At 44.1% G+C, this 72,089-nt stretch overlaps 1 protein-coding gene across 1 annotated transcript; it reads right to left on the reverse strand.

The window, feature by feature from the left end:
* Positions 1 to 17,102: 17,102 nt before the first annotated feature.
* On the reverse strand, positions 17,103 to 52,731 carry RPIA (ribose 5-phosphate isomerase A). The gene is made up of 9 exons (XM_006074736.4): positions 52,409 to 52,731; positions 44,097 to 44,157; positions 41,807 to 41,862; positions 27,312 to 27,371; positions 25,128 to 25,192; positions 23,817 to 23,885; positions 23,015 to 23,156; positions 21,180 to 21,279; positions 17,103 to 18,041 (listed from the first exon to the last, which is right to left on the reverse strand). The coding sequence occupies exons 1-9, from the start codon at positions 52,679 to 52,681 to the stop codon at positions 17,947 to 17,949; spliced, it is 921 nt and encodes a 306-aa protein (XP_006074798.1). The 5' UTR covers positions 52,682 to 52,731; the 3' UTR covers positions 17,103 to 17,946.
* Between the last annotated feature and the right edge of the window lie 19,358 nt (positions 52,732 to 72,089).

Genomic DNA, 72,089 nt, shown 5'->3' on the forward strand with positions numbered 1-72,089 from the left:
CTTTCTCTAGTAATTTTATTTCTTTGATAAAGCAAATGTCACTTCAGAATCTCGCAAAAGATTACTGTAGTACTATAAAGGGGCAAAATGTTGGCCAATTAAGAAACTATTTCATAAAATAGCAAATAAATTTGATTTTATGTATTCATACTTCTGAGTGTACAAGAGTTTTGTAATCTATAAAGGGCTTCACCATTGTAAGGGGTTCCTGTGATTTCTGAACTAGGGCATTTTTCTTTTTGTCTGCTCTCCTTCTGTGATTCTGATGATTAGCTAAGATTAATATCAACCTAGTATAGTGGGTTAGTTACTCAATAGTGTCTGACTTTTTGTGACCCCATGGACTCTGCACTCTAGGTTCCTCTATCCATGGGATTCTCCAGACAAGAATACTGGAGTGGGTAGCCATTCCTTTTTCCAGGGGATTTTCCCTACTCAGGGATCAAATTCTGATCTCCTGCATTGGCAGGCAGATTCTTTACCATCTGAGCCACCAGAGAAGCCCAATCAAATGTACAATTTGTTCTTTTACATGTTTTTACACATGTAAAAATGCATGTGCCTACAAGCAAGGCTGGAAAAGAAAACATGGACAAAACGTTAAGCTGTTCTATTAAAGTGAAAATTTATGAACTTTCTTCCTTCTAAGTCTTTGTTATCAGAGTATAATTTTCCAATAAGTAATATTTAGGACAGGAAGAACATTGCTAAGATTGCACAGTGGAAATCAGAAATAAACCATTGTTTTATTTTCCAATTTGGATAGATCAAAGGGCTTCCCAGGTGGCTCAGTGGTAAAGAATCCACCTGCCACTGTCGGAGACACAGAAGATATGGGTTCAATCCCTGGGTCTGGAAGATCCCCTGAAGAAGGAAATGGTAACCCACTTCAGTATTCTGGCCTGGAGAATTCCTAGGACAGAGAAGCCTGGCAGGCTATCATCCATCAGGTCACAAAGAGTCGGACACAACTGACCAACTGAGAGCACACACACACACACACGCACACACACACACAATCCCTCTTGGGCACAGCTCTGTGCGAGGCCCTGGGCAGATCATTCTCCAGCCATGGAGACCCTGCCTAGAGTAACTAAAGCACCATTATTTAACCTGACAAACATGGGAGCTTATTGCTTCCTAACAGTTTGAACTAAGTGGTTTGAAAGGTTAAATTCTACCAGTTACAGAAATACTTTTCAGAATCCAAAATTATCCTTTATTATCAAGTGACACATGAACAATAAAAATAAGCTCAGCCATTCTGGATTGAAAACTGAAAATACTTTACATTTAGACAATTGTCTAAAATAAATTACATTGCATGTCGAGGGACAGATACATGCTTTAGTCAATGAAGTCACTTCTCCCTAACTTCTCACATTCATTTGCCTAGTTCCACTCTGGAAAGTATTTAAAAAGGCAAAAATAGGTTAACGAAAAACACTGAAAGGCATTGAATATTTTACTGAAAATGTTTCCATTTAATTGTTGGAAAAGTAATCCATGAACTTGGTAAAACATTCATACAATACAGAAGAAAAATCATGGAAAGTAAATCTCTCTTTACCACTCCATGTCCCCCAGATTAAAAAATTTTTAACAAAGTGTTTTAGCTCTAAAGTACATTTTTAATAAAAGTGGACTGAAACCAAAACCTGAAGTGTTAGAAAAGTCATAACAAGAAGCGAGACTTAGAGTTACACATTGTATAAGCTCTTCATATAGAGCAAAGTAATACTTTTACTTCCAAAACCAAAACTTTTGAAATTCTTTTAGAATTGTCCTTAATATAAAAATTCAAGTTATCAAAGTGTTAATTATTTAATTACAGAAAAGTATTCCAAAAATAAGTTCTAGAATTCAGTCTCTTATTTGGATAAACATTTGGGGTCATTTATTCATTGCTGTCCAGATGGCTGGACATCATCACTGATGCAGTGAACATGAACTTGGGCAAACTTCAGGAGATGGTGAGGGACAGGGTGGCCTGGCGTTCTGTAGTCCATGAGGTTGCAAAGGGTCAGACACGACTGGGTGACTAAACAACAATAGCAATTCATTGTCGTTATTTATATCTGATATACATGAATGAGATGATCCACTGAGGTTCCTATAGAAAGGGGCATGCAGAAAATATATTTTATCCCATTAAATGAAGTTATAATTAATAAGAGGGGAGGAATAAATTAGGAATTTGGGATTAACAAATACTATACATTACTATATATAAAACAAGCAAGGACCAATGGTATAACACAGGGAACTAGATTCAATATTTTGTAACACTTTCTAAAGGAAAAAAATCTGAAAAAGAATATATATATGTATATGTGTATAACTGAACTAGTGTGCTGTTCACCTGAAACATTGTAAATCAACTACACTTCAAATTTTAAAAAGAAAAAAATATAGAAACAAAGAAAAAATTATAATTAACAAGTACTTGCCATAATTGAAAACAAAAGAAAATGAGATTACTTAGAGAAAGAAGGAGTCCTCCTTTCTCCTCAAAACTTTTAAACTTAAATGTAAAGCTACTTATAGCCACATCTCACATAATAACCATCAATTTTAGGAAGATGAATTCATTGTGGTGAATTTTACTCTATGTGAATTATATCTCAATAAAAAATAAGAATGCATTAAATAAAACCCAAGAAATAGTACTTGAGGGAACGAAGCTGATTTAAGCTATCAGCCCAAAGGACCCAGCTCTCAGCTCTGCAAAGTACCTCCAGAATTTCCCATGTTGAAGGGTATTTGGGGGAGAATGGATACATGTATATGTATGCTGAGTCCCTTCACTGTTCACATGAAACTATCACAACATTGTTAATTGACTATACCCCAATACAAAATAAAAAGTTAAAAAAAAATTTCCAGATCCACATTTACAAGTGTTAGCAGCCTTGGTTCATGCTTATTCAAAGACTTAACTTTTCATGCTTAAAATAGTCTACTTTGATGAAACTATGCTTATTTTCTCCAATTAAAATTACATCTACCTATAAGGGAAAAGAATTTGAAAAATAATATATATACATATATATATACGCTTGCTGTACATCTGAAACTAACATACTGTAAATCAACCTAAAACTTAATTTTAGTTGAAAATTTATTTTCAATTAAAATAAAACTAAAAAAAAAAACAAAATTGCACCTACCACCTCAACCCCTCCCAACTGTATTTTGCTTACACAATCTCTTTATTTCCTCTTCACCAAAGCAATCTTTTCCTTACTCGTTTCCCAAATCAGAAAAGCATAAAGTTGTAAAGCATTCTATACTCAATGAGGGAAAGAAAACCACACAAATGAAAGCACACTCTCTCAGCTGAGGAGTAAGTTGGAAAAGTAAGTAAATTGGAAAAGACCAACTACCTGGAATGATATGAAATTATGTTTCCACCTCCCTGGGCTTCCTCTGGATTCTCCAAACCCACCCAGCCACCCCTCCACACATACACACATACACACACTCAGCCTGGGTGAGAGCCAGGCCCAGCTCTTACCCCAGAGTTTCTGCACAGGCAGCAGATTGGCAGCACTCACTGTGGGAGCCCTAGTGGCAGCCCAGGCTGGCTCCTGCATGGGGCTGCAGGTGCCTTCTGTATCAGAGATCTGCTACATTTTACAATGTCCACTATTCAAAGTTTGACTCTTTCTCCCCCAGTCAAGATTCCCCACTCCCTAGAGCAATCTCCTGTGACCCCTGGGGACTTGTATGCAGCTGTCCAGGGAAGATAGTCTGCCTGAAGAGGTCATGGAGGAGTTTTTGCGAGGCGGGAATTCCAGCACAGCACAGCACAGCCTGAACTTCCAGCCATGGGAAAGCTCTGTGCATCCAGGGGAACAGAGGGAGGCAAGGGTTAGATGAACAGAGGTACCTTTCTTGTCTTGACTGCAAAAAAGAAAAAAGAAAAATCCCCTGCCACTCACTAATGCAGCTCAAACTACTTCTGACCCTTGGCTGATTAGTTTGCCCAAGCTGGTCTACTAGCATCAGTCACTTTGGGTGAGATGGTTTGAAGAACCAGCAGAAACTGCACAATACAAAGATTTGCACACAGCAATTTGAGATAAGGATTCAAGGAAAGGCTGAGATAGATTCCAACAGCATTTACTATTACGTTACATCTAGGACCGAGAACTCTGACCACTGGCACATCCAGGAAAGTCTCTTTAGACCAGGCATTATCAGTACAGAGGGGGTCAAGCTTCATTGGACACACGTGTCAAACACCCCAAAGGAAAAATCAAAGACCCTCGAGTTCCAGTGGTACATGCCTTGTCTTTCTCATGAATCCTGGCAATAACTTGTCTAAAATAGAAGGGAGGGGCAGCTCTGAGATGGGGAACGCCAGAGACAAACCTGTTGGGGCCAGGGATAGTCAACAGGGCAAGCTGTCCCCTTGGGTCCCACTCAGCAAGGGCCACCGTGAATCCCAGTCGGCCAACCAGCAGGCAGAGCAAGCCTGGTGTGCTGGGCTGGAGAGCCCCCTGCTGGCTATCATGAAGAGACAACACCCAGCTCTTGGCGACCCTGTGGACTGTAGCCTCCTCTGTCCTGGGGATTTTCCAGGCAAGAATACTGGGGTGGGTTGCCATTTCCTCCTCGAGAGGCTCTACCCCATCCAGGGATGGCAGGCAGATTCTTTACCACTGAGCCACCTGGGAAGCCCCAGGGCTTGGAGGATCACTCCCTAAAGCCTGGAGATGAATGAGACTCGGTATCTAAAACTCCATTGTCTGACTGCATCACATCCATCCTTATATATGTATTACCTTTGTAAAAATATTTGACATCTCCCCTGCACATACTCACCATTTTTTTAGTTTAGTAATATTGTTGGATTCTTTGGAAAATACAGAAAAACACTGGAATTCCCTGGCAGTCCAGTGATTAGGACCACTGCCAAGGGCTTGGGGTTCAATCTCGAGTTGGGGAATTAACCCTGCAAGCCACACAGCATGGCCAAAAAAAATAAATACAGAAAAACACGTGAAAATAAAAGTCACATATGATCCCATCAGCAAAATAACTATTACTTTCAACACTATTTAATATGCATAATTTTCAATTGGTCGAGATCATGCTCCACCTACTTGCAGATGCATTTCTGCCCTTGGTGCCATTGGTTAGTCAGCTGATGGGAGGCTCTGGCAAAAGGTTAGGGTGGGAAGAAGGCTTAAACCAAAGCGTTAGTTCCCCTCTGCTTTGGGGAGGAATTTTCCAGCAGTGGCTACATCTCCTTTGTGGTCCTAGCTTCCACCAAGTGCCCAGTTTCTGGGTTCTGATGACATCACCTTTTCCTGCCCTGGGAGTGCAGTGGCTTGTGGCTGTCATCTCTGGGTCGATTCAACACAAGGATTGCTTCTCTGCCCTTCCACTTCCTGTGAATCATTTCCCATGATAAATTCCCTTTGCTTGAAATGCCTAGAGTGGCAGGAAAATGCCCTTTACTTTCCTGACTAGGACTGACATATGTCACTCACACCTATACTTTTTGGTTCTATAAAGGTTTTTCAGTATCTTTTGTTCTTTAAAAATCTTTCTTAATGGCTGCATAATGTCTCATGTGGAGAAGGAAATGGCACCCCACTCCAGTACTCTTGCCTGGAAAATCCCATGGATGGAGAAGCCTGGTAGGCTGCAGTCCATGGGGTTGCTGAGGGTCGGACAGGAATGAGCCACTTTACTTTCACTTTTCACTTTCATGCATCGGAGAAGGAAATGGCAACCCACTCCAGTGTTCTTGCCTGGAGAATCCCAGGGACAGGGGAGCCTGGTGGGCTGCTGTCTATGGGATCGCATAGAGTCGGACACGACTTAAGTGTCTTAGCAGCAATGTCTCATAACATCACACCTTACTGGATTTGTGTTTTTCAAATCTGTAATGTTTGCTAGATTGTCACATTGGTATGAACATTGTTGTAAATAAATTTTTATCTACATTTCTTTTTTTCTCTAAACATTCAGAACTTGGTTTTTTTTTTCGGGGGGTGGGGCGTTGGTTTTTGGTTTTTTTGGTTGCATCAGGTGACCTCTTAGTTGTGGAATGCAGGATCTTTGTTACATCACGTGGAGACCTTTTGTTGTGGTATGAGAATTCCCTAGTTATGGCAAGCGGGCTCAGAAGTTGTGGCATGCAAGTCTAGTTGCCCCTCAGCATGGGGGGTCTTAGTTACCTGACCAAGGATCAAACTAGAGTCCCCTACATCCCAAGGTGGACTCTTAACCACTGGACCACCAGAGAGGTGCCCTCTATCTAAATTTCTAAGTACTGATCAGATTGGATTTCTGGATGTAACTGAAAAAGATTCAATTGAAGATTCTTGGTGAGTATTGCCTCCAAATCCCCAGAAAGATTAGACCAATTTACAATCCTACCAGAGGTCTAAATAGAGCTTGTCTCACCTTGCCCTCTACAACATTGATTACATTATTTGCTAATTTTATAGACCAAAAAAAGGCATCAGCTAGCTATTGTTTTAATTTAGATGTGTTTTGTTTTCATTGTTAGTGAAGTAGAACTTTTTCTGGTGTTCATTAGCCACGTGCATTTCCTCTTTTGTAAATTATCTACTTTACCATTTTACTGCACAGTCCATAATGATTCTCTTATTGACTGAGGTATCAGTCAAGGTTCTTAGATGCAAACAACAGAAATTGGTTCTGGCTAAATTAGGCAGAAATGGGATCTATTTAAAGGATATAATACATCTCCAAGATAGATAGCAAGGCTGGAAAATTAGGTTTAGAAAATAGTACTTCCCCGGTGGTCCAGTGGTTGCAGGTTTGATCCCTGGTCAGGGAGCGAAGATCCCACATTTCTCATGGCCAAAATACCAAAACATGTAACAGAAGAAATATTGTAACAAAATTTAACAAAGACTAAAAAATGTCCATACTGAAAATAGAACCAAGGATACCTGCTAACAGTGGAAATACGGCCAAGATCTAATCCTAAACTGATCTAAATAAGGTGCTGTATTGTGGTTGCTACCCTTAATGCTGTTCCTGGCCTTGCCGCCACCCACCACTAAATGCTGAATGCTACCACCAGCATGAACATGGTGTGTATTTCTCCACCTCTGTGAATTTGGTCTGGCATTTTCATTTGCTTTGAGTAATATGAGTGAAAGAGATATTGTACAATGTCTGAGAAGACCTTCTAGCTTTCACAGAAATGCCCCTTCTTAGAATCCAGCCGCCATGCTGTTAGGAAGCCCAAGATGGCCCACAGAGAGTGAGAGGCCCAGGCAAGCCCCAGACATGCCAACCTCTGCCACGTTTGCCCGGTTGAAGTCACACACTGTCATACGTGATGGTGACGAGTCCAGCAAGCTCTGCTCAACTTGCAGGACTGTGAGCCAGTGAATGCTGGTAGTGGTCTTAAACTGCTCCGTTATGAGGTGGTTTACTACACAGCAATAGATAACTTGAGATATTCCCTTAAGGTTCACATCCTGGGCAAGAACAGCCCATTGATCAAGCCTAGGTCCACGCGCTGGGAGCCAGGGAGCAGGAAGAAAGGATGCTTCAGGTGTAGTAGAAAGACATGCCTTACAGCAAGTTCCCACAGTAAGGAATTCCCCAGATAGAAATAGGGGGCTCAGATGCTGGAGAAGAAAAACAAAATCTGTTAAACTCAATACCTGCCTTTTATCTGCCTCTCCATATCTGCCTTTTGTATATTGATCTCACTGGACAGACACTGATCATTGTGTCTCCTCCCAGAAAACTCACTTTATATCTCATTGTGTGTGTGAGATTCCTAAACAATGGATTATTCTAATGGAAACACTTTGAAGGTTAACTGGATTTAGGAAGTGCCAAAGTTCCTGCCCCCAGAGTAACTAGTGACACTCAGAAAAAGTACCCACATGAGAGTGTTTCCTAGCAGTAGAAGCAAGCACCTTTCACAACCCAGACTTGCTGTGTCCTGAAACTGAAAAGAAAACATTCTACTAACTTAAAAAAAAAAAAAAAAAAAAAGGCTTCAAATAAACTGGGAAGCCTTTCTGAATCTTCTATTTTTGGCAACACTGGAAGTGTTGCCAACACCCTCCCCTCTTTATTTCTGAACATTTTCTATAGACTTATAACTGATTTCTCTGGCCCACTCTGCCTGATTCATCCCACCCTCCTCCCTGCAGCTAGCAGTGACAGATCATCTCTCTACTGCCGAAAACACCCACTGTCAAGATTCAGAACAAAGCCCTTTGCTCTGATGAACATGGCCCTTCAGTAAGTGGTTCCTGCCTCTCCTTTTCTCAGCTCCTCCTGAATCACCATAACTTGTCACCCACTCGCAGCTCCTCAGGGTCACCCACCAGTTCCTCACTAACCCTTGCCTTTGCACACTGTTTCCCCTTCATGAAATGCTTCTCTCCTCATCTCCTTCCCCACCCATCCCTGCCTGCTGGTGGTCTTTTACTCCTCCTTCAAGATTCAGCAGCTGGAGCAACCACCTTAGAAAGTCACTAAAATATAAACAGTAAAAAAGGAAACAAACAAACAAAAACCAGAAGAATTAGAACAGTATATTTTAAAATTTATTTAAATTAAAAAAAGGAAGTACAAGCACACAAGCAGATAATGAAACAACATATCCACACAGAGACTTGTACATCAGTACCAGCATTACTCATAAAAAATGGAAAAAACCCAAATGTCCATCAACTGATGAATAAATAAAATGTGCCATATTCATATAATAGTATGAATAAAAAATAATAAATATTCAGAAAATTTTCCCAAAGAGAAACCCCTTGTCTGTTAGCAGTCACTCCCTATTTCCCCCCCAATGCCTCCCACCCCCAACCCAAGTTCTAGGCAACCATGAATTTACTTTTTGTCTATAAATTCGCCTCTTCTAGAATTTCACATAAATGCAGTCATACAATATATGATAACTTGTGTCTTTTATTTAGCATTATGTTTTCAATCTTCATTCATTCTTATACAATGCATCAATATTGATTCTTTTTTATTAAAACAGAACAAATAAATTTTTTTGAATTAAAAAAAATCTTTTTTAAGTTACAGCTAAATGATCACCTACACTACAAGGCTTTCCCTGACTTTCCCAGGCAGAAAACACACATATACTCACACATCTCAATAATCCTACATGGCACTTCATAGGGGTATCTAAAATTATTGTAACAATTTTTTCTTTCAGCAAATTCCAGAACAAAAGTTGGCAAGTTTAAAAAAAAATTTTTTTTATTATTACAGAAATATCACACAAAAGCAGACAGCAGGGAACTCCCATTTACCTATGACTCAGTTCATGGTTTCCCCATCCAATGCCCTCCCCAAATTATTTTCAGCAAGCTATTTTTGCACATCCCAACCGTTCCTCATTTTTAAGACATTTTATATTTTCTAGAGGTCCACAGCAGTCTAATAAAAATGTAAGATTGATTAGCATTTTATGTGCCAATAACTGCTCTAAGCACTTGGCATGAATTAGTTCATTTAACCTCAAAACTACCTGAAAAGGTAACAATTTTGCAGCCATTTTACACAGAGGAAATCAAGGCTTATGGGTGAAATCAGTTCAGTTCAGTTCAGTCGCTCAGTCATGTCCAGCACGCCAGGCCTCCCTGTCCATCACCAACTCCCAGAGTTCACTCAGACTCACGTCCATCGAGTCAGTGATGCCATCCAGCCATCTCATCCTCTGTCGTCCCCTTCTCCTCCCGCCCCCAATCCCTCCCAGCATCAGAGTCTTTTCCAATGAGTCAACTCTTTGCATGAGGTGGCCAAAGTGTGGGAGTTTCAGCTTTAGCATTATTCCTTCCAAAGAAATCCCAGGGCTGATCTCCTTTAGAATGGACTGGTTGGATCTCCTTGCAGTTGGAGGGACTCTCAAGAGTCTTCTCCAACACCACAGTTCAAAAGCATCAATTCTTCGGTGCTCAGCTTTCTTCCAGAGAAGGCAATGGCACCCCCACTCCAGTACTTTTGCCTGGAAAATCCCATGGACGGAGGAGCCTGGTAGGCTGCATGGGGTCGCTAGAGTCGGACACGACTAAGCGACTTCACTTTCACTTTCATGCATTGGAGAAGGAAATGGCAACCCACTCCAGTGTTCTTGCCTGGAGAATCCCAGGGATGGGGAAGCCTGGTGGGCTGCCGTCTCTGGGGTCGCACAGAGTCGGACACACCTGAAGTGACTTAGCAGCAGCAGCAGCAGCTTTCTTCACAGTACAACTCTCACATCCATACATGACCACTGGAAAAACCATAGCTTTGACTAGATGGACCTTTGTAGGCAAAGTAATGTCTCTGCTTTTCAATATGCTATCTAGGTTGGTCATAACTTTTCTTCCAAGAAGTAAGGGTCTTTTAATTTCTAAACTTGTCCAAAAGTTAGCAACCAGAAGAATGGAATTCCAAACCAAGGTTACTAATCATACTTAACCTCTCTCAGAAAAAAGTATACCTCAACTAAAATAGGGCTTCCCTGGTAGCTCAGAAAAGAATCTGCCTGCAATGCAGGAGACCCAGGTTCAATCCCTGAATTGGGAAGATCCCCTGGAGAAGGGAATGACAACCCGCTCCAGTATTCTTGCCTGGAGAATCCCATGGACAGAGAAGCCTGGCAGGTTACAGTCCATGGGATCGCAGAGAGTCACAGACGACTGAGTAACCAACACTTTCAGCTAAAATAATCATTTAACTTAGAAGCTGAAAGAATGGTTCTCTTTCCTGCAGTTAAGGCCACTTATAAGGTCAGAGAGACCATCTGCTTGAGACACAGGTCTCAGTTCAAATTAGGGCAACTAAAGGGAACCCCCTCGGAGGCCGTCCACTTGACTGCATACTCTGTGGGTGTTAAGAAACATCTAGGGCCACAGCAGAACCCAGCCTGGCTCCAGGAAATCAAAGGGGCCTTTAAAAAGCAGAACAGGGACTTCCCTGGTGGTCCAATGGTTAGGAAGCCACCTTCCAACACCAGGGACACATATTCCATCCCTGGTCTGGGAACTAAGATCCCACATGCTGCAGGGCAGCTAAGCCTCCACACGGCAACTAAGATCAGACACAGCCATAAATAAATATTATTGTAAAAGCCAGAACAAGGACAATACCAGAGTTCCCCACAATTCTAGAACTGTGTTCCCCAATCCTGGGTCACTGACGAATGAGTACTTGGAAGGTGCCTAGTCCAAAACAAGACGTACTGAAATACAATACACACTGTATTATAAAGACTTAGGGCTTCCCAGTTGGTGGTAGTGGTAAAGAACCCACCTGCCAACGCAGGAGACGCAGGTTCGATCCCTGGGTTGGAAAGATCCCTTGGACGAGGGCATGGCAATCCATTCCAGTACTTGCCTGGAGAATCCTAAGGACCAGAGGAGCCTGGTGGGTTACAGTCCATGGGTCACAAAGAGTCAGACATGAATAAAGCAACTTAGCACACACATGAAGCCTTCAGTTCAGTTCAGTCGCTCAGTCGTGTCTGACTCTTTGCGACCCCATGAATCGCAGCACGCAGACATGAAGCCTTAGTACCCCAAAAATGTAAAATATTGATTGAATATAGTCCAAATAGTAATATTTTAGATCTGTTGGGTTAACTATTAAAATTCATTTGTTCTTTGTTTTTTAACCTTTTCAGTGCAGCCACTAGAATGTTTGAATTACGTACGTGGCTCACAGTTCCACCGGGCGGTGCTATGCAGCCCTGGGTGCCAGCTCCCTGTGGGCTCTCACCTTGTGGCTGCCTCTCACAAGTTCAACAAGAAACCCGAGGCACACCACTGACATGGGAACAGAGGCCAAGTAGAGCTAAACTCAGATCAGAGTTCTGATCTGAACTGAAATCATCAGGGACTGGAGATTGGCCCAACACTCCACCAAGAACAGCTTCTGAAATAAAATGAGGATGAGTGCAACTCTACGTGCAACTCAGGTTGGAATACCCTTGAACCTGGGAACTCCCTCCAGTGTAGTTACATAATCAGGGAGACATCTGGGGGGGTCTCATGGCTGGTACGCTGAGATGCAGGCAGCCAGGGCTTCGTTTCCCAGGAGAAACTGCTTCTTCCACCTTGCTGCTAAAGCAGAAATGTTCTCAGTGAGTGGAGTTCCAACACAATTTATTTTATTCATCAGTAGTCTGCCTAATGTGCGTGCATGCTTAGTCACTTCAGTTGTGTCTGACTCTGTGCAACCCCAGAGACTGTAGCCCACCAGGCTTCTCTATCCATGGGATTTTCCAGGCAAGAACACTGGAGTGGGTTGCCATGCTCTCCTCCAGGGGATCCTCCCGACCCAGGGATCGAACCTGTGTCTCTTAGGTCTCCTGTGTTGGCAGGTGGGTTCTTTACTACTAGCATCACCTGCATAGTGCACAGAACACTGGGGTGGACTTTCCCCTCCCCTTTGGATTCCACCCCACCCCAAGACCCATATTAGTCATCACATTTCCTTCCCTCTCAGAGCTTCATTACAGATGTTTATCTGCAGAGGTCCACTAGGGCACAACTGAATGCAAGGCTATATTGGGGTGTTTTGGTGTCCTGCACTAAAAACCTGGTTACTAAAAAAGCAAAGGCACTGAACCCCTCTCTAAAACATCATCTGATTACTGGGTCAGTGGAGAGTGAAGACTGATGCAACTCTAAGTCTGGCTGCATCAGCTGCTAGGTGAGGCAGGAAGTGAGCAAACGACCTGGCACCAATGAAGCCTTTCAAGGCCAGAGTCACAGCATCGGCCATCTGTGGCCTGACCCTGTCACCCCAGTGCCCAGCATACAGAAAGCGCTCAGTGCCTGTTAACCAAAGGGAAGGAGAGAGGAGATCATAGAACACTCAGGCCTCCAGTTCCTGGGGTCAGCAGATTCCGAGAAAGAGAGATGACAGCCAGGAACTGGCCTGGCTCCATAGCCCAACTTTGGTGTTGCTACGAACTAGCCTGGTACCCACAGCGAGACTACCGTGCTCTCCTGTGGATCATAAACAATCTCACAGACCATCACCAGATAGGGGCACTCTGTTATTTTTGTTCAGTTGCTAAGCTGTATCCAACTCTTTGTGGCCCCATGGAACTGCAACATGCCAGGCTTCCCTGTCCTTCATTATTTTCCAGAATTTGCTCATACTCAGGTCGAGTCAATAATGCCATCCAACCATTTCATCCTCTGTTGCCCTCTTCTCCTCTTGCCCTCAGTCTTTCCCAGCACCAGGGTCTTTTCCAATGAGTCGACTCTTCACATCAGGTGGCCAAAGAATTGGAGCTTCAGCTTCAGCATCAGTCTTTCTAATGAATATTCAGGGTTCATTTGCTTCAGGAGTGACTTGATCTCCTTGAAGTCCAAGGGACTCTCAAGAGTCTTCTCTGGAACAATTTGAAAGCATCAATTCTTCTGTACTCAGCCTTCTTTATGGTCCAGTTCTCACATCTGGTCCAGTACATGACTACTAGAAAAACCAATGGCTCAAGACGTAAAGAACCAACCTGCAGTGCAGGAAATGCAGAAGACTCAGGTTTGATCTCTGGGTCAGGAAGATTCCCTGGAGAAGAAAATGGCAACCCAGTCCAGTATTCTTGCCTGGGAAATCCCATGGACAGAGGAGCCTGGTGGGCTAGTCCATAGGGTCACAAAGAGTCGGACACAACTGAGCATGCACATGCAACCCTAACCTTGACTATATGAATCTTTGTGGACAAAGTGATGTCTCTGCTTTTCAATATGCTGTCAAGGTTTGTCACAGCCTTCCTTCCAAGGAGTGTCTTTTAATTTCATGGCTGCCGTGTGACAGTGATACAAACACCAGATGACTCTATGATCCTTTTGTCTCCATAAAACGGACAAAACATGAACATCATCCAAACCACAAATAGGACCAGACACCTCCCTTCCCTGGCTGTTGAGTGACTGCTGCTTCTTTACAATCCCAGCGTTATAGCCTTACTTTCTCAGTGAAAATTAGGATGCTGGGTCACAGAATTCTCCTGCTTCTTGATGACATCCAACCCAGAACAAGGCCCTCCCCAAAGCCCAAGACAGACACCTAAGTTCTCTAAGTCCTAACAGCCTTGGGCTGAGACTCCTTGTGGCATGTGACTTCCTTCATTCAATGAATCAATAAAACGAATTTTGGGGCTTCCCTGGCAGCTCAGTGATAAAGAATCAGCTGGCCAATGCAGGAGACACGGGTTTGATCACTGGTCCAGGAAGATTCCACATGCTGCAAAGCAACTAAGCCCAAGCACCACAACTACTGAGCCTATGCTTTAGAGCCCGGAAGCCGCAACTATCGAAGCCCTCTTGCCCCAGAGCTGGTGCTCCACATCAGATGAGAAGTCACCGCAATGAGAAGCCTGAGGACCGCAACTGGAGAGCAGTTCCACTTCATCACAACTTGAGAAAAGCCTAAACAGCGACAGAGACTCAGTACCATCAAAAAGAAAAAGAAAAATCAACTTTGTTCAGTTATGTGTTCTGAAATCTTTGACTACAGGGAACTAATAATCCTTAGCCATAAACATCCTTCCCAGGCTAGCAGTGCCAATGGTTGCCACTGTGTCTATATCCTGGAAAATGGAGAAAGGAAATAAGCACAGGAGGGGAGAAAATTGGTGGCAGCCTAAGGACTGACTCCTGCAGAGGGCCTTCCCAGGCCCAACCCTAGATTGTGCAATCTTCTGTGCCTTTCTCCCACTAAAAGAAAGCTCATTAGAAAAGAGAAATATATTAATATTATAGGATTACCCATGAACCTACACACATATACAATAAACCCATTCACGAACTTCAGAACTTTAAAAATTACAAATTACTTGTGATTCAAGTTACAAACAGTGGACACAGCATTAAGGAATGCAAACTCTTCAGAGTCCTACAACCAACTGGAATGATGAGCCAGAAAAGTCTGTCCTGTTTTCCAGTGTCTGACCTGAAAAAGTTACTTAAACTGATCCTGTTTCCCACAGGCTCCACAACAGACACCACCAAACTCCTGTGAGATAACAGACTAAAGGCCTGGGACACAACCTGTACAAAGTTAACGGTTAGGGCTTGGTCACCAGTCACTTGGTAATGTTTCCCACCTCACAGCCCCCCTTCCCTACTGAACTGACAATTCCTCTGTCACCCTGTCTCACCCAAAAGGCTGGAAGCGTCTGGAGCCCAGGAGGTGTCTCTGCTCTCTACCCTCTACTGCTGCTGCTGCTGCTAAGTCACTTCAGTCGTGTCCAACTCTGTGCGACCCCATAGACGGCAGCCCACCAGGCTCCCCCGTCCCTGGGATTCTCCAGGCAAGAACACTGGAGTGGGTTGCCATTTCCTTCTCCAACGCATGAAAGTGAAAAGTGAAAGTGAGGTCGCTCAGTCGTGTCTAACTCTTAGCAGCCCCATGGACTGCAGCCTACCAAACTCCTCCGTCCATGGGATTTTCCAGGCAAGAGTATTGGAGTGGGGTGCCATTGCCTTCTCCGACCCTCTACTAGTCCCCACTAAGAATCGGCACATGATGGGAACTCAGCAAAGGCTTGATGACTGAAGAATATCAAAACTTGAGTGCTGGGGCCTCCCTGGTGGCTTAGTGGTAAAAGAGTTGGCCTGCCAATGCAGAGACAGAGGTTCGATCCCTGGTCAGGGAAGATCCCACACGCTGAAGAGCAACTAAGCTCATGAGTCACAACTACTGAGCCTGTGCTCTACAGTCCAAGTTTTGCAACAAAGAGAAGCCAAAGCAATGAGAAGCCCACACAGAAATGAAGACTCAAGACAACCAAAAATTAATAAAACTTAAAAAAAAAAAAAAACTTGTCAGCTGAAATAAAAATTGAATAGATTCAAATTCAAGTGATTTTTTCCCCCTTTAATGCCTCCCAGATATGTGGCAGCTTAATGTGGATATAAACCTTTCCCAAACACCAGGTTTGCAGCTTGTCCTGTACCCCTGGGACTGACCACAAGCCTGCAAATGGGGTCCGTCCAACAAGACCACATTTACTAATGATTTCACTGAAGAAACTTTAATCAAAATTTACTTCTCGAACAAACTGCTATATGTGTACCTGAAACACAGCAGGTGTTTAAAGAAGGAAAACCTCACATTCACAGGTAAGGGAGCTGCACTTGGCTCACAGGTGTGAAGGCCTATGAAACCCACCGTGCATTTACTTGTGCCGTGGAACATGCAGGTGTTTTTCAGAAACATAGTTTAACTTTGTTGTTTATCCCTGAATTTAACCTAAGAGCTTTTAACGATCATATCAAGAAGCAGTTTTATCAAGTTTTCTCAACTAAGACCTAGTGCCCAGTCTGTGTAAAAACTATGTACCATCCAGAACAAAATAGTCTTGGAGAAAAATAAAGCACTCCTAACAGCAGGTTTCCTAACAATGTGTGAGCCAACTATTTTTAAAGAGCACCTTCAGAGAGAAAAAGAAGGAATTCAGAAGGAAAAGAAAACCTCTTCAAAGCTCAGTCCTAATGATTGACTTTGAGCTTAAAACTTGATTTAGCAGGAATTCTGACGCCTCTAGGTTTGGTAGCTATAATCCAAGCTTCAAAACAGAGGGCAAGGCGAGTGACATGACCGTCTAAGGATTGTGCAAAGTCAGCACTGGGGGATTAGGGCTCTCAACACAAACACCTTTACAGCAGGATGGATTCACCCCATCTAGAATCATCACTGAGTTGATCACGGCCTTTCTGTTGCCATCTGTGAAGCTTTGTGGATGGTTCACTGCTCGTTGGGCACACTGAAGATTACACACTGGCAGAACACAGGAAAGTCAGGTGACCCATTTTACTGCTTGTCAGCTTCCATGACTGAGGGTCTGACTAGCATAAAACTTGGGGATAATCTGTGACTTTTGTTCAGCTGTGTTAGTCTCCATTAATAAAGAAAATCAATGTCTTGTTTGACAAAAGTTCTATGAAATAAAGCTGCTATCAAGCTCTCTCAGAAATAAAGGAAATATTTATCTACTCTTTGGCTCAAGATTTGAGTGAATCCCACCCCTTATCAAAGATCCAATGTAAATTAAGTGAGCAAAACCGATTCCTATTTTACTGTAAAACGGACACAAATTCTATAACAAAGACAAAGAGCCAAAATGGCACCATACTGTTTTATTTTAACCTTCAAACAATATAAAGAGGTAACAACTTCTGATGCCAAACCATGCAAAGTAACAACAAAGGAACGAAAAAAATATTAACAACAAAAAGACAGTCATTGAAAGGTGCTTCACAGCAGTGCTTTGGCAGTTCTGGCAAGTATTTCTGTCCAATGGCTTTAACACAAAGGGTGTGAATGAACCCATGACCTCAGCTGAGGAACTCCCACACCCTCCCCGGGTAGTTTACACATTCTGAGTCATCACACACCACACCCTATACTCGCCAGACTTATATTTTTATAGTTCACCTCTTAGAACACAGAACTACGGATTGTGCGTAACTGCAACAAAAACTAAAAAACAAAACAGTGTGGTAGAAAAGTAAACGAACTCCTATGTTTCCAGTAAGGCATCAGGGAATCGCTGCTGGCTGTGCCCTTCATTTCACCAGTTTGAAGAAACGTTTGACTTATATTTCTCAGCAAACCCAATATTCAGAAGCTTAACCAGCAGGCTCAAGTTAAAAGTTTAAAAGACAGTCCTTTTTTTTTTTTTTTTGGTAAATGTTTCTTATAAAACATGAAATCAAGTTCCACTTTATTAAAAAAAAAACAACTGAGCATTTTTAATAGTAAAAATATATATATGTTTATATCTCTCTTTTTAAAAAGACATTTAATAACAATACTTCAGAAGACTAGATTTAACCCTCAACCCCTCACCCTGCCAAGCTGTCCACCTGGCACAGATACATTAAGGCAAAGGCTCAGAGAGGCGTGGCCACCTTGGCGGTGGGCTGGGCACGTGAGAGGAACACACTCCGCTCCTACAGGGCCCGTTCAGAATGGCTTCTCCCTCATGTTCACCGAGCCATCCTGCATCCCGAAGTAGACTCTCTCCGCCATGTTGATGAACAGCCCCGTGTCCACCACACCTGTGGGACGAAGGGCAGAAGGAAGTGTTAAGTTTGAGCCTCCCAAGGTAGGAAGAAAACCAGGATCAGGGGGTCCATAGGAGTGACCACCTTCAAAAGCACCAAATGATACATCTAAAGATGCACCTCACACATGGTGATGAAAACACATCCTGGTTATTTGTATTTCTTCTTGCAATCTCTCCCCCTCTGGGATCCTGGATGTCTCTCTGTACTCAAATGTGCAAGCTTTTTCCTGCCTCAGGGCCTTTGCTCACACTGTTGCCCTTATCTGGACCAGTCATCTTCTCAGAGAGGCCCTCCATCATGACTCTAAGTGCTCCCATTCCCAGTGATCCTCAATCACACTATCAGCCTTAGAAGCTTTTCCCACAAAGGGCTGAAAGATACTTGCAATGCATATACTATGTCAAGATGAAAACTCTCCAGATCAGTAAGACAACAGACAATCTAGTGGAAAAATGGGCAGAAGACTTAAGAGATACTTCACAAAAGAGGTTCTCCAAAACAGCCAATAAACATAGAAAACAGTGCTCAAACTGGTCAATAGGGAATGTAGGGACTTCCCCAGCAGCCCAATGGTTAAGACTCTGCTCCGCCAATGCAGGGGACGTGGGTCCTGTCCCTAGTCAGGGAACTAAAGGTCCCACATGCTGCAAGGTGCAGCAAAAAATTGAAAAAAATAAAATAAAATAAAGAATAAAATAAACGATACATTTTTTTTTTAAAAAGAATGCAAATCAAGACACCACTACACTCTCAACAGGATGAGTATAATGAAATTTGACTGGAATGTAAAGACACTCCCACACATTGACTATAGGAGTAAATTGGCAAAAAACCATGCTGGAAAATCTTTCTCGGTATATCTTCTAAAGCTGAACATATTCATACCTGATGATCCAGCAACTCTACTCCTCAGTATACATCAGGTATATATATATATGATCCTCACAAGGTATGTAAGACAATGTTCCCAACAGCTAAAAACTAGAAACACCCAAATGCCCATAAGAGTAGAATGGATATACAGACGTTTTTTCACACACAAAAATGATGGTATACTGTTCAGTAGCGCAAATTAACTACAACTGTTAGCAACCTTTACTGAAAATATTTCATATACACACATACTACAGTGAGATAACACTGTTCACCTACTGATGGACCCAGTGTGTAGGGAAGCACACTGGCATGCACTTCAGGCAGAAGGTAAACTAATGCCATCGTGGAAGGCAATTCTGCACTATCTGGCAAAATCAGATACACTTATTCTTTCAGCTGGTAATCCCCTTCTAAAAAAGGACTGGAAACGAGTATCTGCTCACACGGATCTGCCTAAATAAATTTTGTGAGAGTCACAGGATGGAATGCCATATTATTATTAAGAAAAAAAAAAAGAATGAGGAAGTTCTTTTGTGATCCATTATATAATAACCTTCAAAGTGGTGAAAAAACAGGAAAATAGGAAGACAGAAAAAACAGGAAGCAAAACATGTGCCAAGTATGCTGTCAATTGTGTAAACAAAGAGATGGGGGTGGGGGAGCTGCCTTGTGTTTACGTAAGATCAACTCAAGAAGGACACACACACACACAAGGACACACAACTCTGGAAGCACTGGCTGTCTTCAGACGGGGAAAGTGGAGGGATGGAAGACAGAGAATTTTCACTGTTGATCCTTAAAATTTTGAAGTATGTAAATTCAAAAGGATAAAAAAATTTTCAAAGACAGCCCCCCCATACATAAATAAGATCATCTACCAGCACTGCACCAACACGACAGGGGCCTCCCAAAGACATGCCCAGTGGTCACTCAAGACCCAGGCTTCTCAAAAATTCTACTGAGTCAAAAAGTTCCTTAGAGTTTTTACATAATATTTCAAGGAAAAATCTGAACAAACTTTTAGGCCAACCCAATGTAACATAAGGTGACAGCTTCCACCTGATTCAAGAGAAAGCCAAACTGAGTTCAGAAAAGACTTCAACGATTTAAGAGTAGAGGTGCAGGGCAGCTGTCAAAGGTCTGATCTCAAGAACCACCTCTCTTCAGATTATTAGGACGCTGGGAGTAACTAACCCATTCCTACACCCATCCCCAGATTAGTGGAAAGGGGAGAGGTGGCCTGGTCTGAACAAGGGGGAAAGAACCCCGCTGGCTTTGGCACTTCTCTGCTCCGGGTGCAGCAGTGGAACACCCAAGGGTGTGGCAGCCAGGGGCCAGTTCTGCTGCCCTCTAGGTGTCCCCACACAAATGGACGTGCATGGGACACAGGCAGGGTGACATAGACAGACAGGGAAGCTTTCCCTTCCCTCCTCCCTTGACCCAGGTCCAGCATCATGTATTACAACAGACCAAAGAGGAGGAGAAAAAGAGAATGAGAAAACAAACCACACGGATGACCCTGGAGGCACTGTGCTAAATAATTCAGCATCTAGCTTCTCTGTTTACACCGTCTTCACTTAAGTTCCTAATGAAGCTCTGAACTTCTCTAGGATGTAGCTTCTGCTGACTGAGGTGGAGACCAAAGAATGGGAGAAATCTGCTCACAAAGGACATCTCAGTGTCTCAATTAGCGTCGAAAGGTCTGAGCAGGTGCACCAGAGCCCCCTAGTGGGCACTGCAAGTAATCCTCCCACAGAGGAACAGCGCCCTCACTGGTGGGGGCTCCCTGCATTTGCATTATCACTAGGGCTAATTCTTCCAGATTATCAACAGCGACCAGGCAGAAGAACTCCCTATAACACAAGGCACAGCACCTCGCCCATGGCAGGAATCTAACAAGCTTGGGCTAACTGAGTCATTCTTCTCCAGAGAACAGGCCAGAACCAAAGAGGTGGCAGCCAAGCTCTTTGCAGAGAAGGTGGGTTTATTTCAAGGCAAGCCCCCTGATGCTCCATCGGCCCCGTGCCTGCCCCAATTGAAACGGGTTGTGAAATGCCAACTAACAAAGCTGCTAGGTGAGCAATAACTGTTTTCAGGAGGAAAAGGCAAAGGCGTGAAGTTAGAAATTCCAAACATGTTATAAAACAAATTCTTCCCACAAGTCTCAAAGCCACAGCCACTGTGCCTCCCATGGCCAGAGGCAGGGGACAGCTATGAAGAGCCTGGGTGTCTACACTCAAGAATATATGTTACCTGGGATCATTTTGATGGCTATGTTCACTTCACTCCATTTGTGGACCCGGTCAAACTTCCAGTCCAGGATAAAGTTTCCATTATCCGTTACCACAGGACCCTAGAAGATAATTGTCCACAATGACGAGGTGATATAGGTTCAGGCAGGCAGAGGGGGCAGGAGAGTGGATGTGATAACCTAAGCAACCCACTCCAACCAGTACTCCCACCTCATGCTTTCTATTACTAGAAGGCAGTGCTACGAAGCAGTAATGAGCAGGAGTCCTGAAGCCACTGAGGCAGATATCTCACAGGGGCCATTTTCCTCTGTGAGCCTCAGATTCGGCTATGGCAAGAAAGGGATAATGAAACCTGCCTCCTTAGGCAGCTTATGAGTAAACCACATGGATAAGCATTTACCACAGTGAGGGCACAGTGATGCTTAGCCATCATTAGAGCAAAAAACTACAGCAAGAGAACAGACAACATGGCTCAATGCTCCCAGAGCTTCACACTGAGAACCATCAGTGATGCAACGTGCAACACTCCCCCCGGATCAGGCAGACCCAACAAACAGATGCAGCAGTGAGGGGCCCTGGGGTCACAGGGGCTTGGGGTAGTTTTAGTTAATTAACCCAGAATTACACAGCAGCTGTGGGCACTAGAAAGCATATAGGACCACAAATGTTGTCAGAACACAAAGACTGCTCTGCAAAATGGAGGAGTGGGAGCCCAGTAAGAACACCCAAAGGCAAGATGCTGGGCTCTTGTGTGGTGGAACCCCAGCTCTGAGAGAGAACCCTGACAATCTCCTCTTGAATCCTCAGCTACTCAGGGAGCCAGAGTCAGAGCTCAGTATAACAACTATGATTAAGACTGTGGTTTTTTAAAAAGTCACAAAACACCAGGAAGAAAATACATTAAAATAAAATAAGTTCATCAGGGAAGAGTTACAGGTAAGTTGCTTTCTCTCCTGTATGTTTCAAACTTTTTATATATAGTTCTGTCTGCAGCTATAGTTAGTTTTTGAATTATTACTACTGCTTGTTTAATTAAGTGTAAGAAAAAAACTTCTGTTCAACCCACTTTAGAAGCTGAAGTGAAGCATTTGGACTAAGTATCTGGAGTGTATTCCTGGGGAGGAGCTTACATCCCCCAAGGAACTCTACTTCATTTAAACACAGGATGAGAAAAGAGGAAAAAGAAAATTATACCACAAAACCTGAATAACTCTCTGCCCCAGGAGGGACTCCCCAAACCCATTTTTAGCAGCTGTTAGAGAGATCCAGGTACAAAGATCAGATCACCTGAGGAGATTCAGATTCCAAGGGACAGAAAATGTGCCCATTTGTACATGGAATATACAGTGTGTTAAGTATAGGCTTGTCTACATGAGTTTGAATATGGAAACTGATAAAGCCAGTGCTCAGAAAATAAGCCAATAGGCTAATTAAAAATAAACAGAGAGAACTTCCATGGTGGCACAGTGGATTAAGAATCTTCCTGCCAATGCAGGGGACAAGGGTTCTATCCCTGGTTTGAAAAGATTCCACATGCCACAGGGCAACTAAGCCCATGTGGCACAACTACTGAGCCTACACGCTGCAACTACTGAAGCCCACACACTTAGAGCCTGTGCTCTGCAACAAGAGAAGTCACCACAATGAGAAGCCCACACTTCTAGAGTAGCCCTGACGCCAAAACTAGAGAAAGCCCTTGAGCAGCAATGAAGACACAGTGCAGCCAATAAATAATCAACAGAAGCCACCTGCCCAGTCTGGGTAAAGACCTAACGGAAGGAGGAGGACAGGCCCTGAGAGCCTGGAACACCTTCCAGAAACCTTCCAGCCACTCACTGCCTTGTTGACGGCCATGCGAAGTTCAATCATGCCCCCAAACTTCTGGGTCACAGTTCGGCTCACTGGGACATAGGCCATAGGGATGACCTCAATGGGGATGCCCTTGTGCCACTGATCCCCGAGGTTCTTTGAATCTTTCCTAGAAAGAAAGAGTCAGAAATACAACAGATGTCAATAAGCTCAGCAGTACAGACATGCCAAATTCAGGCACGGAGTTACTAATGAGGTGACAGGGCAGGGCCAAGTGTCCAGGGCTTCAAACGGACTGGCTATGCTTTACTGTAAGTAAATATGACAAAAATGTTAAAACCTGGATATGACTGGCTTGTGGTTAAACAGGTGTGAGGAACATAATCATTTATGCTCTTCCTACAGCTGTAATATTTTTTTTTAATTAACATGCTCAGCACAAGTGCCTTCTAGTAGACTCTCAGAGCCTGGTCAAAGGCTGTCCACAACACAAATCACATGTGACAGAAGGGAAGCAGGGGTGCTGGGTCACTGCCCAGGGGCAGGCCTGACCTGCTTCCTCCGCAGGGAGCGAATAGGGTGAATGAGTGATCAATAAGGACATGCTCTATTAATGAGTGTGACATCCGTTTCCTCCTTCCAGCAGACACAAGAAATAGCAGTATCTTCCTTCAGCACCAAAGCAGAACATAATTGTCCAAGGCACTCTTCCTGAGTCACAGGAAGGAGAAGTGCTCCTCCCTCCAGCTCTGTTTTCTCCTCCCTAAAATGCGGGCTGGCGTCTGAGGCACCTCCTCAGTGGACAGTTCAGAAACACTGAACATCGTACCTGAAATCGGCAATCACGATGAAGCGACTGGCGTTGCCGGCCACAATCTTCTCCTGGGTCAGGCAGCCTCTGGGGAACGGGGAAGAAGCAAAGGAAAAAACACGGGGCTAAGTAAGACAAAATCTGAATTTGGGAACTAAAGTCAGATAAAGGAAACCAAAATCCATTCAGTTCTGACACTCAGAAATTTAATTTTTAATTCTTAAAGGAACAGCCCCCCTAACTCTATCACATTGCAACAGACTAAATTGTGTCTCCCCGCCCTCTGCCCCCTAAAATTCATCTGGTGAAGGCCTAACCCCTAATGTGACTGTATGTGAAAGATGAGGTCTCTAAGGAAGTAACTGTGGTTCAATGAGGTTACTGAAGTGGGGCTCTGCTCTGATTAGGATGGGTATCCTTCTAAGATGATACCAAAAAGCTCTTACTCTCTCTCCCGCCACCACAGGAGGCTACACTGAGAAGGCAGCCATCTGCAAGCCCAGGGCTTCAGAACAGTGACAAACAAATTTCTCCCTTGAAGTCACCACATCTACGATTTTTGTTATGGCACCTGGGCTAAGACCTGCTACTTCCAGTAAATGGACTGTGGAAACAGGAGTCTGTGTCTGGGAGAAAGGGTTCCCAGTAGGGCCACAGGCATAACCCAACTAAGATGCACCTGCCAGGGAGCACGGTGGCTGGGGGAGGTCATGTGACTGTGGCATGCAGTGGAGGAGTAAGGACAAGCTTTGAACAACCTGCCCTCTCTGCCATTTGACAGCCAGAGTTATGAAGTAGAGATAGCACAGTGAGACTTTAAGCACATTTTGTGTCACTCCAGAGTCTGGCTGATTATAAAAACAAGGAGACAGGGACTTCACCTTCTTCCACTCACCACTTCTTAACTCCCCAAAATTAACACAAGAAACACCCAATAAATGTTTTCCAAAGGAATGAATACACACATCACTCCCTGCTCGAGCCCACAGACCTAGTAATCTAGTCCCAGTAATGTGTTTGTTTTAGGCTGTGCAATTTTTTTTTTTTTTTTTTTGGCTGTACAATTTTTAAAGTTGGAATCAGCAGAAGGCAGCAGACAGAGAACCCATTAAGATGAATCACTTCATTGACCAGGCTCGGGTCCTTGTCACCAGACTGCTACTAACAACCAGAAATGCCCAGCTGGCTCTACAGTCTTATGCCATCAACATCCAAGAAGAAAGACAAACTCGTGTGTATCACAGAGGCACTGTGCTTATCCTGCATTCCACTTGGCTTTGCTAAGGATTAACTGGCAGATACTTGGCAAAAAAAGGCCCCACAACTCACCCACCACCCTTGATGAGGTTGAGGTCAGCGTCGACTTCATCAGCACCATCGATGGCAAGATCGATCTGCATTGAAGAAAGATACAAAAACCACTGAGACCCTCGTGAGGGAAGGCTCTGTGCTAAGCATGAACCTTCAACAGCTCATCAGATCCCAGCTGCCCTAGTAGCCAAGCACAGTTATTATTCCTACTTAACCAGTTAGGAAACTAAGACTCTCAGTGGTTAAGTTATTCCACTAGGGTCATGAGGAAACATATATAGACCACACCTGGGTGCAGCTCTCATCCACCACTTTATTCTTCCTCTACTCTTTGATGGGCTTCTCTTTGGACAAGCTGGAATTACTGAGCATGCAATCTCAGTATGAGTAACTTCACCTCCAAGTATAGAAAGAGATATATAGTATATCTGTGGGATTAAAATTTCCTTGGAAGCAGGCAATAATGGAAAAAAGTCTGAGAAGCACTGATTTAGAAATGTCTGAACTGATATGGCAAAAACATGGGTATGCTGACACACATCTGATGTGATTTAAAATTGGAAAATTTCTGAGATCCCGCCCCCATGATCCCACTCAAGTACCTGTCTGGGCTTGCCCACTGCCTTTAACAGGAAGTTCCATTGCCAGCCCAAAAGCAGTGAAGGAGGAGAATAGGTTCATTCATGTTTCAAAATTTGAAATCAAGGAAGAGATATATTGATACTTCTCATCACTCCTGGGACTCTGCATGGACCATATGGGAGCCTCAGGAATGGTTTTTCTAAAAACATCAGTATAAAGAAGGAAATGGCAACCCACTCCAGTATTCTTGTCTGGAAAATCCCATAGGCAGAGGAGCCTGGTGGGTTACAGTCCATGGGGCCACAAAGAGTTGGACAGGACTGAGCACACGTAAAACCTCAGGGTACAAATTCAGTTCAAGCTGCAAGTCAGAAGTTGCCTGATATGGAGGCACCAAAACTTTAGTGGGGCAGCCTCACTTCTGCCTTTTTACAAGGATGAAGTGACAGCCCACGATGCTCCTCCCCACCTTGCACTGACCCCAGCTGTACCACAGCCAGCTCTCTGGGGACTGGAGGAAGGCAATCTTTTCTGCATAGGTCCCATGTCCACCTTCAGCCCAAAGTATTCTATCACTTGGTCCTAGACACCCCAGCCAGTCTGAGCACTGTCTGCATATACCCACATGCTAGCCTGGAGCTGCTCCCAGGGTTCCCATCCTCACTGGAATGCTCTCCCCTGCCCTTGCCACCTAGCCATCACAGCTCTGCTCAAATTTTCACCTCTTCCCACAAAACCCCTCTAAGCAGCAAGCACTCTAGAGCTGGAAGCACCTGAATTCATCCTCAGGCTCTGCCACTTAAAAGAAGCAAGGCCTCAGGCAAACACCTTGCCTTCTCCATGCCTTTCCCACATTTGTAAAATGGGATGGTAATGGGATGGTAATAGTTCCCACCTTCCAGACTACAGGAGCTTAAATACAGGTGACCCTGAACAACAGGGTCAGGTTCGAACCATGCAGGTCCACCTAGAGGCAGATTGTGTCCACCACATACGCACTGCAGTACTATGTGATCCATGGTTGGCTAAACACACAGATGCAGAACCACGAATACAGAAGGCCAACTATGGCACTTAAGCATCTGTGGATTCTGGTTTTCACAGTGGGTCCTGGAACCAAGCCCCTTGGACACTGAGGGATGACTGCGGTTTAATACAGACCAGCACTTAGTAGAATAACTGTACACAGTGAGGGCTCGGGAAATGCCAGCTGTGAGGATGCTCCACACTCTCCTCAACGTCAGTCTCTGGATTGCTCGTGTGTTCAATTGTCTTAATCATAAACCTTCTGTTTTCAAAAGCCCATGCTTGCCTCAGACAATTGCTTCTTATCTCCATTTAGCAGTAAACTCCAAGGGCCAGCTTGCTCATATTACATGTCTGTGTGAGGGCTGCAGGAAGTCCTGGGTCCCTGAGCCCCCTCAGTTAAACCACAGGGAATGTCCTGGAAATTAAGAACCTCCCCACTTGTGACCTCAGCCAGGATTAATATCTAAAGTCCCAGGAGAAGAGGTAGTATGGCTGACTGACTTTCCTCTTAGACTTGATCAGATATCCTGAGCCCACGAACAAGTGACAGTCATAAAAAAGGAGGCAGAAAAACCCAGCAGCCTCTCTTACCTCTGGGTGTCGGTCCAGGTCACTGAGAGTTAAGCCATACTGCAGGATGAGCTGGCGGGCCTGTGGAGAACAGGAAAAAGCACCCATAATCATCATCTCTGAATGAGGGTGAGGATTCTCAGAAGCCACTTGGATCTAAGGGTCAGACACTCAGTACCACCAAAGTGAAGTGAAGTTGCTCAGTCATGTCCAACTCTTTGCGACCCCATGGACTGTAGCCTACCAGGCTCCTCCATCCATGGGATTCTCCAGGTAAGAATACTGGAGTGGGTTGTCATTTCCTTCTCCAAGGGATCTTCCCGACCCAGGGATTGAACCCAGGTCTCCCGCATTGCAAGCAGATGCTTTAACCTCTGAGCCACCCTCCCAAATCCAACCTGTACCACCAAGAGATAGGGATCCAGCCCCAAGAATGGCAAAAGTTGGCCCATTCCAGGAACTGGAAGAAGGTAAACAGCACCTACTGAACACTTTGCTCCAGCACTAGACAGAGTCCCTCCTCTGTGACTTGTTCCTTAAGATGATGGCATGGCCTCCGAAAGCCTCTGGTAATACACTACAGATGTTGCTGTTTTACTCTCTGAGTTGTGTCTGACTCTGTGTGACTTCCCTGGTGGCTCAGACAGTAAAGTGTCTGTCTACAATGCGGGAGACCCAGGTTCAATCCCTGGGTGGGGAAGATCTCCTGGAGAAGGAAATGGCAACCCACTCCAGTATTCTTGCCCAGAAAATCCCATGGACAGAGCAGCCTGTTGGGTTACAGACCATGGGGTTGGACAGAGCAGCCTGGTAGGTTACAGACCATGGGGTCAAAAAGAGTCAGACAGACACGACTGAGCTTTCACTTTCTTTCTTTCTGTGTGACTCCATGGACTATAGCCCACCAGATTCCTCTGACCATGAGATGGATTCTCCAGGCAAGAATACTGGAGTGGGTTACCATCTCCTTCTCTAGGGGATCTTCCTGACCCAGGGATCAAACCTGAGTCTCCTGAATTAGCAGGCAGCCTCTACTGCTGAGCCACCAGGGAAGCCCAATACAGTACAGTAGGTAGCCCTCATCTGTGGTTTCAGTTACCTATGGGCAACCTCAACCCAAAAATTTTACATGTAACATTCCAGAAATCACAAGTTTTAAACTGCACACCACTTTGAGTATAGCACGATGAGATCTCTGCTGCATACTCCATCCGGTCCAGGATGTGAATCATCCTTTTCTTCAGCACACCCCACCTGTTAGTCACTTAACAGCCATCTCAGCTATCAGCCTGATGTCACAGTATCACAGTGCTTGTGTTCAACCGACCCTTACTGTACTTCACACAGGCATTCCTCGGTTTACTGTGCTTCGCTTTATTGTGCTTTATTACCAGCTGAAGGCTGTGGCCACCCTGCCTCCAGGGAGCCTAAGGGTGCAAATTCTCCAACAGCATTTGCTCACTTTGTGTGTCACACTTCGGTAGTTCTCACGGTATTTCAAACTTTTTCATTATCATTATTACGTTTGTTACGGTAGCCTGTGACCAGTGAGCTTTCACGTTACTACTGTAACTGCTTTGGCGTTTTTTCAGCAATATTTTTAAACTAAGGTATGTCCATTGCTTTTTTAGACATAATGCTATTGCACACTTACTAGAATATAATGCAGTGTAGACATAACTTCTATATGCACTGGGAAATTCAAGTAGCTCACTCTGTATCATACTATATGATGGTGGAATGGAACCAAACCTGGACTATCTCCAAGGGAAAGCTCCAAAGCACAATAGTGATGCTGACAATTCAGATACACCAAAGACACGCCATAAAATGCTTTCTTAAGCGCAACAGTAAAAGTTGTTAACTCAGTAAGGAAAGGAAAAAAATTACACGCTAAGGCTGCTAAGATCTAAAACTGTAAGAACAAATCTTCCATCCATGAAACTGTAAAGAAGGAAAAAGAAATTTGTGCCAGTTTCACTGTTGCAACCCAAACTGCAGAAGTTATGACAACAGTGAGTAAATGCCTAGTTAAGATGGAAAAGGAATTAAATTTTACAATAGTGTATTTTGAGAGCGAAACCATGATCACCTAACTTTTATCAGTGTCTTGTTACAACTGTCCTATTACTAGCTGTTGTTCTCTTACCATGCCTAATTTACCAACTGAATGTCATCACAGGTTATCTATGTATATGAAAAAATATAGTATACATCACATTCAGTTGTATCTGCTGTTTCAGGCAGCCACTGGGGGTCTAAGAATGTATTCTCCATGGATGAGGGGGCAGGGGAAGGGGGGAGACTACCATTACTTTTTAAAACTTCCTAAGCTAAGACTTTGGGCTCCTAAATCACTGCAGATGGTGACTGCAGCCATGAATATAAAAAGACGCTTGCACCTTGGAAGAAAAGCTATGACAAACCTAGATAGCATATTAAAAAGCACAGACATCACTTTGCTGACAAAGATCCGTCTAGTCAAAGCTATGGTTTTTCCAGTAGTCATGTATGGATTTGAGAGTTGAACCATAAAAACGGAACTCCAAAGAATTGATGCTTTTGAACTGTGGTGTTGGAGAAGACTCCTGAGAGTCCCTTGGACTGCAAGGAAATCAAATCAGTCAATCCTAAAGGAAACCAGGCCTGAGTATTCATTGGAAGGACTGATGCTGATGCTCCAATACTTTGGCCACCTGATGTGAAGAACTGACTCACTAGAAAAGACCCTGATGCTGGGAAAGATTGAATTTGAATCCTGGATTTTTATTTGATCCTATGAATGATTACTGCTTAATTTTTTTAAGTATTGTGGAGGTGTTTAAAAGTCTCCCTACTTTTCACAGAGACATAATGAAATACATACAATGAAATCATACTATGTCTGGGATTCCCTTCAAAATAACACAGGCAGAGGAGAAGGGGACAACAGAGAATAAGATGGTTGGATGGCATCACCGACTTGATGGACATGAGTTTGAGCAAGCTCCAGGAGTTTGTGCTGCATTCCATGGGGTCACAAACAGTAGGACATGACTGAGCAACTGAACTGAACTGAAACTAAGAGCCAAATCTACAAAACATAAGAAATTTTTTTTAATAATGTAAAAAAAAAATGACAGAAGAAGATCACTATAAATTGATACACAGGGACAATTTCCAGGCCACACTGTTGAATAAAAATAAGCAAGAGAATACCCACACTCAGAAGACGATGTAAAGGCAGGACACCAGAATGGCTGCTAGTGAGGAGCATGGCAAACTGAGAGAACAGACTGGGAAAAATCAGGATGTTTGTGGCCAAGTCAGCACCACTGACTATATGCTTACAATATATGGAGCAACCCAAGCATGGAAACCTTTTTACCAAAAGCCATGTCTAGAAAATATCTTCTACCTAAAGTCAAAACCACCTGAGATTAAGAATGAGGTCTTGGTTCTAATCTTAAATAAACCAGTCACATGACCCCTATCAAGTTTTCTCACCTATAAAAAGATGAGGATAGATAATGACCAATGTCAATCTTTAAATCCTAAGACTCTAACAATAAAACACAAACACCCTGGACTTTGAAATGTATGGGTCCTATCTGGATCCTGATTCAAACAAACTGTAGAAAAATATTTTTAAAGGATAAGACAATAGGGGAAATTAGAATCCTGGATTTTTACTTCATCCTATGAAAGATTACTGCTTAATTTTTTAAGTATTGTGGAGATGTTTTAAAGACTCCCTATTTTTCAGAGACACATAATGAAATACATACAATGAAATCATACTATGTCTGGGATTCATTTCAAAATAACACAGGCAGAGAACAGGATACAGATGAAACAAAACTGGCCATCAATTGATCACTGTGGAAACTGGGCAATGGGTACACAGAAGTTCATTGCATTATTCAGTATCCTTTTTTTTTTTTCTTTAATTTTATTTTATTTTTAAACTTTACAAAATTGTATTAGTTTTGCCAAATATCAAAATGAATCCGCCACAGGTATACATGTGTTCCCCATCCTGAACCCTCCTCCCTCCTCCCTCAGTATCCTTTTTGAAGTTTGAAATTTTCCATAATAAAAAGGTAAAATAAAATGCTGAGTGAATCAAGTTCAAAAGAAAAAAAACTCATGATTTTGAAAGAGAAATACATAATGAAGGGAGAAAACAAGAAAAAAGGTATTGCTGGTTCATTTCTCAGTTCCTAGGTTTCTCCCAACATGATATTGGAGAAACAATACTGATCACAGACCCTTAGGCTATAAAAACATTTGGAAGATGAACCCCTAAAGCCCCCCACACACTGTGGTATTCATGCCTTTGGGGAATCCCTGCCCATGACGTCCCGAGGTTGTCTTGTGTTACCAACCGCACACAGCAGAGGTGATGGCAAGCCCCAGCTGAGATTAGTTTATAAAGAAGAAAGGGCATGCTCCCTCAAGATTCCCCCACCTTCCTCCACTCACCCTCTCTCACACACACGCTAGGAAAACCTGCTGCCAAGCCCTGGAGACACTGAGAGCCTTGGGGACAAGGCCCACTTCACAGCCTGTGAAGAAGTAAGGCCACAACATCCACTTGACAGAGCATGGAAGCAGATCCTTCAAGCAGAGCTGAGATGCCTGCAGCCCTGTCCAACACTCAGCTGCAACCTCATCAGACTCAAGGCCAGAAACACCCAGCTCAACCATTCCAGATTCCTGACCCCTGGAAACTATGAGCTTACAAATATTTGTTGTTCTAAGCTGCCAAGTTTCGGGGTAATTTGTTCCAGCGACAGATATCTAATACAGATGCTGCTGGAATAATGATATGAACTGAATGTAGCTCAGTGTTATATTCTATCACAAATAAAACTGTGTTATATATACTACTGGTGCTCAGTTCCTCAGCTGTGTCCAACTCTTGCGACCCTATAGACTGCAGCCTGCCAGGCTCCTCTGTCCATGTCCATTTTTCAGGCAAGAATATCGGGCTGGGTTGCCATTTCCTCCTCCAGGGGATCTTCTCAACCCAGGGATTGAACCTGGGTCTCCTGCATCTCCTGCACTGGCAGGAGGATTCTTTACCACTGAGCCACCTGGGAGGCCCATTATATATACTATGACCCCTGTTAACTGTATACTTTGGGTTGGCCAAAAAGTTCATTCAGGTTCTTCCGCGTGATGTAAACCTGAACAAACTTTTTGGCCAATCCACTAGTTAGAAACAATACTAAACTACATTCAAATGTATTACATGAAAACTGATGGAAGGAAACAATTCTATCATGATTCCTATGGGGGAAAGAAATCTGTATAAAATCTATCATTTTCATTTAACACGAAGTTTAAAAACTGCCTGCACCACTTGCCACTGTTACTGTTTCATGAGGATGTTCTGTTTGTCCACCTAGACGGTAATCAGAGTATGCGAGAGCACATTTTATATACACTTTCACCAGCAGTTAGGATTAGCTGAGCCAATAGTTGAGTGAGTAACTATTGTGAGTTCATTAGAAAAGGAGTTACCTAGTACAAACTCCTGCTTTAAGAAAAAAAAATGATGAGACTTCCCTGGTGGTTCTGTGGCTAGGACTCCATGCCCCCAATGCAGGGGACCCAGGGTTCGACCCCTGGTTGAGGAACTAGATCCCACATGCCTCTTCACCACTGCCACCAGCTGCCTGAGTCAATGCCTGTCCAGAGTCTGCATGTGAAAGGAGCCCAGTAGGTAAGTTCCGTGGCTGGGAGGCCAACTGCTTTCCATTTAAACAGTCTGAATCCCCAGTCACAACGTGAAGGGCCCTGTACAATGACCTCAAGGATCCCACTCAGGAGGGACCCTTCAGGCCTGCTTCCATCAGCAGGTCCTCCAGCACTCCCTTCTCCCCATATCTGACTGGATTCCCCCACAAGGCCTCTGTGCACAACCCTGCACATGGAAAGAAGCATCACCATGAGTGGCATGAACTCCTTCCTCCCTGGGTGTAATGCATTGTACTGTGCTCCCCCTAAAAAAGATATATTGGGGCTTCCCTAGTGGCTCAGTGGTAAAGAATCCATCTGCCAAAGCAGGAGACACAGGTTCAATTCCTGGACCAGGAAATCCCACACGCTGTGGAGCAACTAAGCCCATCTTCCACAACTATGCAGCCTGTGCTCTAGAGCCCAGGGGCTGCAGCTATTGAGCCCATGCACCCTAGAGCCCATGCTCCACAACAAGAAAAGCCACTGCAGTGAGAAGCCCATATGTCAGAATCAGAGAGTAGCTCCCACTCTCCGAAACTAGACAAAAGGCCCATTTGCAACAAAGACTCAGCACAGCCAAAAATAATTTAAAAAAAAAAAAAGGAAAGATATATTGGAGTCCTAAACCCCAGTACTTCTGGCTGTGACTTTACCTGGAGATTGGGCTTTTACAGAGGTAATCAAGTCAGAATGAAGTCATGAGAGTGAGCCCTAACCCAACACAAGTGGTGTCCTTAGAAGAGGAGTTTGTACACACAGGGAGAGGCACACAGGTAGAATGCCACGTGACCATGAAGACTGAGAGTGAGGACACGGACCGCAAAGCCAAGTAATGCCAAAGACTGCTAGGAAACCACCTGAAGTTACGAGAAAGACAGCATAGTTTCTCCTTCACAGCCTCTAAAGGAATCAACATCTAGCCTCCAGAACCTAGAGACAATGAATTTCTGTTTTTTAAGCTGCTCAATCTGTGGTTCCTTGTCACGGCAACCCTGAGAAACCAATGCACTGAATTCAACACCACAGCCCTACTGTGGGAACATGGACCCGTGGCTGGCTCAGCCACAGGTGCTCAACTGAGATTAGTATCTGTTGACATCATATACTCCAGGCTCACATGCTGAGGGGCTCCTGAGAGTGTAATGAAACAACTCCTGGCTGTCTCTTCCAGCTCTTAAAAGTGCAGGAAGCAGGAAAGCTAATGATTAGTTTATACTTCTGGAAAAAAAGACAGGAAGAAAAATTCCTTTATCATAAATTTCTGCCTTCTCAATGCAGTTTCACAGCTGGTGCCTGCAATGCCTCATGTGATCAAGGACAGTGGCATGTGGCAGGCGAGCATTCCTGTTTTTCATCAGTTTTACAATAAAACCTGAAAACTCTGCATCTTCCCTTCTATCCCCTAACAGAGGGAGACTAAAGGCCATTGTGAATAAATGCTGTTTTTGCTTAGACCAGATCTAGCTTTTAAATACTATTTTTATTTTCCTCTCGCCAAATCTTTTAACTTTGAAGGGAAAATCTACAAAAAGCCTTTAAGTCCCTAGGGGTTTACTTGTTTAAAAGATAGAGCATAAACTATTTTGGCTTCCTTTCAGTCATTTCAGGAGACTATAGCTGGCTAAACGTAACACAAAATAAGTTTGAATTTGAGGGAGAGAAAAAAACAAACCTCTGAACAAGTTTCTTTTTTAAAGTCCTATGAACTGTGAATGACTCTTCCAATCGATCAACTGGAACTGGCCATCATTTTCCAACTTGCTATTAATTACCATGATAACACACAGGTGTGCTGGGAGAATGCTATCTGAAAAACACAGATCAAACTTCCTTCCAATTAAAGAAATTTAATTGAAACTTCTTGAATGTAAACACGTGTATTTAGCTCAGCTCTTTCCCCAAACCTCTCTAAATTTATGATAAAGGAATTTTTCTTAACGGCATAAACCAAAAAGAGGAGAAAATAGCAACCAGTTTTCAAAAGTTAGACCACTGATGAACAATCAGATCAGATCAGTTGCTCAGTCATGTCCAACTCTTTTCGACCCCATGAATTGCAGCAAGCCAGGCCTCCCTGTCCATCACCAACTCCCAGAGTTCACTCAGACTCACGTCCATCAAGTCAGTGATGCCATCCAGCCATCTCATCCTCTGTCATCCCCTTCTCCTCTTGCCCCCAATCCCTCCCAGCATCAGAGTCTTTTCCAATGAGTCAACTCTTCGCATGAGGTGGCCAAAATATTGGAGTCTCAGCTTTAGCATCATTCCTTCCAAAGAAATCCCAGGGCTGATCTCCTTCAGAATGGACTGGTTGGATCTCTTTGCAGTCCAAGGGTCTTCTCCAACACCACAGTTCAAAAGCATCAATTCTTTGGCGCTCAGCCTTCTTCACAGTCCAACTCGCACATCCATACATGACCACAGGAAAAACCATAGCCTTGACTAGACGAACCTTTGTTGGCAAAGTAATGTCTCTGCTTTTGAATATGCTATCTAGGTTGGTCATAACTTTCCTTCCAAGGAGTACGCGTCTTTTAATTTCATGGCTGCCGTCACCATCTACAGTGATTTTGGAGCCCCGAAAAATAAAGTCTGACACTGTTTCCACTGTTTCCCCATCTATTTCCCATGAAGTAATGGGACCGGATGCCATGATCTTAGTTTTCTGAATGTTGAGCTTTAAGCCAACTTTTTCACTCTCCACTTTCACTTTCATCAAGAGGCTTTTTAGTTCCTCTTCACTTTCTGCCATAAGGGTGGTGTCATCTGCATATCTGAGGTTATTGATATTTCTCCCGGCAATCTTGATTCCAGCTTGTGTTTCTTCCAGTCCAGCATTTCTCATGATGTACTCTGCATATAAGTTAAATAAACAGGGTGACAATATACAGCCTTGATGTACTCCTTTTCCTATTTGGAATCAGTCTGTTGCTCCATGTCCAGTTATAACTGTTGCTTCCTGACCTGCATACAAATTTCTCAAGAGGCATATCAGGTGCTCTGGTATTCCCATCTCTTTCAGAATTTTCTACAGTTTATTATGATCCCCACAGTCAAAGGCTTTGGCATAGTCAATAAAGCAGAAATAGATGTTTTTCTGGAACTCTCTTGCTTTTTCCATGATCCAGCAGATGTTGGCAATTTGATCTCTGGTTCCTCTGCCTTTTCTAAAACCAGCTTGAACATCAGGAAGCTCACGGTTCACATATTGCTGAAGCCTGGCTTGGAGGATTTTGAGCATTACTTTACTAGCGTGTGAGATGACTGCAATTGTGCGGTAGTTTGAGCATTCTTTGGCATTGCCTTTCTTTGGGATTGGAATGAAAACGGACCTTTTCCAGTCCTGTGGCCACTGCTGAGTTTTCCAAATTTGCTGGCATATTGAGTGCAGCACTTTCACAGCATCATCTTTCAGGATTTGGAATAGCTCAACTGGAATTCTATCACCTCCACTAGCTTTGTTCATAGTGATGCTTTCTAAGGCCCACTTGACCTCACATTCCAGGATGTCTGGATCTAGGTGAGTGATCACACCATCGTGATTATCTGGGTCGTGAAGATCTTTTTTGTACAGTTCTTCTGTGTATTTTTGCCAGATCTCTTCTTAATATCTTCTGCTTCTGTTAGGTCCATACCATTTCTGTCCTTTATCGAGCCCATCTTTGCATGAAATTTTCCTTTGGTATCTCTGATTTTCTTGAAGAGAACTCTAGTCTTTCCCATTCTGTTGTTTTCCTCTATTTCTTTGCATTGATCACTGAGGAAGGCTTTCTTATCTCTTCTTGCTATTCTTTGGAACTCTGCATTCAAATGTTTATATCTTTCCTTTTCGCCTTTGCTTTTCGCTTCTCTTCTTTTCACAGCTATTTGTAAGGCCTCCCGAGACAGCCATTTTGCTTTTTTGTATTTCTTTTCCATGGGGATAGTCTTGATCCCTGTCTCCTGTACAATGTCACAAACCTCATTCCATAGTTCATCACGCACTCTGTCTATCAGATCTAGGCCCTTAAATCTATTTCTCACTTCCACTATATAATCATAAGGGATTTGATTTAGGTCATACCTGAATGAACAATTGTAAGTGGCAAAAATGAGGGAGAGAAATCCTAAACCTGTATTGGAGAAAGCTAAGAAGCAACCTCCCAAAAGGTTCCAGGAACTCAGCGACACTGTGAACTTCAGATGCAACAGTGGAAGTGATAAGGAAAAGCTGGTTGAAAGGCTATTTGAGAACCTGTTATAGCTTCTCATCTTTCTCCACTTCTTCCAAAGTAGCATGTTTATTCCCTGGAGAAGGTCAAAACAGCAGGCTCGGGACTGGGCTGCCAGGCAGAGCTGAAGATGGGGTTCTCCATCAGTGAGCTTTTGCTGTGGAGTAGCTACCCCAAGAGTAAGAGGCTTAAAAGAGCAAATAGTTATTAATTCTCATGATTCCATGGACAGACTGAAACGTCTCTAGTATGACCTCACTCACTTGCCTCTTACCCTCCAGGGGAGTTAGCTGAGGCCTGTTCACAAGGCAACAAGAAAGGTTTCAGGAGCAAAAAGGCCAAGCCCCCAAAGCAAAAGCACTTTTCAACCCACTGATGACACATTCCATTGGCAAAACAAGTAATATGATCAAGTCCAGAGTCAAAGACACACTGCAAAACGTAGCAGGTACTTATTTTCCATCTAGCACAAGAACAACACTAAAAATGGGAGAAATTAGAAGCAGGTTTATGTCTTGAATAATGACAGATGTCTTCTCATCCTCCTCTCCTATTTGGTTCCCAGGACATGGCAGCTATGCATACCCCTCCTAAAAGGGCACTGGGCAGTCTACACTAGGAAACCTGACCAGTCAAAGGAAAGAAAAATGATCTGACTCCAGAAGTTCCCCCCAAGATAAGGGCTTGGCACACTAGCCGAGAGCAAGGGCTAGCCTCACCCTGAGAGCTGCTTTCCAATCAGCTTCTTAGTCTCCTAGTGTTCAAAACAAGCAGAGAGCTGAAGAACACCAGAAGTAAGAAGTACCAGAATTAAAAAAAGAAAAGACCAAGCACTCTAACAATATCTGTCTGTGTTGGTTGTGACTTGACTATATCAGTCAAAACTCAGAATTACATGCTAAAAAGGGTAATTTTTTTTTTTTGACCGCACCACATGGCATGCGAGATCTGAGTTCCCCAACCAGGGATCAAACTCGTGCTTCCTGAAGTATAAGTGTGGGTTCTTAACCTTAACCACTGGACAATCAGGGAAGTAGCAAAAAAGAGTATATTGTACTGTCTGTAAATTATACTTCCAACTAACTGTAAACAACAACAACAACAAAATTCTGAGGAAAGATAAGAGGGAGAAGGGACTTTAGAACAAAAACAAAAGCATTAATATCCTCAGGGAGCTTAGAGAAGAAATTGGAAAAATTGAACCCATAAAACAAACAAACAAAAACTACTCAGAGAACAACAAAAAGAGTTCTTACATGAAATTAAACATATGAAACCAAAGAAAGCTCGATAGAAAGGTTAGAAAAAGATAAAGCCGAAAAGACAAAAGGACAAAACAGGCCATGAGCACCAAGGACTTAACAAGGGTCCCAAAAGAAAGATTAGAAAAAACAGAAAAGAAAATCAAAGGAATAATAGGGAAAAAGAAAAATCCCCCAAATTGAAGATGGTCAATTTGTAGAATGACATGTCCCAGCAAGCGCCCAGCACAGTGGACAAAAATAAACCCGCACCAAAGTGAAATTTCAAAACAGTGGAGATAAAGATAATATAAGGGTGTAAGAGTTCAGAGAGAATGAAAAATAGACTTCATACAAAGGATCAAGAATCAATGGCACCAAGCTCCTCAATAGCAAATTGAAAGCCAGCAGACAGAACCAAGAACTAAGAAATGATTTAGCATAGATTTCTATACCCAAATACCTGAGCCCCAGAGAGGCTAGAATAAAGACATTTTCAGACATCCAAAGTGCCAACAAGTCTGCACCCCGTGCACTTGGGTAGCATCTGAAGCAGCAGTCCCCAACACTTTTGGCACCAGGATGGGTTTCACGGAAGATGATTTTTCCACAGGGGTGGGGAGGCGGTTTGGGGATTGTTCAAGCACATTACATTTACTGTGCATTTTGATCACAATGTGATAAAATGATTAAATAATTATACAACTCACCGTAATACCGCCACTGATCTGACAGGAGGCAGAGTTCAGGTGTAATGAAAGCAATGGGGAGCGTCTATAGAGATGAAGCTTCCCCAGTTTCTAACTGGCCACAGACAGGAACCAGTCCATGGCCCAGGTGTTGGGGACCCCTGATATGAAAGACATGTTTCACTAAAGTTGAAGGAAACAAACTAAAGGATATGGGGGAGTAGTGAGGAGGAACAAGACCAAGGGACTGGATGATCCAAAATGAGACAGAACAGGTAAGTTCCTGAGCAGGAAGGGAGACACCTCCAAAGCCACAGCAAGGTACAGCTGCTAGCAACCAGAGACCCAGGCAAAAAGACGAAAGTCAAACAGTAGAATATCCACTGGCCAGACAGGTAAGACTTTCCATGTAGCTAAGAGTTTGAGGCTGAATTAGTAAGGAGTATGTAGATGACCTGGCAAATGAAAAAAAAAAAAAGAAAACCAAAGGCAATTTACTTAACTTTCGGAAAAACAAAACAATGGGCAGGTAAGGAAGCGTAACCATAGCACACTGTATAGCTCAGCTGTAGTTTGGACATCACCTTTCTGTAAGCGCTCAGTAAGCCTCACCAGAATATGACTGTCCTGAAGACTGGGAGAAGGGTGTGTGAACTGTGGGAACAAGGAGGGAAGAGATAAGCAAATGCTCATCTTCCTTTCACCCATTCAGTGTAGAATTATTACCTAAAGTTGAAAAAAAAAAATGTAAATAGCAAGAAAAGTATGTAGTTTCCAGATTCTGGAGCAAACATCCAATGAACTAAAATAGTTTTAAAAGTTTGTCCACCTATGGGACTTCCCTGGCAGTCCAGTGGCTAAGACTACGAGCTCCCAATGCAGGGAGTGTGGATTCGATCCATGGTCATAGAACTAGATCCTGCATGCCACAAAGATCCTGCATGCCGTAATGAAGATCAAGGATCCTGAATGCCCCAACTAAAACCCAGAACAGCCAAATAAATAACTATTAAGAAAAAAAAAGTTTGTCTGCCTAAAGAGCCAGAAACAGTGGTGGTTGCGGGGGGCAGTGGGGCAGGGGGGTGGGTGCTGACGGGAAGAGAATTAAGGGAGTGTTGTGCTTTTTAATAAAAAAGAAACCTGGAATTATTTGACTCTTCAATCTACATGTATGTGTAACTGTGGGCTTCCCCGGTAGATTAGATGGTACAGAAACTGCCTGCAATGCAGGAGACCCAGGTTCGATCCCTGGGTTGGGAAGATCCCCTAGAGAAGGAAATGGCAACCCACTCCAGTATTCTTGCCTGGAGAATCCCATGGACAGAGGAGCCTGGCAGGCTACAGTCCATGGGGTCACAAAGAGTTGGACACGACTGAGCAACTAATGCCATATACAACTTTAAAAATGAACACCAATATCAAATAACTTATTAAATAAGAAAAATGCTAGATGATCAATTATTTTGGGAAAATGACACACTTAGGATTTTTCAAAAGACCAAGGCAACCCATCACAACCCTTCTGATTTAGAGTATCTCCCCAGGACAGCCAGATTTCAAAAGCAAGAAAGGCCAGGTAAAACCACTTCCTTCCCAACCCAACAGAAGAATTATGGTACTGTCTTCAGTCCCGTGGGTACCCACCCAGCTGGTCAGAGTCTCCAAGAGATATAACTTCAAGGAAGCTCTGGCAGGACACACTATCCTAACTTCCTATCATGTCTCCTCCTCCATTCCCCACTGACAGGCACGGGCACACACCTGACTTAGAAGGAAACTTTCCTTGTTTAGTCACTCAGTCATGTCCAACTCTGCAACTCTGTGGACTGTAACCCACCAGGCTCCTTTGTCCATGGGACTCTCCAGGCAAGAATACCAGAGCTGGTAGCCATTCCCTTCTCCAGGGGATCTTCCTGACCCACGGATCAAACTGAGTCTCCCCCACTGGCAAATGGATTCTTTACCACTAAGCCACAAGGGAAGCCCAAAAGGATACCGTCCTCTCCCTTCAGCTCTGTCCCTTCACCAGAGCTACCTGCAGTGCTGAGCCTCCAGGACTGAGGGTTTCTTTAACCAAATCCACAATGTCAGAGGAGCACCAATCACCAGCAATGCCAGCATTTAACCCCAGCTCACAGTACCTCCTCAATGAATTCAATGAGAGATGATAGGCACAACCTCCCCACAACGGCCCCCTCCCTTCCTGAAGTCTACTCTTCCCGTATCTTTCCCTACATTTAATTGGCTCTGTTGCTTTCCTTCACCAGCCCCTACTATTTTATGGTCAAACAGCATTAGACATGGACTCAAAATACTATCCCTGTATTACTAACACATCAGTTAATGCCCTGCAGCCTGTTTTTTCATCTATAAATGGAAAAATACTTCTTGAGGATACAGACCATGTGCTTATCTCTACATACTCTACAATATACTAAAGATATGCTAAAATATTCAGAGTAAATAAAGGAACACCTCTAAAACCATGCTTCTGAGGAGCAATCTCCCATCAATTGACTAGCCTCCTGCTCCTGGCTCTCTCACCCAGAACCACCCTGGTGCACAACCCAGAACCACACCCCCTCGTCCTCAGCAACCTGAAGATTCAGTACCAACTGCCAAGATGGAGAAGGGAAAGCAGGACATACCTGGAAGGAGGTGGGAATACAGACGAGCTTCAGATTCTCTTGTTTCACTCTTTCAGCTGTGAAGACAAAAGCCATGCTGGTGGTTTTTCACTCTCCTCACATTATCTTCCTTGTCATACACACACTTGCTCAAAGCCAACAGAAAAGGTCTAATCCCCACCACTGACAGGTCCCTTTCATTCCATGTCCCCACCCTTGGTGAAAAGTTGGTATACAGACTTCACATGTCACCAGACAAGGACAAAAATGCCTAAAGAGGTTAAGTACTAATCACGGAAAGAGAAACATCAGTGTTTGCTAGTATGTGTTTGGGATTATTCAAAAAACTTTGTACATATGAAGTCTTTTAATCCAGGAACCCAAAGGTAACTTACAATTATTACTCCCACTTTACAGATGAGGAAACAGGTGCAGAGAGACAAAAATAACTGGTAAGCAACTAGCAAACAACAGAACTAAGATCTGATCCCAGGCAGTCTAGTGCCACAGTCTTAACTACTTCCCTATATTGCCTTTTACAGACAAAAGCTAGAACTTGACTTCTGCATTTAATAAAAAATATAATCATTTATAGACCCCAGAGGACAGTTAAAAGAGGGTTTATTTATTCACTTAAAATTTGCACCTTTCCAAAAAGTTTGATTTAAACAAAAAGAAAAGTCTTAGGAATTCCCTGGTGGTCCAGTGGTTAAGACTTGGCACTTTCACTGATGGGGCCCAGGGTTCAGTCCCTAGTTGAGGAACTAAGATCCTACAAGCCATGTGGTATGGCCAAAAACCAAAAACCCTCAAGGGATGCAGACAAAGAATGCCTCCTCTCATTTCAGCAAACAAAGGATGTCATCAAGTCATGAGCCACTGCACCCACCCTAGGCAGTACACTCTGAGAGGATTCAAGATGGAGAAAAACAGGACACTGGCCCCAGATTAAGCTGCACATCAGAGTAATTTCATTAAGCCCAGACTCCTGCATCTTCCCATACTCAGAAAAGCACTAAATTTATTAACTTGTGATCTGGTTTTTCCTTAATTAGCAGTAATCTTTTGATGTTCGACTACTAGAGTTTTGTGTGGTTATTTTTTTTGCAAAAACTCCTACATGTCCTGGCTTCTCAACAGTCCCTCAGAGCTAACTGAAAAGCTGTATCCGAGACTTAAGTCTTTAGTAATGCCCCAAATAAAACATAATTCTTGGGGAATTCCCTGGCAGTCCATCCAGAGGTTAGTACTCTGCAATATCATTGCAGGGAAAACAGTTCAGTCCTCTTCAGGGAACTAAGATCCTGCAAGTCATGTGATGCGACCAAAAAAAAATCATAATGCTCAATTTTTAGGTTGAGCTTTTTTTTTTTTTTCCAGTCAACAGGGGAAAACTGTCTTATTAAAAATATCAAATCTCTTCAGTCATTGAATGTGCAACTAGGGAGGTTTAGATGGCACTATGACAAAATCTACAGTAATCCCTGTGCCCTAAAAGCCCTCCACACGCCCACAGTGCTGAGGCACAAGGGTGTACCACACTGAGGCCCTGTTAGGCTAATGAGAAGGCTTCCAGAAGCCAGCATGCCTGCACCACAATCATTCCTTCAAGACAGAGCGTTCCTGGGCTTTGTCCCCTGAGTGCAGCCCCTTGGCACTGGGCAGAGGAGAGCAGCATTCAAGAAAGCCTCTCCTCTGGGCTCTGTTCTCACAAACAAGAGCAGGGCCGTCAAACCTGTTGAGCAGCCACCGGGTTGACAGTTCCTGAGCCTTTCCTGAGCCCAGAGACACCCAAATCTAAATGAAGTCAGCACCTGTGGAGCCAGCCACCAACTGCAAGGTCACACCCTTGCCATGGTCACAAATAGGACAAGCCTGGGCTGGCCTCAATTTGTGTGCCTGAGGGACCTCCAGCTTGAAAGGGCTTGCCTGCCTCAGGATCCATGAGGCCACATGCACGCACGCACACACACACACACCCCACCACACCAATAATGATGATTAAGGTTCCATGGAGAACACACACACAGAGACACAGAAACACAGAGACACACACCTCACCTTAAGTCAGCTCCTCAGCTCCTCGCCTGCAGCTCAGCAGAGCAAAGAAAGCCAGGGTAACCCCTAGAGTTGGGTGATGGGGCCCAAGAATAGCACTTAGAGGAGGACAGAAATACTCACCTGACTGCAGGCTCCACACGGCTGGCACCAAGTTGGGCAGATGCCCAGCCAGTGCCCGCTTCCTACTTCTCCTCTATATCCCCTCCCTCACTGTCCTGCACAAAACATCGAGTTGGCCCCAAGACCATACCTATTCGCTGCACAGCGTGGACAATTGTAGAACCACTCCCGATTCCCAGCACTTGGTTATTCTGCAAAGATAAAAAAAGAAGAGGGAAACTTTATTAATACTGTATTTTACTCCCTCACTAGCACCCTTTCTAGGGCTATAAAATTATAAGAACAGCAATTCACTGACATGGGCACAAAGCAGGTACTGTGCCCACAGAAATATAACCACTGAACCTCAAAGCTGGACTTTGTTCTGGTGCCCAGTGGCAACTTATCAGCAGAGCCCTCCTCCTTCCATCTTTGACAATGCTACTACCATTTCTTCCTCTTCAAAGATAAACTGAGGCAGATTAAAACTTTTAAATTTTATTTCAGCAAAAATCAACTCGAATTGGGCAGGATTCAACCTAGCAAACAGAAAGGATCTCTAAGAAGCTGTATAAAATTAAAGACTTTTATAGCAGGAAGGGAGCAGGAAAAATAAAGAAGCTACTTTGGGCTAAAAGGGAGTTGGTTACTGTAAGGTGAATTCCTGTAGGGGATGGCAGGGGTCTCCCAGGCAGATGGCCTCACTAGTGCTGATCAGGTGATCCTTGATTGGCTGGGCTAAGATTCCATTTCTGGGGGAGCCAAAAGCATAATTAAGTATCAGTTTGGTGACAAGGGGCTTGGCATAAGCAACTCCCTTTGGGGCCTGTTGTCTTACTTTTAACACTCCTCATATTCTACCACACAGATATGGCCTGCAGATGAACACTGGAGGATTTTTGGCCAACTCCAAAGAGAGGAATCAGAAAGACCCTAGGGAAAAATAGCCTAGTTGTACATTAACAGCAGAAAACAGAGGTTTCTGACTTCAGTGACTTTTCATCTATCTTCCCACATTGTAGATGTCAAGTTTCAACATCCACAAGGCAGGGGGCTGACCACAGTCTCCTTCAAGTTGGTGGCATCACAGCAAACCTCAGAGACACATCAAGTCTACCATCCAGAGCTTCAACCAAAGCCAAGAGAAGAGAGGAGAGTCTGAAGCAACCCTGAATATCAAACCACATCAAAGGATCCTCATTTTGCACAAGTCTGCTTCAGAGAATATGGGGAGAGGGGGAAAGCTGAGCTGGGAACATGAGAAACAGTCTTCATCTGGTGGCCATATAGGAAAGCATTCCAGGAGTACAAAGGAGGAGAACCAGGCATCACACTACTGAGCCTGCCATTGTAAGAAAGGTGGAAGGGACCTGAGAGCAAAGCAGGGGGCCCAGCCGAGGTCAGTTAGACCACAGACAGCAAAATAAGGCCAGGGTACTAACAGGAACTAATGTGGAGCTTAGTTCCTAAGCAACTTCCTCCGAGTAATCTCTTCCCTGTTTAGGGCAGAACAGCTACAGGCCAAAGCAGCAGCTATCAGCTACTGCTGCTGATGCTAAGTTACCTCAGTCGTGTCCGACTCTGTGTGACCCCATGGGATTCCAGATGTCCCTGGGATTCTCCAGGCAAGAACACCAGAGTGGGTTGCCATTTCCTTCTCCAGTGCATGAAAGTGAAAAGTGAAAGTGAAGTCGCTCAGTCGTGTCTGACTCTTAGCGGCCCCATGGACTGCAGCCTACCAGGCTCCACCATCCATGCGATTTTTAAGCACCTACAAAGATTTACAAATGTTGATAAAGATTGAATCTCACAACAATCCCTTGTGACCTCAAAGCCCTTCAGAGGTAATTCAACACCCCAAGGGAAAATAGATGGGGAAAGAGTGGCAACAGTGGCAGACTTTATTTTTGGGGACTCCAAAATCACTGCAGATGGTGACCTCAGCCATGAAATTAAAAGACACTTGCTCCCTGGAAGAAAAGCTATGACCAACCTAGACAGAATATTAAAAAACAGAGACATTACTTTGCCAACAAAGGTCTGTCTAGTCAAGGCTATGGCTTTTCCAGTAGTCATGTATGGATGTGAGAGTTGGACTATAAACAAAGCTGAGCACCAAAGAATTGATGCTTTTGAACAGTGGTGTTGGAGAAGACTCTTGAGAGTCCCTTGGACTGCAAGGAGATCCAACCAGTCCATCCTAAAGGAAATCAGTCCTGAATATTCATTGGAAGGACTGATGTTGAAGCTGAAACTCCAATACTTTGACCACCTGATGCAAAGAACTAACTTATTTGAAAAGACCCTGATGCTGGGAAAGATTGAAGGTGGGAGGAGAAGGGGACGGGACGACAGAGGATGAGGCTGTTGGATGGCATCACTGACTCAGTGGACATGAGTTTGAGGGACCAGGAGTTGGTGATGGACAGGGAGGCCTGGCATGCTGCAGTCCACGGAATCTGACTGACATGCAAAGACTGTCGCTTGGACATGACTGAGCGACTGGACTGAAACGAACTGACTGAAGCAAAAATTTAAGACTTAGAAATGAGCAAGAGACTATTAGACTCTTACATCGAAATGCTGGAATCTGCAGGCATTATCTGATCCTACACGGGAGTGCACCCATGCAAATTCTTGCCCATTGAAATGCAAATTATTTTGTGAAATCCAACTAATTATCCTATAGCTCTTGTTCAGTCGATGATAAGTCGATGATCAGTCCGACTCTACATGACCTCATGAACTACAGCATGTCAGGCTTCCCCATTTCCCAGAGTTTGCTCAAACTCACGTCCATTGAGTCAGTGATGCCATCCAACCAACTCATCCTCTGTTGCCCCCTTCTCCTGCCCTCAATCTTTTCTAGCATCAGGGTCTTTTCCAGTGAGTCAGCTCTTTGAATCAGGTGGCCAAAGGACTGGAGCTTCAGCATCAGTCCTTCCAAAGACTATTCAGGGTTGATTTCCTTTAGGATTGACTGGTTTGATCTCCTGCTATCTAAGGGACTCTCAAGAGACTTCTCCAGATTTATAAGAGTTCCTGTAAATTTATTTAAACATTCCCTGACTGTATATAATTTTGTGGTTCTTTGGCTCTTCCTGTGAACAGTTTGGGTTTCCCAGGTGGTGCTAGTGACAAAGAACCCACTTGCCAATGCAGGAGACATAAAAGACATGGGTTCGATCCCTGGATCAGAAAGATCCTCTGGAGACAGCCATAGCAACCCATTCCGGTATTCTTGCCTGGAGAATCCCATAGACAGAAGAGCCTGGTGGGCTCAGTCCAAAGGGTCACACAGTGTCAGACATGACTGAAGCGACTTAGCACGTGAACAGGTTATATCATCTTCTCCAGTTCCCTCAATTCAAGGAGTCAAATTGGAAAAAAAAAAAAAAAAAGGCAAAAAAACCTTCTGATAATGCTATTTTATATCTGTATTAATTATCATGATTTAACCTTAAAAAAAAAAGTCATTTTTTAGCAATATTAATTACTCCCCTACACAGCCTCACCTTGAAAAAGCAACTACAGAAAGTTCAATTTGCTGAAACATTTCAATTAAAATTTCTTAAGAGTTCCAGCAACTGATTAACAATGAACTCATTTGGCAAGGGGCAGGGGGGACCTTTGTAGGAGGAAGAAAGGTCCTGGAGGCCCCTCGGGACAAACTCCCCATGGGACAAATGCCACAGGAACCTCCAGGGCGAGCCCGTGGACCCCACTGCTGATACAGTCCTTCTCAAAGTGAGAGGACAACTCTAGCAAGAAAAGACTGGAAAGAATGAGAGGTGGACAGAGTTACAAAAAAAAGAACAAATCAAACGCTAATGTCCCTGCTTCTAACTGGGCCTCTCCTACCTACACAGGGCTCTGCCCATCAACCGTGTTCCTGATCTGATGGAAGTCACTTTTACCGGCTCAAAGGTTACCAAATAACATCAAGAAGCCTTAAAATGGAGCTCGTGTTAGGTCAGGAATCCACCCATGGTGGTGCCCTCACAAAGGTAATGCATCCACCAGCTGCTTAGCTACCTGGGCAAACCTCAAGAGCAAGGTCTTCAAGACCAGTAAATGCTACACTACCACACAAAATAGATGAACATCAGAAAAATGTAAAAATCTTCAAGTAACGAGGGTGCTTCCTTAACTACGGTGCTTCCCTGATGGTACAGTGGCTAAAGAATCTGCCTGCAAATGCAGGAGACACAGGACACGCTGGTTCAATCCCTGGCTTGGGAAGATCCCCTGGAGGAGGAAATGGTAACCCACTCCAGTATTCTTGCCTGAAAAATCCCAAGGACAGAGGAGCCTGGTGGGCTACAGTTCATGGAGTCACAAAGAGTCGGACATGACTGAGTGACTAGGCATTCACGCACACTCCCAGCAAACTAAGCAAACAAGGAAATGCCTTGACTAGGCAGGCTCCGCATGACCATCACACCCGACATGAAGCTGACAGCTCCAGCTACACAGTAATTCAACTGCCAGGTTCCTCATTTCCCCACTCTCCTGTCATCCAGCAGGCAGGGAGCACACAGATGAACTTGGGTGAGTCACATAAGCTCTGTGCAAGGCTCCTCCCTTGGCTTTTTTTTGGTAGAGGCCAAGAATCGCGCAGACCTGCCAGGCCCAAAGCTCTTCAGCCCTGTGGTCTTGCTGCCCTGGAATCCAATGATTGGCCAGGAATCAGTGTAACAGCCAAAGCTATACAGAGGTGGCCCAACAGTAGCCAGGTAGGCTCCACCGGAGGAGCAGGCCCCTCCTAATGGCAACACTAAACCACAGGTCATATGTGCAACATCACAACTTAGCTCACCATGTCCAGTGGGGTAACCTCTTCTGTTGACCTACTGGAACTATTGTCCACCAACTTCTTCAAGCTCAGTCAGCCAAAAAGCAAAGGCCAGGCTCCAAAGAGAGCAAAGGAGGTTATAGACCTTTAGGAGAACATGGCCCTGTGCAGTGACCCATGCTGCACCAGCAGACCTGAGTCAAGGGTGGCTACCTAAGCCCTTCAGTAGAGAACTCTCCAAAATTTCCATTCACCCAGGAATGGAAATAGTCACCACACTGGAGCACCAAGGGCTTCGGGAAGCGAAACCCTAACACCCCAGTGATTCAGCCTGCAACCTCCACATGTGTGTCCACACTCCACACAGCTCATCAGACATTTAGCAGGCAGGTCCCACTGCGACCAATGCCGAATGAAAATCAAGTTTACTACCTTCCAAAAGTATACCCTTCATGGGATTGGGATACACACATAACTAGACCATGAAACATAAAGCACCTAAGAGGTATGGAGGACTTCAGAATTTAAAGGAAGAATTCCTCCCCCTACAAGGCTAGGGAAAAACTGAAAGGAAGAATGGCCTTTGAACCAAACTCTGAAGGACAGGGTTTTAACAGGCAAGAGCAGCAGACAAGAAAGAGCATTCTAGGTAGAGGGTAGTGACATGAAAACACAGCCACACCAGCAGTCTGTCCCTTCCAATGTTCTGGTCCCTGGGAGAGGAGAGCAGAGAAGGAAACAAGACTGTGGGCTTAAGGACCAGAATCAGAGCCTCTTATCCTTGTATCCCCTCCACCTGGCTCACTACTGGCTTGTAACAGATGTCATACAGAGGTTAGGATGAGGCTAAGAGCAGAAGGGAGCTTCAGGAGGTGACAATGTATCACTTGGCTGGTCAGAAGAGACAAGACAAGGGCAACTGTGATCTTCTGGCCACAGGGAAAACCTGAACAGGGAAAGCTGGTCCACAGGAAGGGTCCGTTCTAAGACCATTCCAAAGGTGGAACCAATAGAACCTGACACTGAAGCTACCTTGATAAACTTACACAAACTAAGTATAAAACTGAGCAGGCCCTTGTGCTCTGTTTGTTGTTTGTAGGAAATAGACTTCATATAGCCTCCTTGACCTTCCCTGAGTTCCAAAGGACAGATACAAGCAGTCACTATTCAGGTAAGGTAAGGAATGCAGAAGCAAGGGAGGAGCAGTCAAGAAACAAAGCTCTGTGAGGCAAGGTCCTGGTTCCTCCTCAAGGAATATACAGGACAACACATCTCTGAGTTCTTTCACAGGAACTAAGGCCCCACCCAAGTAGAAAACCGCTAACCACCACACAGTTACCTCACCATCAGCCCATCAGAAGAAGGTCTACACACTGTAGAAGATAAGACTCTGACCTCCCTAAATGATTAACTGCAATTAACGTCCCCTTTCACCTTAGGAGTAGGTTCTAGAAGTCTGCCTTCTCTCCAGGTTGCCAGCCTCCAGAACAAAGCAATCTTTTCTTTCCCGAGTTTTGAAAGCAAACTTGTCTTTCAAGGGGTGGGCAGTAAAATCTGAGTTGGCTAACAAGGAAACAATTTCAAGTCACAAAGTGCTAAAGGAAAATTTGGCCTTAGATGGAAAAAATGGATAACCCTGGAGAGGACTGCTAAACCTTGACAATCAGGTACAGGACTATGATCAATAAACTTGTCTTGAAATTAAGTGATCTTGTTTGCAAAATACCCAGGATCAGCATCTTCTCCTCCCTTTAGCCACATCTCTGGCCGCCACACCAACTACCTGACACATAGCAGGCACTCAACAAGTTCCCGGCACAGGAATGAAATGAATGAATCAGGGGTACAAAGTACAAAATACAGGACTTCTTGGTGGCTCAGTAATAAAGAATCCACCTGCCAATGCAGGGGACATAGGCTCCATACCTGGTCCAGGAAGATCCCAGGAGAGCAACTAAGCCTGTACGTCCCAGCTATTGAGCCTGTGCTCTAACGCCTAGGAACTGCAACTACTGAAAACTGTGTGGCCTAGAGCCCATGCTCCGCAACAAGAGAACCCACTGCAATGAGAAGTCTGCACACTGCAACTGAAGAGCAGCCCCAGCTCACCACCAACTAGAAAAACAGCTGGAGCAGCGACAAAGACCCTGCACAGCCAAAATAAAGAATAAATAATCATTAAAAAAAAAAATTCAAATAGTGTTGACATCTCAGGAAAGAAGTCTGCAAAGGCAAATGGTGTTAACTGAGACTGGGGTGAATGCCAAAAGGTCAATGGAGATCTCCCCAGGATTGTCTGGCAACAGGTGGCTGGGGGCTCTGGCCTGAGGTGGGGGCTTGAAAATTTTTATTTAACCAAATACATAATAATAAAAAAAAATGGTCAGGAAGACATAATAGTAATAGGATAACAGGAAATCTAACATACAGGTCTTTTCTATTTGTATAGATTTCATTTGCCCAATACCATTCACTTTCTCCAGGCATTTGAAATTTCAGCTGATTGTCCCAATGTTGCAGCTGAGACACTGAATCCCAAAAGGAGAGCCAGATGACACATTCCACATTCTCTCTGTGAATTCCCATAGAAATTCCTATTGCTAACCAGACTATTACACCAGAACAGGGCAGCTATGTAACTGGGTGAAGGCCACTGGAACAGGAGTCACTGGGTTTGGTGTCTGGGAGGATACTCGGTCATTCCTCCTACAGAACACTTTGAGCCACAGGTTACCACGCGGGCCCCTCCCACTTGGCCAGGCTGTTAGGAGGATCTAACATCTATCCAGCAAAATAACTTCGTACGCGAAAGCATTACCAAATGTAAAGAATAAAGAACCATTATTAGAGAAAAGAGAATCTGATACCACTTTCCAGAAAGCAGAAAACACTAAAAGCCAAAGAAACCCAGGAAACTCCACCTAAGGGCAGAGATATTCCACTTGGCTCCCGGCTCCCAAAATTCTTACAATTAAGATAATTGATTGTTGACAGCAAATCCAAACGACTCCACCAAGAGGACCACACCCGCCACTTAGCCAACAAGTGGGGTCACGACCTCACTGACATTACATTACGACCTTACATTAACAGGTAAACATCTCCACATCCCGACCTTAAAGAAGATTTCCAGACTTCAAGTGTCCACCCAAGCCCTGCCAAAAGGAGGAGGTTTAAAGTGTTTGGCTCCTCCGCTTTCCTCGGCAAGTACATTCAGGAGCCGGTGCGCGCCCAGCTAAGCACTTCCGTGGAGTTAAATTTCAAAACACTTTTCAAATCAGCTCCCCACCGACTTCCCTGGGCAGTGAAGCGAGGTGACCACTTCTCGGCAGTCCCAGTCTCTTATCTGTTGATAAAGGAAGCCACGCGCTAAGTCCCTCCTAACCCCACTCCGAACATCAGACACACACCACCATGCTCCACTTGGCAAACTGTTATCTGGTCTGACAAACAGTCTTTAGACAGCTCAACTTTAGGGTACTCGGCCCCAACCAATTCCGTATTTCAAAGGCCTTGAAGGAGCAGGTCTCAAGGCAGGTCAAGTGCGTACTCTCTCCCCTCTCACGCAGCCCCCGCTCTGCCAGGAACTTGGCACACCTTGCAGCGCTCAGAACCCACAGCAAGAGCCCGTAAGGCCGAACAGGGGGCCCAAGCCCTGAACTGCTCACCCTCACGTGGTTCTCCACGGCCGCGCGGCCAGCAAGCTTCTTGGCCTCCTCGGCCTTTGACATCGCGGACGGGCCCGGACAGACGGTGTTAGTCTCCCTGACGCCGGTACTTATGCTGCCAGCGCCGAACTGCGAATGTCCCGGCAACTGCACGTGGGAACCCGGAACGCCCCAGCTGTTCCCGCCTCCGCCAGAGGCCGCGCCCCCGGCCCGCCCGGGCAGCGGGGCCAGGACCCGCCCGTAGAGGGTGCTGAAGGGCCCGGGGCGCTGCATCCCGCCACCTCGCTCCAGCCTCCGCCACGGTCCCGCCCCCGGCTCCTCCGGAAGTCTTGAAACCCACGTACGAGGCCCGCTTCCGCTGCGGCGCGGTACTTGCTGGGAAATGTAGTTCTAGGTCTTCAGTGACCGGAAACAGCGCCTCAGCCTGGACTACCAGCCCCACAATGCTCCGCGAGCGGGTGCGCAAATCGAAGACGAACTTTGGTGTGACGGCTCGTACAGCGCAAGCAGCCCCGGATGGATCAAGGCTAGAGTGTTTTCTTTTTGCCCCCGTGTCTGAGATGGGTGTGTTGGATCTAATCCTGTTGGATTTCCTAGACGTAAGAACGTGGCGGCGTACGAGGCCTCAGGGCAGTCGCTCTTAAATGGAAATGTCCTTTTAGGAGTGACTTCTCTAGATGGACTCCACGGGGAAACGCACCTGCGGACAGCGGCTCACACTTTATTCCACCTTTAGACCTTCTTCCACAGGAGGAGGGCTACAAATTTAGAACCCCCAGCCTTAGGTGTTGTTCTGCCCTGCGCAGCATTGGATGGCGCGGTTCCCTCCAAATGGAGCTTGACTCGACGCCTATGTGTGGCCTATAGAAATTATTGACTCAAAAAGGACTGTCGTTGAACTAAACAACTCTCTCTTTTCTTCCCTACCTATAAAATGTCTTGCTGTGCGTGTCAGCTGAAAAAAAGTACAATGTAAGAAAAGTGAGTTTCAGTTTTATTCTGGCAGCTTACTAGGGACTATAGCTGGGGAAATAACATTTCACCTCTGTGGAACTATTCCAAAAAGATAAGGGAGGAGCAGTACATACATGTCTTTTTGGTCTTGAAAATGTAGTCAAGCGTTGTTCAAGTAGCTCAACCACGTCAGGCTCTGCGACCCCATGAACTGCAGCCTGCCAGGATTTCCTATTCTTCACCATCTCCCAGAGTTTGCTCAAACTCATGTCTGTGCAGTCCGTAATGCCATCCAGTCATCTCCTCCTCTGTCCCCCTCCTTCTCCTCCTGCCCTCAATCTTTCCCAGCATCTGGGTCATTTCCAATGAGTTGGCTCTTAACATTCAGGTGTCCAAAGTATTGGAACTTCAGCTTCAGCATCAGTCCTGCCAATGAATATTCAGGGTTGATTTCCTTGGGGACAGACTGGTTTGATCTCCTTGCTGTCCAAGGGACTCTCAAGAGTCTTCTCCAGCACCATAGTTCAAAAGCATCAATTCTTCCACACTCAACCTTCTTTATGGTCCAACTCTCATATGTATATATGACTACTGGAAAAACCATAGCTTTGACTATACAGATCTTTGTCAGCAAAGTGATGTCTCTGCTTTTTAATATGCTGTCTAGGTTTGTCATAGCTTTTCTTCGAAGGAGCAAGCATCTTTTAATATGGCTGCAGTGACCATCTGCAATGATTCTGGAGCCCAAGAAAAGATCTGTCACTGTTTTCATTGTTTCTGCAATGAAGTTATGGGACTGGATGCCATGATCTTAGTTTATTGAATGTTCAGTTTTTGATACAGTCAAGCATGCATCTTGGTAAAATAAGACTGCTAATCACACACACACACACACAGAGATTCTCAAGTTAATGATTTTAGTTCTTTCCCAAGTATGGAAAGATGCAAGAATCTAGAGTCATTAAAATTCTTCCTTAGATACACATCTTAACTATCTAGGGGCCTTGTATCCATAACACTAAATGCTTCATCCTTTTTACTGCATCCTGAATCACCCACAGAGAGCACTCTTGGGGCAGGGTTGAGTATAGCTGGATGATGAGTGAAACTCTTTATCCTTTTTTACAGAGGGAATAGTAAGTGTGGGAGGATGCTTGTGTGCATGTGTGCTCAGTCACTTTAGTATTGTTCAACTCTTTTGTAACACCATGGACTGTAGCCTTACAGGCTCCTCTGTCCGTGGGATATCCCAGGCAAGAGTACTGGAGTGGTTGCCATTTCCTCCTTCAGAGGATCTTTCCGACCCAGGGATCTAACCTGAATCTCCTGCATTGCAGGTGGATTCTTTACCACTGAGCCACCTGGAAAGTCAAAGCAATTTTTAAAAACAAATCTAATCATGTAATCCCTGTTTACATCTTGATGGCACCCCGTCATTTTCAGGATGAGTTCTAAACATCTTAACAAGGCATGCAGGGCTTCCCAGGAGCTGACCCCGACCTTTCCCTGGGCATCCTCCTCCCTCATAAGCACCAATCATAGCCAGCAACAGTTTCCCAGTGCACCTTGTTTTGTCGTGTCTTCATGCCCAATGTCCTCCACGCATCCTTCCACAACCCTGGCCCCCAACTTCATCTTCGTCTGGCTAATGCCTCTTCATTTTCTAAGACCTGGCTAGGGCCTCACTTCATAAATAAACTTATCTCAGTACTTTTCACGCTGATATACATCTGTTTGCCCACTAGAGGGCAAGCTCCTTAATTCGGAGCCTAGAGCCTGCGTCTTACCTTTTCTGTCTGTGTCCACAGGGCTTTACACTAGCAAAGGTAGGTGCTTAGTATGTGGTTGTTAGCTGGCTGAACACATAGATGCATTGGGTGATGCATGGACAAAATGAGCATGTCAAGATTTCAGTACAAACCAGAAATTGTTTAATGGCTTACAGTTTATCAAAATATGATTTAACATATATAACATATCTGATTGAATTCATATCATATAAAATAAGTATGATGGAATGGAAAGAATAAAGAATTAGATTAAAACACACTACTATATATAAAGTAGATAAACAACAAGGACCTACTAATGAGCAACCATGTTTAAAAACAAATGGACTATATGATAATCTTTTATCTAGTTTGTTTCACTTTTTATACTTCATATTCAATGTTCCCATTTCATTTAGTTTATGTTTTCCAATTTCTCCATCTCTTTTATTTTTTATGTTCTTTCTCAAGCCTTTATCAAGAGTAGTAGAAAAGCTTTTGTATACATATATATATATATATATATAAATAATTCAGTTCAGTTCAGTTGCTCAGTCGTGTCCGACTCTTTGCAACCCCATGAACTGCAGCATACCAGGCCTTGCTGTCCATCACCAACTCCCAGAGTTCACCCAAACTCATGTCCATTGAGTCAGTGATGCCATCCAACCATCTCATCCTCTGCCATCCCCTTCTCCTACCCTCAATCTTTCCCATAATCAGGGTCTTTTCCAATGAGTCAGCTCTTCGCGTCAGGTGGCCAAAGTATTGGAGTTTCAGCCTCAGCATCAGTCCTTCCAATGAACACCCAGGACTGATTTCCTTTAAGATGGACTAGTTGAATCTCCTTGCAGTCCAAGGGACTCTCAAGAGTCTTCTCCAACACCACAGTTCAAAAGCACCAATTCTTCGGTGCTCAGCTTTCTTTATAGTCCAACTCTCACATCCATACATGACTACTGGAAAAATCAAAGCCTTGACTAGATGGACCTTTGTTGGCAAAGTGATGTCTCTGCTTTTTAATATGCTGTCTAGGTTGGTCATAACTTTCTTTCCAAGGAGTAAGCATCTTTTAATTCCATGGCTGCAATCACCATCTGTAGTGATTTTGGAGCCCAAAAAAAAGTCAACCACTGTTTCCCCATCTATTTGCCATGAAGTGATGGGACTGGATGCCATGATCTTAGTTTTCTGAATGTTGAGCTTTAAGCCAACTTTTTCACTCTCCTCTTTTCACTTTCATCAAGAAGCTCTTTAGTTCTTCACTTTCTGCCATAAGGGTGGTGTCACCTGCATATCTGAGGTTATTGATATTTCTCCCATCAATCTTGATTCCAGCTTGTGCTTCATCCAGCCCAGCATTTCTCATGATGTACTCTGCATATAAATTAAATAAGCAGAGTGACAATATACAGCCTTGATGTACTCCTTTTTCTATTCAGAACCAGTCTGTTGTTCCATGTCCAGTTCTAACTGTTGTTTCCTGACCTACATACAGGTTTCTCAAGAAGCAGGCCAGGTGGTCTGGTATTCCCATCTCTTTCAGAATTTTCCAGTTTATTGTGATCCACACAGTCAAAGGCTTTAGCATAGTCAATAAAGTAGAAATAGATGTTTTTCTGGAACTCTCTTGCTTTTTCCATGATCCAGCAGACGTTGGCAATTTGATCTCTGGTTCCTCTGCCTTTTCTAAAACCAGCTTGAACATCTGGAAGTTCACAGTTCACGTATTGCTGAATCCTGGCTTGGAGAATTTTGAGCATTACTAGCATGTGAGATGAGTGCAATTGTGTGGTAGTTTGAGCATTCTTTGGCATTGCCTTTCTTTGGGACTGGAATGAAAACTGACCTTTTCCAGTCCTGTGGCCACTGCTGAGTTTTCCAAATGTGCTGGCATATTGAGTGCAGCACTTTCACAGCATCATCTTTTAGGATTTGAAATGGTTCAACTGGAATTCCATCACCTCCACTAGCTTTGTTCATAGTGATGCTTTCTAAGGCCCACTTGACTTCACATTCCAGGATGTCTGGCTCTAGGTGAGTGATCACACCATCGTGATTATCTTGGTCATGAAGATCTTTTTTGTACAGTTCCTCTGTGTATTCTTGCCACCTCTTCTTAATATCTTCTGCTTCTGTTAGATCCATACCATTTCTGTCCTTTATTGAGCCCATCTTTGCATGAAATGTTCCCTCGGTATCTCTAATTTTCTTGAAGAGATCTCTAATCTTTACCATTCTATTGCTTTCCTCTATTTCTTTGCATTGATCGCTGAGGAAGGCTTTCTTATTTCTCCTTGCTATTCTTTGGAACTCTGCATTCAAATGTTTATATCTTTTCTTTTCTCCTTTGCTTTTTGGCTTCTCTTCTTTTCACAGCTATTTGTAAGACCTCCCCAGACAGCCATTTTGCTTTTTTGCATTTCTTTTTCTTGGGAATGGTCTTGATCCCTGTCTCCTGTACAATGTCATGAACCTCCGTCCATAGTTCATCAGGCACTCTATCTATCAGATCTAGTCCCTTAAATATATTTCTCACTTCCACTGTATAATAATATGTATAATATATATATTTTAGAAAACTTATGAATTTTTACCTAACTAAAAAATTTATGACATTTTGATTCCACTTGTTTGACTAAGTATGAATAGAATGCTAGATTTCCAATTTAAAAAATAGATATGCAACAAAAGCAAATGTTTACTGTATATCACAGAGAACTATAGTCAATATATTGTAATAACCTATAATGGAAAATAATTTCAAAGACAATATATGTGTATATGCATAACTGAATCAGCTTGCTGTGTACCTGAAACATTGTAAGTCAGTTATACTTCAATAAATATATATTAAGGGGGAAAAAAAGCTTCCCTGGTGGCTCAGACGGTAAAGCATCTGCCTGCAATGCGAGAGACCCAGGTTCAATTCCTGGGTCGGGAAGATCCCCTGAAGAAGGAAATTTTCCAGCACTCTTGCCTGGAAAATCCCATAGACGGAGGATTATAGGCTACAGTCCATGGGGTCGCAAAGAGTAGGACACGACTTCACTTTCACTTTCAAGAAAAAAAAACAAGGACCTACTGTATAGCACAGGGAACCATATTCAGTATATTGTAAGAACCTGTAATGGAAAAGAATCAATCCATCTGTCTGTCTATCTATCTAAAATAGCATCACTTTGGTGTACACCTGAAATGTAAATCAACTATGTGCCTGCGTGCGTGCATGCTAAGTTGCTTCAGTCGTGTCCAACTCTTTGCAACCCCATGGACTGTAGCTACCAGGCTTCTCTGTCCATAGGATTCTTCAGACAAGAATACTGGAGTGGGTTGCCATTTTCTCCTCCAGGGGATCTTCCCAACCCAGGGATTGAACCTGAGTCTCTTATGTCTCCTGCACTGGCAGTCAGGTTCTTTACTTGGGAAACCGCAAATCAACTATACTTCAATTAAAAAAGAAGACGAGGTAGAAGAATCAACTTTTAGTGCAGTCTTTGTTACTAGCAGGTAGAGGCTGCTTGCATTCTTGGCTTATGGCTTCTTCCTATGTCACTTGGTTTTGTGGTCACATTTCCTACTACTCACTCTGATCTAGTCCCTGTTATTAGGAGCCTTGTGATTATATCTGACCCACATAGATAACCCAGGATAATCACCTCCTCTCAAGAACCTTAATTTAATCACACCCAAAAATCCCTCTTATCATACTTGGATGTGTAGTGGTAGTTGCTCAATCATGTCTGACTCTTTGGGACCCCATGGACTATAGCCCGCTAGGCTCCTCTGTCCATGGGATACAAGGTAACATTCACAGGCTCCAGATATTAGGATTTGGACACCTTTGAGGGACCATTATTCAGCCTACCACAGATAACAATGAGAAATGGCAGGTGTCAACCTAAACCTTTTAGAAGATTACTGAGAGAAAAAAAAATCCCTTTTTCTTCCCTGCTCTACTATTGCTATTAGGGAAAGTATTGACTGAAACAGCTTGCCCAGCAGTAAGGCAAGACTGTAGCTGCTTGCATGAGCTATCTTAACAGCAAGAGGTCCTGGTAAGGAATGCAGAACCAAAAAGCTACCAGCAACCAGGAGAATTCAGGAAAGGTCAAAAGGAGAGAGGATTCACCATTCCATATGTCCTACCAACCTCCCAGAATCCTTCTCACTGGAATCCATCTTGGCTGAGTGATGCACACACCACTAGGAAAGACCCTAAATTAGGGAAAATTTAAGCTAAGAGCACATGTATATTCATGAAGGGGCTTGAGCAGCAGAGAACTCAGCACAGAATTGGGGCAAATATTCAGAGTCTAAGCTTTAGTTGATTTAGTCACCAGGGTCAAAAAAGGTCAGCATCATTATTGTATCCTCCACCTGAGTTCCTGCGGAACTGAAAGGTAAGTATCAGATTGTGATATATATCCCTTGAAGAGGAACTAAGGCTTTGTTTCATCGCTGAACTATTGTTTCTTAACTGCTTTTCCTTTGTTCCTGAATTCCTTCATTTCCATTTGTTGTTCAGTTGTTAAGTCATGTCAGACTCGGCGACCTCATGGGTTGCAGCATGCCTGTCCCTATCCTTCACTATCTCCTGGAGTTTGCTCAAATTCATATCCATTGAGTTGCTGATGCTATCCAATCATCTTGTCCACTATTACCTCCTTGTCCTCCTGCCCTCAATCTTTCCCAACATCAGGCTCTTTTACAGTGGGTCAGCTATTTGCATCAGGTAGCTAAAGGACTGAAGCTTCAGCTTCAGCAGCAGTCTTTCCAATGAATATTCAGGGTGGATTTCCCTTAGGATTGACTGGTTTGATATTTTTGCAGTCTAAGGGATTCTCAAGAGACTTCTTCAACACCACAGTTCAAAAGCATCAGTTTTTTAGCGCTCAGCCTTCTTTATGGCTCAGCTCTCACATCTGTACATGACTACTGCAAAAACCATAGTTTGACTATATGGACCTTTGTCGGCAAAGTGATATCTCTGCTTTTTAATATGCTGTCTGGGTTTGCCATAGCTTTTCTTCCAAGGAGCAAGGGTCTTTTAATATCGTGGCCTGTTCAAAGGCACGCATTGTGGCTAGACTTAGGTCACAGAATGCCTGAGGCCAGAATGAAAGAAAGCCTTGCCTGCTTCTCTTTCTCCAGGATCGTTACCCTATCTGCTTCCACCAGCACCTCCACGAGTTCAATCTGGAAGCTTTCCAAACTCCTTACCTTAAGAGTTTTTATGAAGGCTTCATAATTTTGGTAGGAAGAGGAACCCCTTCCAGGGCTTAAGAGTGGCTCTTGTCTAATACTTGGAAATGAATTATGCAAGGAGACTCTCATGCTGACAAAACAAGAGGCTTCATTGGGAAGGAGCACCTGGATGGAGAGCAGCGGGATAAGGGAAACCAGGAGAACTGCTCTGCCGTGTGCGTGACTCGTGGTCTTGGGTTTTATCATGATGGGATTAGTTTCCAGGTTGTCTCTGGCCAGTCCTTCTGACTCAGGGTCCTTCCTAGTGGTGCACACATCACTCAGCCAAAATGGCTTTCAGGGAGAAAGAATCTGAGAGGCTGGTACACATATGGCCTGGAGTCTCCTCTATGATTATGACCTTTCCTGAATTCTTCCAGTTGGTGGTGGCTCGTTAGTTTCATGTTCCTTATCAGGACCTCCTGTCATAAAATAACTCATGCAGATGGTTACTGTGGTACCTGGCCAGGGTGGACGGTTTCAGTCAGTGTTTCCCTTAACAATAACACAGGCATGAATGATTAAATCATTAGCCATTGACGATTAGATTCAATCTCCAGCCCCTCTCCTCTTCCTTGAGGTGTGGTTGGGGCTGAAAGTTCCAGTTCTCTAATCACAGTGGTTGGTTCCCCTGGAGGCTAGCAACCCCCACAACATCCGTAGGGTTCTTCCAAAAGTCATCTCATTAACATAAACTCAGGCTGTGTTTGAGTTGCAGGTAAGAGTCGTGCAAGAGGATGTTGCAGTGAAAAAGAGAAAAAAAGTTTTCCTTTTACTCTTGCCCTTTCCTGAGTTTTTTTTTTTTTTAACTGTTCTAATCTATAGTCTGTAATGAAGTTTACTTTTCTAAAAACTAACCTGATAATATGTAAGTTACATCCTGTACCTATCTCCTTCTAACTCTGGATGAGCTACATTTTGCACCTGTTATCCTCTGTGTGTGTGTTAGTTGCTCAGTCGCTCTCTCTCTCACTCACTGACTCTTTGTGACCCCATGGACTGTAGCCCTCTGTCTATGGAATTCCCTAGGCAAGAATACTGGAGTAAGTTGCCATTACCCTTCCAGGGGCTCTTCCCAACCTAGGGATCGAACCTGGATCTTCCACATTGCAGTCAGATTCCTTACTGTCTGAGCCACCAAGGAAGCCCTGTTATCCTTTAACTCTATGCTAATCACATCCTATATCTGGTGCTTACCTTTGCAGCACTCTCTTTTCAGACCACCCCCTGTAGTTTTTTTGCACTATAGAAAGCAGGCTGCAGGGACTTCTCTGGTGGTCCAGTGGCTAAGACTCTGAGCTCCCAATGCAGGAGGCCCGAATTCAATCCCTGGTCAGGAAACTAGATCCTATGTGCCCCAACTAAGACCTGGAGCAGAAAAATGAATAAATTAATTTTTTAAAAAAGAAAAGAAGGCTGCAGTACAATAAACCAAACCAAGACAATAGACCTAAGTGGCTACAAGACCTACTCATAGGGCTACCTGTCGCCAGCCTATGACTGCTTTTGAAACAATGCAAGAGGAAGAAGAATGTTAGATCCTTTCACCTTTGTTTCTTATCACCTACCCCTGACTGGGAGCCCCTATCTATATGATCCTCCAGATTCCTGATTAGGGAGGCACAGTTCTTGAGGCTCCAGCCTGTGCTGTGTTTCCCCCCTTAGCCAGCGAGGATTAAAACCATCTTTCTATTTCCTCCAAACTCTGTCTCTAAAATTTCTTGTCTTTGGTGGGCGTGTGTGCAAGGTAAGTTATTCAGTAATATATGACTCTTTGCGACCCTATGGACAATAGCCCGTCAGGTTCCTCTGTCTATTGGATTCTCCAAGCAAGAATACTGGAGTGGGTTGCCATGTCCCCCTCCGAGGGATCTTCCTGCCCCAAGATTGAACCTGATCTCTTATATCTACCTGTATTGGCAGGTGGGTTCTTTACTACTAGGCCAGTAGTAAAGGGCTGGAGAGCCCCTTGGTGGGCAGAGAAAGCCAAGATTTTGGCAAGAACAAGGATGGTGATATCCCAGGTCTCAAGTGAGTCCCTGAGACAGGCCACCAAGTGTGGATCCTTGGCTTCGCATGAGAAAGAATTCAAGAGCAAGTCATACTAAAGTGAAAACAGATTTATTTAGAGCGATGCACATCCCGTAGATGGAATGTGGTCCATTTCAGACATGTGAGCAACTCTGGGAGAAACACTCCGTAGACAGAGTGCAGTTCATCTCAGCAGGTGAGAGGCCGTCAACTAAGGGGTGGTTAGCTTTTATGGGCTGGGTAATTTCATAGGCTAGTGCTGCTGCTGCTAAGTTGCTTCAGTCATGTCCGACTCCGTGCAACCCCAGAGACAGCAGCCCACCAGGCTCCCCCATCCCTGGGATTCTCCAGGCAAGAACACTGGAGTGGGTTGCCATTGCCTTCTCCAATGCATGAAAGTGAAAAGAGAAAGTGAAGTCTCTCAGTCGTGCCCGACTCCTAGCGACCCCATGGGCTGCACCCTACCAGGCTCCTCCATCCATGAGATTTGCCAGGCAAGAGTACTGGAGTGGGTTGCCATTACCTTCTCCGTCATAGGCTAATGAGTGGGAAGATTATTCCAACTATTTGGGGGAAGGGGTAGAGATTTCCAGGAACTGGGTCACTATCCAATTTTTGGCCTTTTATGATTAACCTAGGAACTGTGGTGCCTACTGGTGTGTCATTTAGATGCTAATGTATTAAGATGAGATTATAATGAGGCTCAAAGTCTACTGGAAGTTGAATCTTTCACTATCTTGAACCCAGCTGGTTCTAACCAGTTTATGTCATGTCCTCAACAGCCATGTCATTCTTTTAAAGGTTATACCTTCCCAACTTCCTGTCTCATTTGAAAGGGACTTGTAAAAATAACTCAAGATACTCCTGTCACTTTTACACTCTGCAACTATTTCAGGAGCTGGGAACAAAAACTAAATATCATAACAAAAGATGTTCCTACACCTCTTATCACTTAGGAAATCACAAGGGCTTTAAGAGGAATCATGGATGAAAGTGAAATGTATTTCTTATTCTTCTATATTTTTCTCTGATGGACCCTGTCAATGATGAAAAGGAAGAAAAGACAAGCTAAAGACTAGAAGGTAATATTTGCAAGCCACAAAGCTGAAGAAGAACCTATATCTAGAATGTGAAAGGAAAATCAGAATGAAGTCAGTTTTGCTAAGACAGCTCTAAACTGGAGCCAGGAGACCACTGAGGAGGTGTGACTTATGTAGGGCTCAGCCAGACGGAATATGAACTTTGGACACATTGTCTTAAAGTAGGCTTCCAGAACATCTACACAATGTTCCAGAAACTCAAGATAACTTATCAGGCTATTACTGTAAATAACTCATGACTACCTATAAGGACAAATATTTCCTTTTTTGCTTCAGAGCCAATCATAGTCTTGAGAGACAACTTTAACAATCTTGTTGCTTTTGCCTATATAAGCCCCTGACTCTTTTTCTAACTTGGAACATTCTTCTATTTTACCTGAATCTCTGTCTCCTGCATTGTGATTCCTAAGTCCCCCAATAAAACTCTTGTTCTTTTCAGCCTCAATTTGATTATTGTTGGACAAGAATATATTTAAAAATGCTGAAAACTTAGCAGTAAAAAACAAAAGCCAAAAGGATGCAATTAGGAAAAGGTAGGTGGGGTGGAATAAGCACATAGAAAGATATATAATACCACTAGTCCCTAGGAATATGAAAATTAAGACTATCAGCAGATAGGGTAGGGGTCCCCAGAGGAAGAGAACGAAGCATGGTTTTCTTGTCAGAAGAGAAGCAATTTTGTGATCTAAGCCTAGCCACAAGACTTGCCCTTGAAACAGGCCTCAGTGGTTAATGATCTTAAGGGAACAAAAGAATGCAGGAACAAAGGAAAAGCAGTCAAAAAACAGTAGTTCAGCCATAAAGCAAAGTTCTAGTTCCTCCTCAAGGGAAATACATTACAATCTGATGCTTATCTTTGAGTTCTGCAGGAACTCAGCCCCTCATCCAGGTGGAAGACAGTAACTACATGCTGAGCCCCCAGAGTGGTCAGAACCTAAGGAATGATTATGCCAACCTTTTCTAACTCTCGTGATTTCAGTCAACTAATGCTTAAAGGTCCATCTAGTCAAGGCTATGGTTTTTCCTGTGGTCATGTATGGATGTGAGAGTTGGACTGTGAAGAAGGCTGAGCGCCAAAGAATTGATGCTTTTGAACTGTGGTGTTGGAGAAGACTCTTGAGAGTCCCTTGGACTGCAAGGAGATCCAACCAGTCCATTCTGAAGGAAATCAGCCCTGGGATTTCTTTGGAAGGAATGATGCTAAAGCTGAAACTCCAGTACTTTGGCCACCTCATGCGAAGAGTTGACTCATTGGAAAAGACTCTGATGCTGGGAGGGATTGGGGGCAGGAGGAGAAGGGGACGACAGAGGATGAGATGGCTGGATGGCATCACTGACTCGATGGACGTGAGTCTGAGTGAACTCCGGGAGTTGGTGATGGACAGGGAGGCTTGGCGTGCCGCGATTCACGGGGTCGCAAAGAGTCGGACAGACTGAGCGACTGAACTGAACTGAACGCTTGCACTCTGTCAACCTTTGCCCTAATTCTGTGCTGAATGCTCAGCTGCTCAAACCCCTTCATGAATATGCATGTATCCTTGGCTTAAATTTTCCATAATTTTGCTGTTTTGAGTAGACACTGACACTGAGCAGGACTCTATGGGACTCCTGGGTGCAGGAGACTTTCTATTCAGGCTCCTTGACCTTCCCTGAGTTCCAAAGGCCAGGTTCAAACCATTGCTAATTAGGGAAGGGAGAGAGGATGCAGAGACCGGGGAGGAGAAACAATAGTGCAGCCTTGAGACAGGGTCCTTGTTCCCCCTTAAGGGATATACATAACAATATCTTGGAGCTCTTTGTAGAGCCAAACCCCTCAACAAATGGAAGACAGAATTACTTGAAGCATTCTTCAGAGATCAGGAGACCACCTGAGGCCAGATTACAGGAGTGTAGGCCCTGCACACACACTAACCCTATCTGTATCCCCTGCCCTTGAAACATTGTTATAAAACTCCTCACTAGACTCTCCTGGGTTGGGGCACAAAGTTTCCACTTTGCCTGGCAAAACAATAAAGCTATTCTCTTCTACTTCACCCAAAACTCTTGTCTCAGATTTGATTTGGCACCTGTGCACAAAGTCTGAGCTTTCAGCATCAATGCTACTTTGGGCAAGATCTCTGTTGTTCTCCTTACTTGACACAAGTAATAAATTCTCCCTTCCCCAGGTTTTTTTCTTTTTTTCTTTTTGGCTGTGCTGGGTCTTTGTTGCTGTGCATGGCTTCTCTTTAGTTGCCAAGAGCAGAGGCTACTCTCTAGTTGCAGTGCACAGGCTTCTCATTGAAGTGGTTTCTCTTGTTGCAGAGCACGTGTTCTAAGGTGCACAGGCTTCAGTTAGTTGCAGCTCCCTGGCTCTAGAGCACAGGCTTAGTTGCTCCACAGTATGTGGGATCCTCCCAAACCAGGGATTGAACCTGCGTCTCCTGCATCAGCAGGCTACCAGGAAAGCCCCCACTTCTCTCACTTTTTATCTTGATCGTCGTGTCTTATGGCTGGACACAGGTAACAAGACCATACTGAGATATCACTTCATGCCTATTAAAACAGCTAAAATAAAAATGAGTGGGTTTCCCTGGGTGTGTGCATGCATGTAAGTTGATTCCATCATCTCCAGTTCTTTGCAAGCCCATGGACTGTAGCCTACCAGGCTCCTCTGTCCATGGGATTCTCCAGGCAAGAATACTGGAGTGGGTTGCCATGCCCTCCTCCAGGGGATCTTCCCAACCCAGGGATCAAATCTAGGTCTCTTACAACTCCTGCACTGACAGGCAGGTTCTTCACCACTAGCAGCACCTGGAAAGCCATGACTCAGTGGTAAAGAATCTGCCTGCCTATGCAGGAGATGCAGGTTCCATCCCTGGTCCAGGAAGATCCCATATGCGGTGGAGCAACTAAGCCCATGCACCACAACTACTGAGCCCACGTGCTGTAACTATTGAAGCTTGCACGCCCTAGAGCTTCTGATCCACAACAAGAGAAACCATTGCAACGAGAAGCCCCCACTTGCCATAACTAGAGAAAAGTCCATGCAGTACCAGAGACCCAGCACAGCCAAAAATAAAATAAATAAAATAAAATAAAAAATAGATGACAATACCAAATGATGGAAAGGCTGTGACGAAAAGGAATTTCTCTTATATTTCTGGTGAAAATGTAAAATGATATATCCTCCGAAAAGAGCTTGGCAAACTTAATTTAGTTTAAAAAAACATGCACCAGGAATATGACCCAGCAATTGCACTCCTAGATGTTTAGTCCAGAGAAATGGAAACCCACATCCACACAAAAAGCTATATGTGACTGTTCATCAAAACTTTATTTGTAACACTAAAAACTGGAAACAGCTATTAACAAAAGGTCCTTCAATGGGTGAAAGGTTAAAAAAACGTGGCACATACTTTCCATGAAACTTGAGCCATCAATTGAAAAGAAGGAACTACTGATACACACAGCAGTATGCATGGACTGCAGAGCATTACACTGAGTGAAAAAAAAGCCAATCTGAAAAGATCACATACTATATGATTCCAATTAACTAACACTGTCAAATTACATTCTGGACATGGAGAGTTGATTAAGGGCCACCAAGGTTTAAGAATGGTGGAAGGGAGAGTTGGGGTGTGTATATTGCAAGTAACTGAGTATTAGCTCTTTTATTGTAAAATATAAGTGTCTGACATTAAGCTTTTGAGGGCTGAGGCCTCCACTTCAAAGGTGCTCATCTTAAACACACATGCTACTTGTAACACCACCAGATAAAGAGCCAGGCTGCCCCATACAAGAAGTTCCCCTTTTGGAAAGCCCTGACCGACCTCAATAACTGACCATTTGAGTGAGCAACCCTGCTTTTTTCTTCCCACATTTTAATTCCCTAAAGAGTAAACCTGAGAAACCCTAGGTACCCCATCCTCAACCCCAATAAAGACTGAACCCTAGATCCATATTCTCTTTTGCTCTCTCCTGTGACCTTGCTGTGTGGCCCAAAACATGCTGTGTACCCTCCAGTGTAATAAACTTTGTTTTTTTCAAAGTCCTCAGATGGCTTTTGACAATATATGTCATGTAATCATAATAAGAACCATAAGAGTCAGTCCAGTGCCAACTATGGCTCCAAAAGGGGAAATGATGAGATGGGGCTTATCGAGCGCAGTATAGCTCAGGCATTTCTAGCCCACAGCATCCCTACAGAAGGCTAATACACACACAGAATGGGGTGACTTTACGGGGCATTTTTGGGGAAGGAATAATACTGTCTATTGATTGCAGCTGGGTTGCATGAACTTAAACATGACCAAATATAAAGTACTCACACATATATTGCAGCAATATTAATTGCCTTGCTTTGATTGTGTTACTGTAGTTACAGAAGGTATAAAATGTTTGCAACTTCCTATGAGTATATAATTACTTCAACATAAAACACAGACATAGAGAACGGACAAGTGGACATAAGGCTGGAAGGAGAGAGGGTGGGATGAATTGAGGGTTTGAGCTTGACATATATACACTGCTGCTGCTGCTGCTAAGTCACTTCAGTTGTGTCCGACTCTGTGCGACCCCATAGACGGCAGCCCACTAGGCTTCCCCATCCCTGGAATTCTCCAGGCAAGAACACTGGAGTGGGTTGCCATTTCCTTCTCCAATGCATGAAAGTGAAAAGTAAAAGTGAAGTCGCTCAGTTGTGTCCGACTCTTAGCCACCCCATGGACTGCAGCCTACCAGGCTCCTCCTCCGCTCATGGGATTTTCCAGGCAAGAGTACTGGAGTGGAGTGCCATTATAGATGGCTAATGGGAAGCTGCTGTAAAGCACAGGAAGCTCAGCTCTGTGCTCTGTGATGACCTAGAGGGGTGGGGTGGTGGGTGTGGGATGGAGGAACAAGAGGGAGGGGACATGTGTATACTTATGGCTGATTCATGTTGTTGTACAGCAGAAACTAACACAACATTGTAAAGCAATTATACTCCAATAAAAAAAATAAAATGTTAAACACATACAATTATGTGTATGTAAGCTATAATACAGTAAAGTTAATTTTTAAATGATCTTTTAAATGTTTGGGAAAATGTAGTGTAACAACAGCCTGAGTTCATGCTTTGGAGCCAGGAATAATTGTGCCATACCCATAATCTTCTTTAATCTCAGAGAAATGTCTTAACCTCTCTGAGGATCCATTTTGTCATCTGTAAAATAGACACAATACTACCCACATTACAAGGTTGTTGTGAGGTAAACAAATCTATATAGAATGTTTAGTTCACATAAGCATTCCACAGGTTTTAGTTTCCTTTGTCTTTTCCCTTATCCTCTTACGGGTTTTCTTATATAAAATAATTCAAAAATCATTAAAATATATTATTTATCATGTTTATTTACTTTAGTGGTTAGTCATAGCATTGGGACTCACCCAGTCCTTACCCACTGTAATTCTATGCTTAGTAAATTCACCCACCCAACACAGCAATTGTGGTTTACCAGGGAGCAATGTTAACACTTACCACTAGGTGGCAGACCACCCTGTCTATTGAAGATCGGTTTGGTCACCACAGGTGATGGTAACCAGCTATATTTAGGTTATGAAGTCTTGCTGTTTCCTGCTCTGCAGGATATCTGGAAGAGAGATCTCCAGTTTCTCCAGATTTTTCTAAGCCTGAGATTTTTTTAATGTGATCCAATCCTGTACTCATTAAACTTGGTTCAACAGTGTATCGAATATTTATCAAGCTCCTATGACAAATACTCTGCAAAGGGCTGGGGACAGAGCCATGCGTGGCACGGTAGCTTTTAGACTGTGTGTGTGTATGTGTGTGTGTGTGTTTTTATTGCAAAGTGTTTCCCTATCAAATCCTCCTATATAAATCATATAAGGAATTGCAAAATGTATCTGTTCTACTTCACACTCAAAATGCTTTGACCTGGTCAAAGCTAGAAAAAATATGACCAAGTGGACAAAAATGATTCAGATGGATTTCAAATAAACTATGGTACCTTCTCAAGACATCTGGGGTCATAGGGTAACCAATCTGTCCCAGTTTTCCTGGAATTTCCCACTATTAGATCTAAAAATCCCACATTCCATGAAACCCCTCATGCGTGAGTGCTAAGTTGCTTTGCTGCTGCTGCTGCTAAGTCGCTTCAGTCATGTCCGACTCTGTGCAACCCCAGAGATGGCAGCCCACCAGGCTCCCCCATCCCTGGGATTCTCCAGGCAAGAACACTGGAGTGGGTTGCCATTTCCTTCTCCAATGCATGAAAGTGATAAGTGAAAGTGAAGTCGCTCTATCGTGTCGGGCTCCTAGCGACCCCATGGACTGCAGCCCACCAGGCTCCTCCGTCCATGGCCAGGCAAGAGTACTGGAGTGGGTTGCCATTGCCTTCTCCGCTAAGTTGCTTTAGTAGTGTCCAATTCTTTGTGACCCCATGGACTGTAGCCTGCCAGGCTTCTCTGTTCATTGGATTCTCCAGGCAAGAATACTGGAGTGGGTTGCCATGCCCTTCTCCAGGGGATCTTCCCAACCCAGGGATCAATCCTGCATCTCCTGCATTGGCTGCATTAGCAGGTGGATTCTTTGCTGCTGAGCCACCTGGGAAGCCCAGCCTTTGCACTGGGCATAGGCAAATGGACGCTGATTTAGGCATGAAATTTGGGCGAAGCTCAGGCAATGAATTGGTCAGCTGATGTTAGTGAAAACACTCAACCACACACAGTCTTCAGCAACACCACCCTCTGCAACACACATACACACACAAACACCCCTCGGAGGCTGAGTGTATGGATTACACAGCTCTGCACTCTGCTACCAAGAGCATCTGGTTAAGCATGGTAAAAGCAGACACCAGTTACGTGCTTAAAATAAGTTAGGAGAGGGACTTCCCTCATGGTCCGCTAGCTAGGACTCCATGCTCCCAGTGTAGGGGGCTTGGATTCAATCCCTAGTCGGGGAACTAGGTTCCACAGGCCACACTGAAGATGGAGGATCCAGCATGTCTCAACTAAGACCTGGGACAGCCAAATAAATAAATATAAAATGGCTCAGAGGTAAAGAATCTGCCTGCAATGCAGGAGACCTGGGTTCAATCCCTGGGTCAGGAAGATCCCCTGAAGAATGGCAACCTACTCCAGTATTCTTGCCTGGAGAATTCCATGGACAGAGGAGCCTGACGGGCTACAGTCCATGGGGTTGCAAAGAGTCAGACATGACTGAGCGACTTATACTTTCACTTTAAAAAAGAAGAAGAAAAAGAATATCCTTCCTTTTAAAAAAGAATGTTAGGAGGATTGCACAAAGGTGGATCACTTGGCACTGCCAGATGCTGCTTAGTGCTAGGAACCAAGAGGGACAGTGGGGTAGACGAGTAGGAAAGTGGGACCCAGCCTGCAGCCCATGCTGCCCATGCACAGCCTATACATAGATAACGCATAGGCTTCAGGGGCCGAGCCAAGTTTTCAAGGTAAACAAGGCTCAGGGCGCTGTGGCCAGTGTGTTTGATTTGGCACAGGCTCAGGGCGGGAGCAGAGACAGGCATCTCATGATAATGACTCACAGTGCCTGGGAATGGCTGCACCTGAGGAGGGTGTACGAGGGACCATCCAGCCAGCCTCAGGAGAGCCTACGTCTAGTTCGGGTGAGTCATGAGGCACGGTCACCAGCGGTCATCCCCTCCTCCAACCTCAGTGGCTTGTAGTCATTTCCTGTGTCATCCTTAGGCTCTGAGGGAACAGATAGAGATGTTGAGAAAGATAAGTCTTTCTTTGTCTATTCTTTGGCTACCCTGAAGTCAAGTTTGATGTGAAATGGAAGATAAATGACTGAATCTTTCTCTTGTTTAATAGGTCACTGTCACTTTCAATCTGGTCCTGATAATGTTCCATGCTGATGCTTTCACCCTTGTGTTTAGTCACTAATACATTTACATGTAGGGCTACTCTGGTGGCTCAGTGGTAAAGAATCCACCTGCCAATGCGGGAGACAAGGGTTCAATCCCTGAATAGGGATGATCCCCTGGAGAAGGAATTGGCAACCCACTCCAGTATTCTTGCCTGGAGAATCGCAAGGACAGAGGAGCCTGGTGGTAGAGTCCATGGGGTTACAAAGAGCTGGGCATGACTGAGCAACTATTGGGAGAAGGCAATGGCACCCCACTCCAGTACTCTTGCCTGGAAAATCCCATGGACGGAGGAGCCTGGTAGGCTGCAGTCCATGGGGTCGCTAAGAGTCGGACACGACTGAGCGACTTCACTTTCACTTTTTACTTTCATGCATTGGAGAAGGAAATGGCAACCCACTCCAGTGTTCTTGCCTGGAGAATCCCAGGGACAGGGGAGCCTGATGGGCTGCCGTCTATGGGGTCGCACAGAGTCGGACACGACTGAAGCGACTTAGCAGCAGCAGCAGCAGAGCAACTATTACTTATAACTGATAGTCAAGACTGTTGAATGAGTGAATGACTATTCTGGTCGAGGATTTTGTCCATGTTTTTACCTTTGTGTTGCTACCTGAGACTGCTTCCAAGGAGATTTCTCTCAAATATCTCTGGCCTTGAATCAGAGTCAGGATGGAAGCCTTTTTTTTCAGCCACTCGG

This window comes from Bubalus bubalis, chromosome 12, assembly GCF_019923935.1.
Source record: "Bubalus bubalis isolate 160015118507 breed Murrah chromosome 12, NDDB_SH_1, whole genome shotgun sequence".
NCBI classification, from domain to species: domain Eukaryota; kingdom Metazoa; phylum Chordata; class Mammalia; order Artiodactyla; family Bovidae; genus Bubalus; species Bubalus bubalis.

Coding starts and splice junctions, on each gene's coding strand:
- RPIA (XM_006074736.4), bottom strand. CDS start 52,681: ATGCAGCGCCCCGGGCCCTTCAGCACCCTCTACGGGCGGGTCCTGGCC. Junction 23,157..23,816: donor ATCGTGATTGCCGATTTCAG/GTACGATGTTCA, acceptor CTTTCTTTCTAG/GAAAGATTCAAAGAACCTCG. Junction 18,042..21,179: donor AGCCATCAAAATGATCCCAG/GTAACATATATT, acceptor TTCGTCCCACAG/GTGTGGTGGACACGGGGCTG.